The sequence below is a fragment of the Numida meleagris genome, unplaced genomic scaffold, assembly GCF_002078875.1.
Source record: "Numida meleagris isolate 19003 breed g44 Domestic line unplaced genomic scaffold, NumMel1.0 unplaced_Scaffold294, whole genome shotgun sequence".
NCBI classification, from domain to species: domain Eukaryota; kingdom Metazoa; phylum Chordata; class Aves; order Galliformes; family Numididae; genus Numida; species Numida meleagris.
In genome coordinates, this window is record NW_018364540.1 from 107,984 (window position 1) to 170,912 (window position 62,929).

Below are 62,929 nucleotides of genomic sequence, written 5' to 3' on the forward strand. Positions count from 1 at the left end.
AACATTTAAGTGTGGTACCATGCCCTGAAAAACGTGTCTATGAACAGTTTCTGAAACTGGCAGGGTTAGTATGAAGATGGCAGAATTAACTGTACAGAATCCACCTCTGGTTTTCTATGACCAGTGATGAACTCATAAGTGTTACTGGAGAACCACCTTAGACATAACCTGAACAGACTTGCTCTCCTATTGTAGCTCAGTATTCTTACTACTTTTTTTTAACTATTCTTCTCTCAAGCTGATTCATTACAGCTGTTAAGTAAGTAGATACTTAGCTAAGGCTGAACCAAACCTGTAAGTTTAAACGTGATATAATAACCGACTCCTTTATGCATAGCAAACTGCTTCTGTCATCCTTTGAGGGCTTTGTTCTGACCTCACTGTCTGCATTTGATCAAACTGATATAATGTCATAACTGACAAAAGATGATAACAACAGCAATTAGATGCTTGATATGTATTATGGAGGAGAACAGAGACCCCATGGGACAGTGAGGCATTGCATGAGGGGAGATGGAAAGGCCAACATAAAGTTTTGTAAGCATCTGAAGGGTCGGTGGGAGTTTGCAGGCCTTGTTCTCACTAATTTTCTTTACCCCTTTGCCAGTTTTCTGATAGACCCTCTTTCCTCCCTCATGCCTGTGAAATGAAGTCATAGACTAGTTATGAATGTAATGGTACCGTCACTGTTTTTCTATGCCTTCTTGGAGGTTCTGACTTGTCAGAAACAGCAGTACTAGCTGGTACTCCTGCAGCCATTTATTCTCTGTAGAATATAGTGCCTTGCAAGTGTTGGCATTTTTTGGTGTCTCAGACCAAGGGAAGCAAAATGACTTCCCTAAATTCTTATAGGACAGGACCAGGCTTTTTATTCCCATTCCCCTCCTGCTTTATGTCACACAGGACCTTCATGACTTTTTCACCACAAAGAGATAAACAAGAGAACATTAAGGCTTTTATTCCAACAAAACTAAGTAATAACTCAGCCAGAAGAAGAAAAGCCTTTTTTTCTCTTGTTGGCAAAAGTATCTTGTTCCTTTTAAATATTATCTTTGCTCAGTTTGCACTGGTCCCTAGACCCCCTTTTAACAAAGACTTTGTAGTGATTTTTCCATGTGAACAAGTTTCAGCAGCAGTTTTAAAGATTACAGACACGCTGCTGAAATCCTGTAAAAACATTTTTGCCTTTAAGTAAGTGAAAAATGTCTTAGGACTTAAGTTCAGTGATGTGAGTAAGTTACATCTCAATGCAAACCTGAACCCAGAAGATAGTAATTCTTAAACAGAAGTGCAATTGCTTGTTTTTTTAATTCCCACAGTAAACAGAGGCTGAAACTACACAAGATCTGAGTTCCTTTCATTCTCAATCTCGTTATTTGTAACAAATAGTTAAAGGAGCCTATGAGGGCTTAGTTGTGTGAGCTCTGTGCTAACAAGGAATGCAAGGACAGCCTCTTCCTGAGGCTTCAGACCGGCAATTGCTAAGAAACAGCTATAGTGCCACTAGTGTGGGATAGATGATAGCACATCTCACTGATACATTGTGCTGACCAGCTCAGAGTCCCCTTCCTGAGCGTGGAGTCAGTGAGAAAGTCTGTCAGTTCTCATCTGAAAACAAAATGACAGTGGAGCAAACTCTGCCTCTGTGAACTCATCTGCAACATCAGTCGTCCAGCTGGTAAGGAAAGAGAGGAAAAAGGCAGGGACTGGAACATGAAGAACCCTGACAGTGACAGGAAGTCACCTATGGTGGGAAAAGGGAAGAGTGATGCAGCAAAGTGGTACACAGAGTGAAGTGGATAAAGCTGCTGTCTACATAAAGAGAGATGAGTTAAGCTGCTAAGAAAGAGTTTCTATACAGCAGCACAAAGGGATGGAAAGGGTTGATCTAAGACCTCACTTGTCAAAATCTGAGACAGTAATGTGATGAAGATGTAGGATCTGGAGAATGGAAGAAATGAAATGTGCTGGCTGGAATTGCCATGTCTTTGAGAATGAGCAAACATTGCACAGTACAAGTGAACACGTCTAATGCGAGTAGACACTAAGACTACCAATTAAATACTACAGACAGAAGGGTGGAGTGGCAGTGAACATAAAGAGAGGGGAAAACCTACCAGGACAGAAGGTTATCTCAAAGCTTTGTTGAATGTCACAGAAGAACAGAATGGTTAAGGTCACAAGGTCCAAACCCCTGCTCAAGTAGGGACATCTACTGGAGGTTGCCCAGGATCATCTCTGGATGGATTTAGAGTGTCCTCAAGCAGGGAGATACTTCAGCCTCCCTTGGCAACCTGTTCCAGTGCTCCATCACCTGTGCAGCATGGAAGTTTTTCCTGATGTTCAGAGGGGACCTCCTGTGTTCCAGTTTGTGTGTTTACCTCTTGTCCTGGCACTGACACCACTAGAAAGAGTCTGGTTCCAACTTCATTGCATCCTCCCTTCAGGTATATGAAGACACTGATAAGATCTCCTGTGAGACTCCAGGCCTGGGGGCTGACAGTCAGTCAAGGAGAAAGAGAAGTGCGAGATACAGGACAAGACTCCATTTTTGAGAATGAAACTGACCTGGAATAACCTGTAATTGCCTTGTCCTTGCACACCTTTGAAGGCTAAACAGGAAAATCTGCTAAAACTATTTTGAAAAAAAGTTCTACAGCTACTATCATCTCAAGTGTACCTCACCAGAAATAACAGATTTTTCTCTCATGCAGGGACATATCTGTCAAGCAACCCGGTTCAGGAACTGAGTCATGTCAGTGAAAGGTTTTTGCTAACACTTTAACCAGGAGAAGATAAACCTGAATGCTACTGGAAACAAAAATACTTGACACAAGATGCCAGCATAGTGGTAACAGAGATACTGAATAGCACACTATTACCCCCCCAGTCTGGCTTGTTTAAGTCATGCAGGCATTGCTTCTGTGTATTTAACCTGGTTTCCCCCAGAAGGCAGAACTGATCCTCTTAATTTATGACATACAAGGGTGGTGAACGGTTGCATAAAAAAATATCATGGATAGTAAGACATAGATGTTACAAGGCACATGGCAAATGTGCAGTCATATATTGGGTTTTGTGTCATGTATTTTTGGAAAAGTAAGAGGAGAATCTCAGATAATGTTAATATTTCAGAGAAACTCAATATCACCAGTTCATACACCCTCAGATATTTAAAATTGAAAATCACCTTTTAACAAACCAAGAAGTTCTTGCTGTTGCCTTTACACACCCTGGCTTACCTTCCCTTTAGGTTATGCCCTCACCACTTTGGCAGGAATAGACCTGATAGCCAGCTACAGATTTTTTTTTCCTGTAGGCAGAGTGCTGTTTTGTTTTGTATTTTCTAGATTCATTTGCAGTCATTTTAGTCTGCCTTTATCTCTGGGTGACAATTCTTCAGCAGTTACAGTATATGATGCTTGACCATTTTTGTCTTTTTGTATTGCTTTACAACAACAGTTAAAAGCCATACGGATGCTGAAAATTCCAAATGAATTTCCAGTGAGTACTTGACCAGCAAACTGGAGAACTTGCATAACTGTTAACTGCAGATAGGAAATATCAAGGGGGAATTGCAAAGGACATAAGTCAAGGGTTTTCCAGGTTTGCCATTGTATGGATTTTTCTCAAGCATTCAAATATGTCAGAATTTTTTTCTCTCTTCTTTTGCCATCTAAGAGGAGAAGAGAGCACCCTCAAATCTCCATTTTTTCTCTTCTCTATGAATGACAGAGAATAAAGGAACACTCATATTTTCAGCAACTCAGTACTCCATTATCATGCTGAAGATGGAGCAAAACTTTCTCACCAAGTCTCAGAGAATTGGTTGTGGAATAATTCAAATATTTGCATTACTCTATGAGACGATCTGTGGTTCACTTCCATTCTGATATGTGTCAGTGTTGGAATGGATATGGTTTCATTCAGACTTCCTTAGGTTTTTATGTCCCTCAGACAGTTAGGAAACTCAATAAAGAGAATTTTGTTGCTGAAGTCAGAGCTGTACATTGGTGTAAAACTGTCTCAGTCCTCTACTGAGAGTGCTATGCTACGAGATTGTTGTTTTAGGTCACAGATATCCGTCCTAGGAAATAGCTGGGCTAACAGTTTATGAGTCAGGCCATGGTGACTGTTATAATTTCTGCCTACCACTGAGAAAATTAATCATATTATTACAAATTTCTAAGTTATCTTTATGCATCATGAGTCTGTCTTCATAGATTACAGCAAATAACACACCTGTTTAGAGAAAAGACATTTAAGTGTAGCATTCACATCAGTATTTGCAATTCCCTCATCAAAATAGGTTTTCTGCTGTTTAATTGGTAAATTTAACATGCCATGAAACAGAATCACAGATCTGTCTGTCACCTGAACTGTTTTATTTATTTCTTTGTTGCTTGCTTGTTTGTTAGACTGATGGTTTTTCATCTCCCTTTTTAGAGCAGCTGGGGCACTTTGTAAAGGCAGAACATGTTTACAAACTGTCTGCCCATTCTGGTGTGTAGACATGCCACTCCACACGCTGACACAGTACAGGGGACATTGTTTATAGATGCCATTGGGGTGGGTGGATGAGGTACTGTCAGAGACTGAAAGAAACTTTGACAATTTCACCTCTATAGAAGGATGTTTTATAGCTTCTGTAGTGTGAGAGTTTATACAACTGTAGTATAGAAGTATAGTAATACAAGTACGGCAATAGTTATTACAGTTATGATTTATAAGTATTTAAGATAACTATGTGATAACTACAATGACTGTCGTGGATAACTACAATGAGCTCAGCAGTATGCAGCTGTGGGAGAGTCAGCACTACAGCAGTATGGTTATGATGTCTGCTCCCAAATCTGTGAGTTCTCTGGGTGGTCTAAGATCTGAAAGATCACCCCTCTTGGCACTGAGCATCAACACGGACAGCGTGGGCCTCAGGTTGTTGTGCCTGGTCAAACTGACCTGGTAAAGAAGGTGGTCACCATAGTACGTGATGCTCGCAACCTGGTGCCAACGCTGGCAACTGCTTACTTGTATTCATGGACCTTGGACTGTCAACCACTTCACTCAGGATGGTGGCCTCTGACTCTCAGCTTCATTTCCTCAGTTTTCTGGACAAATTCACCATTCCTAAGTTGTGGATACAAAGGTGATCAAGGATCATCAGTCACAGCATCCTCCTGCTACTGTGTCCTTGTCCTGCAGCCCTTCCTCCAGCAATTCTGTTCCCTGAGACCAGCTCAGAGATGACAGTCTTAACCATTGCCTGAATGTCTCAAGTATGGCATTATTACATATTCTGTCCTATGTTCTGCTAATCATATTAAATTAGTAAAACAATATTTTTTTTTCATGTCAGTCCATATCAGCAGGTTTTTTTGTAGTCTTACAAGTATACTAAGGCTTTTTAGATAGGCTAGGGTAATGATACAGTGAGTCTTTCATCACAAACAATGCTAAATGTATTTTTTATACTTGTTATATAATATTGAAAAGTCTTATTATGGCTTGGATTTGTCTCATTGTTCCCCTTCTCTTGCTTTACTCCAAGATCCCTACCACCACTACAAATTCACATCGCAATTGCTCCTTTGCATTAGTTCTTCCTCTGAATTGCTGCAATTTACAAAGGACATACATCCCTATGCGTTATGTGACATAGCACAAATCATTTGTAGTGGCTGAATTTCTTCTTTCCCGAGTAAGCCTTTGATAACACAGATTTTATACTTCCCAAGCAGTAGTTGCATAATTCTATTGCCCATGCTAGTTTCCTAATCACAATGCATTTTCATCCCATTTGAATGACCGATGTATGTTTCTTAGACACGAAGGACACTGAGGTCTTGTCTTTTTACTTTTATGGAAATTATAATTTGAATGAATTTTGTTGCAGGGACTTATCCCGGTGATCAGATTTATAAAACACTCAAAACAAAAGTCTGAGAGGTTTTCAAATTAGCTGTAATATTTGCAGGTGCAAACTCACCAGCAAAAGCTGGGAATATGAAAAGATGGCTAAGTAAATTGCCTCTACCCTAATGTACTTTATGGAGCTGGGCGTATGTCCAAGCCACTCATTTGTTCCTGTTTTTCTTATGAAGACTAACAGCATATTTACTATAAATTGCCATCATTTGGGATTTGATGAGCTGTGGCTAAGCAGAGCAAAATATCTACAAAAGAGTCGTGACAGAAGAGGCTTTTTATGGAGACTGGGACTACAGAATCTCTGTTCCCATTAGGACTCAGCCTGACTGAATTCACTGGTGTTCATCTGTGGGGATACAAGAAAGACTATTCAGAGCAGAAGCTGCAGAGCAAGATAAACAGCATGAGAAAGCAAGGCTGAGAACCAAGGACACCTCCAGGAAGAAAAGCAAAAGGAACATCTCATGGCTCTGATTGGATCAGCACCTGCATGCACGGTTAAGGAGTGTTTGTGGGATGTTTTGTTGACATGTAAAGGCGGGTAGGAAAGGTAAAAGAGAAAACTTGTGGATGTATATCAGGGATGTCAGAACCCGATTTGAATCGGTCACATCTGAGTCCGTGCCTCAGATGCTGCATTCATCCTCCTCCCCCAGCCTACCCGAACCCATAGCGAAGTTCATGGCACTTCAAATCTTCATTCATCTACCTTTACATGTTTTGCAGGCGCTTGTTGACGTTCTCCAACAACAAAAGATGACCTCATTTGAATGGAAAATGTCCCCCAATGTTTCTAGGGGACAACACTCATGCAACTAATCTTCTGTACAGGATCTTTCAGCACTACTGTAGATTTTCTACTGTTCTTCCCTGGCTTTGGAAATCAATATCTTTCCAAGGTGTAATTAGTTACAATCCTTATGTGATGCTAAATGATAATATCACAGTATCACAGGATGGCTTGGGTTGGAAGGGACCTCAAAGATCATCTGGTTCCAACCCCTTTGCTGCAAGCAGGGTTGCCAACCACAAAGTCAGGCACTAGCTCATTTCACTCCAGGAGATGCTCTGTCTTTTCTTCCTCTCGTGTTTCCAGGATCTGAAAATCGTGTCTGCGGTCCTGGTACAAAGCAGGGGCTGCAGGCCGGCTGCCCTGCTGCTCTCCTGAGCCTCCTCCGGGGCCATGCAGCCCGCGCGGCTGCCTCCCTCTCGTGGAGCTCCTGCAGAACCTCAGCTCGGGCTCCTGCGAGATATTTAATGCCTGGGGAATGTTGGCTTATAGGGGAACACGGGCAGCTCACGGGACTTCTGCCAGGGGTAACGTTCTTTCCAACAGGGTGAAAAGATTGGGGGCTCTAAACACACGTTTTATTTTCAGTTCAGATCAGTTCCTTAGCTGGTATTTGTTTGCTTGTTTTCTTTAGGGTTTGTTTGTTTAGTAAGATTATTTCTTCTGTCACTGCATCTTTTTCCCCCTGGGAAGCTGACCTCTTTAATTTTGTTTTATTGAAAAGAATCACCAAAGAAAAACATATATGATAGGGGGAAAAAAGCCATCTCAATATACAGAAGTGTAAAAAGTTTGCCCAGAAGCGTATTCTTGATCAAAGTTTGAACTGCACACATGCTTCAAAACGTTGTTGTTTTTGTACTGTGCATTTGCTGGAAGTAGGCTTTTCTTATAACAAGTAATTGGAGTTTTTCTTTTCCCTTCTTGTTAATCAATCTTTGTAATGTAACTATGTTTTATTAAGACCTTTGCAAAAAAAAAAAAATCTCCCTGCAATAGTAATTTCTTCTGGCAAGAAGAAACTGGCAAGTCCATCATGTTAAATGCACAAGTTAATAAATGGGTATGTATCTGATTTGCACACTTTGGTGTGGACACAGATTCCTTAACCTTGGTTTTCATGTAGCTGTGAAATACATCCAGCAAAAGTAGATTTATTTTTAGTTCAAGTATTCTGCCCTATTTTGTGAGGAGGGAGTTGTTTGTAGTTTTTTCCCCAAATTTTGCACAAATATGTATTTCTTGAATGAGGGCTGTTCAATATAAGTTCAAGTGCTGAAGCCAGTGTGACTGCTTCCATGCTTAAGGATCAGTGTGGACTTAATGTTTCTGATGACTCGGACATATAAAACAATTACCTGGATAAGCAAGCAAAAAATAATTTGATTCCCATGCTTCCTACCAATCTTATTCCAAAATCTTTGATAAGTGACAAATATTTCAGAAAAAAATCTAACAGACCTAACTTGCATGCTGTGGGTGTTCACGATTTCAAAGGTCATAAAGGAATTATTTTAACAGCAAGGAAGTCAGAAGTGATATGAGTATGCAGATAATTCAAGCTGCACAAGAAGTCAATGAAGAAATTATTCAGCTTCTCATCTGCTGATTGTGATGTCAAATCAAAGGAATTCAAAAATAGTGCTGATTAATTTCACTAGCACAGCATGACAACCTTCATACTATTAGCAGATGCTTAGATAATTTGGTGGGCTGAGATCAGAGCCAAGAACGTGGGGAGATAAAGTATTTGGGGATTATTTATTTATTTATTTGCAGAAGGAAAATTGAGGCAACACCATCTTTATTTTCTACTTTGAATATGGCAGATAATCTGCACCCATGTGCTAACAGCCACCAGAGAGTGATAAAGATCTGAAGAAGCAGATCCTGGTTTTGCCCATCATTCCGCCTGTAATGACTTCTGTTTTCCTTGCATGTTAGATACCTTCAGTTCAAAGGCAAAAGAGAGTGCTGCTTCTTCACAGCAGACAGGCTGTGTTCAAATAGATTCACGTAATATTGCTGCTCTTTGCCTACACAAAGCTAGTCTATTATTAAGAATAATGAATCTCCATTATACACTCATCAGACCAAAGTATGTGCTAAAGAAGAGGCCTGATGCCTCTTTACTGACACAGCCATTACTTTGGCACTTACAGTGTGTTTATGTGGGGTGAAGCCTGCTGTACGTTCTTTAGTGAAAGACATTTATTTTCTTTAATACGTAATTTGATTATTTGCATATCCAAATAGATCTGCAGATGTTAATCAAGTCATGCTTCCTAGATGGCTGGCCATTATTTGTTTGAATGCATGGGAAGTTATTTATACTTCTTTCGATGTTTTTGTGTTTGCATTTGATAAGCTACCATTTTAACACAAGTAATTTTATCACTTCAGCATTATTAAGTAGTATTTAAATTAGCTTTTGGTCTGCTAATACTGTTCAGTTGAATCTTTCACTTTGCAAAACCACAAATATATCTGATTTTCCCACAACTATCCACCAGCTGGATATGAGTGTTAGGTATCCCTCACCTTTAAAAATTTTAGGTTTAGCCAACATATATGCTGTAAGCCTTTTAACAATTTAGGTAAGGTTCCATCTATGTTATAACCAGGTGCTGGAGCTCAGGTGCTTGAACACTCAGACAGACAGATTGAACTTTGGGTGGTCCTGTGTGGAGCCTGGGATTTGTCTTGATGATCCTTGTAGATCCCTGCCAATTAATGTGTCATAACTGAAAAAAAAAAAAAACAACAAAACAAAACAACCTCAAAACAAAATAACAAAATGCAATATAAAACATTTTCCTTAAGAAGAGATTCCTTAATTCTGTGTCACTATAATGCATTAGCACAAAGTAATTTTTCATGCACATTTATGAAGCACAATTTCCTACATTTCATAAAATCTCACCAGCAAGTACTGATTAGTCAGCCAAATAACGGCTGTCTGTTCTGATTAGCACAGTACTGTGGTGTTACGACACGCCTGACAGTTGACTGGGCAAGCAGACAGCATGTTTCCATGATATGTCAACTCTATTTCTTCAGCTCAGTTGGAAAAGAAGATGTGCATCAGGAAACATTTCCCAGCCTGGAAGGGCCACTCAAATGTTGCCAGGTAAGCTCACTGGAGGATTGTCAGAGAGGTGTGTATTTCGACACAGCATGACAAAGAAAGAACAAAGCAGTAACTCAGGATGATAAAGCTTCAGGAAATCATTCCAGTGAACAATCCAAACTAAAACCTACTGTAGCACAGATTTTCTTCAAGAAAATTTGCCAGGCATATACATTTGCCTTTGTGCTGGAAGAAGTAGAGTTAAGGCACAATGACATGAAATAGTCACAAGAGTAACAGATTTTTTAGCTATTAAATTTTTTATTCCCTCCAGAAACCTCATAGAGGAGAGATGGAGGAATTCATAAGGCAAGTAAGTAAGACAGAAGGAGATGGGCAGAAATGAAGCCTAGAGACAAAGGAGAATGAGAAGACTATATGAACACATGATTAAAGCTTTACAATGAAAAATACGGGGAAATGTACAGAAAAATAGAAAATGTGTTTTTTTTTAAAAAAAAAAGATGGGAAATAAGGTAAATCTTCACTTCTTGTGCACAAGGATACATTTTTCCCCCAAGTACCTCTTAGTTCCTAGTTTAAAAGAACAATAAATTAGTTTTCCAGAGTTTCCATTTTCTTTCATGTTGGTCAGTTTAGAAAGAGTAAAGAGAACTTGGACTGCAAGTATCTGTATGAAGCTGATTCTGACCCAGCAGGTTCACTGTCAAAAAACAGCTATCCTCCTTCTTAATGATGAACATATATGTACTGCTGCTGACTTAAGCTTCATAAACTCAGTCAAATAGCCTTAGATGACTTTTTAAAATATGCTCCATACTGAGCTGCTTCTTTGAACAGATCGAAACAGAATCTGCACCTGCTTAGCAGAAATACCGAAGCCTGGCCTACAAAAGTTAGAGCTTTTACAATTTCCCACCTCAGTTTTTCATACTGATAGTAAGCAGCACAGTCAGGTCATCAGTATGTATGCCCACACTGCACAGGATAGCACTGTGTCCTGTCAGCCCACGCATCAGTTACTGTTTATTTTGTTATTCTGTTGATCTTTCTTTATACTGCCTGGCAGCTTACCTTCATGCAATTCAAATGAGTCATGGGATCCTGCAATCAGTCTCAGTGTAAGCAGTTTTCGTACATGCATGTTGAAAGTGAGTTCCTCAGCAGCTGCCCTGAAGGCAAGGAGTTGATGTACTTTCCAAAGAGGGCACTGAGAATTACTTCTTTAACTCTCTCTTCACACAGCAACTGAAGAATGTTAGTTCCATAAGGCATCCTCTAGCATTTTTTTCTTTCTTAGCTCCAATACAAATGTATAAACTGTGGTATATCTTGTTTTAGCAATGCCAAGAAATTCTCAACTGTGTGATCTCTCAGACTGTACATCTCAATTTTCCATAAATTCATACCATAGGCCTGTTGCAAACAACCCTACTGAGCTTCCGGTATGTCTACGTAGAATATTCTTTCTTCTGGTCTCCCTTTCTTCATGGGAGAACTATCAACATACAGAGAAGCAGGTTTTACAGTGATAGTCACAGTGGTGACTCCACAGAACTCACAAATCTGCTGATCAGTTCCCTATGTCAGTCTGTTTTCTCAGTTGCCTAAAACTATTCTTATTTCATTTGACTTAGACTGACGAGTTCTAGAGGTGATCGTTGTCTTTCTCAGCTTTCCTTTTGCTTTCCACAGACGTTTGAGAATTCTCTGAGGGCATTACATTTCAAATCTTTTCTTAGGCATTGTGCTGAGGAAAGCTGGGGGAGCTTTAAAAAAGCCTTCTTAAACAGAGAGGTTTGTTGTTTTCCTTGTGTCTATGCCTGAGAGAGACTCAGACACCCGGGCAGTGATTTATAAGAATGCACTTCTGTGTTCTTTTGAGAGGCTGGGACCCAAAGAATTCTTCTGCAAGAAAAGGCTTTTTGGATAATTCTTTCCTTTCTCTTGCAGATGTGAACAATCCAGAAGTACCCACTGGAATTGCACTGCTTTCATGCTCAGCTTTTCACTAAAGACTCCACCTGTGCCAGGAACAACACCGAATTGACTCCACAAGCTCTGGGTAAAATGTCTCTTGGCATGTGGGATACTTTGATTTCATTACAAAATGTGCTGTTCTCCCACTAATTAGGGGATCACTAAGTTGGAGAACTTGAGCAGTAGCCAAGGTCTTTGGTACTTCAACATCCCCACCTCTTTATCAAGCCTTTATCCTATGTGAGAAGTAGGTTGTCTTTTTGTAGTAGAAAGTTCCAATACCAGGGTATAGGCCCTTAATGAACTTACACCTTTCTTACAGAAATGGCTGCATAAATTAAAATGGCTGCTTAGGTTGTTTTTCACAGGAAGGATGCTGAGCAGCAGAATAGAGCAGAGACTAGGACACTCTGACCAGGGTAAGCAATTAATCCTGAGAGCCTGAGCAATACCCACTGTGATCAAACATTAACAATGTGAGCTTTTGCAAAAGAATACATAAGGGAAAGACTGCTAAATAAATGTATAATTAAATTTATGCTTGCTAGCACAGCATAACGTGTATCATAAATCAGGAATTCAGGCTTAGTAACCTTTAGATATTTTCTGATATAAGTTTCTTCTTAAACATGGCTTTTGTAAGCAGTAAGAGAAGGAAAAATACAGAGCAAGGTAAGGAAAGCCCGGCATAGGATAAAACAGGTATAACAGCTTCAAGAAATACTGCCCTCCTGTATCCATAGAAACATAAAAAATAATCCTAAAAACAACAGGCTGGTGATAGACCTCATAGGGAAAAATGGATTAGCAAATGCATCACGTAGATTGTGAGCCTGGAGTACCTGGCCAGGAGGGGAACAGGAAAGTAATTACCTGCAAAGGGAGAAAAGGGTAGAGAATGAGAAGTGCTTCACTGATCAAGTGCATGATTCCTCTCTCGCCATAAGGGGGTGCACACCCGCTACAGCAATAACGAATAAAAACTTTGCTGCTTCACCAAGACCTTTGCCTGATCAAGAATTGCTGAAGCTGAGTGTTTCTCACGTCTATCATCTGCAAGTAATTTTCCCATCTCCCTTGTGAGTTTTTAAGAGAAATGCTTCTAAAATACGGCACGTATCTCAGCTGTACTAAGATGAATGTCATAACAGATCTAGCAGACATGAACTCTTAGATCAAAGCAACATCTCAAATCTGGGAAGTTATATTATTACTGCAGTGTGCCAGTCATTCTGTAAAAGACCAGCTAAAGCACCAAATATAACTATGAAATATCTCTTTAGCTCCTGTCTTGATTTTGGCCATGTGATGATTAGCTGACTGCCAGGTTAAACCACAACAGCTTCACTTCAAATATTTTACAGTAGTTGCTGAACTAAACTCTAAGTTGTCACTTTCTCATCTTAAGCATCTGTTTTATTATTCTTTAAGATAGTAAAATAAAGAAGACACATAAAACCCCTCTTTTTTTCAGGTAACATCCCCGAGACTGATTTTAAATTGCTATTTAGAGCTGTGTAATGAGCTACAAAATTACATATACATCATTGCTTAACTGGTGTTACCACACAGGCTACATTAGCAAAAAAAAAAAAAAAAACATCTCATGCAAGGAAACTGAGTTATTTTGCTGCTAGAGATAAACCACATTGCCGAAGGACTTAAACTGTATTTGAAAAAGACTTACATGAAAGAATGATATGGATTTTGCTTGGCACCAAATGTTGGCTAGAAGCACCAGCAAATTCAGAACAAAGCCTTAAACAGCCATTTACCTATTCACCTCTGCAAAAGTGAGATGTCTGGACCAGGGCTCCAAACACAGAAGTAGGACTCTGAGCCCGCTTACTGGGAGTGCATAGAGACATGATGAAGTTGAATGATGGAGTAATGGCATTGGTGGATGGGAGAAGGGCAATGGATGTCATCTGCCTGGACTTGTGCAAACCCTTTGACATGGTCCCTCACCACATCCTTCTCTCCAAATTGGAGAGGTATGGATTTGAAGGATGGACTGTTCGGTGGGTTAAGAACTGGTTGGCTGGTCACAGCCAAAGGGTTGTGATTAACGGTTCTATGTCAGGGTGGAGGCCGGTCACAAGTCGTGTCCCCAAGGCTCAGTCTTGGGACTGGTGCTCTTCAATGTCTTCATCAGTGACATAGACAATGGAATTGAGTGCACCCTCAGCAAGATTGCAGATGACACCAAGCTGAGCGGTGCAGTCGATACATTGGAGGGAAGGGAAGCCATCCAGAGGGACCTGGACAGGCTGGAGAAGTGGGCCCATGTGACCCTAATGAGGTACAACAAGGCCAAATGCACGGTGCTGCATTTGGGCCAGGGCAATCCCAGGTATTAATACGGGCTGGGGGAAGAACTCCTTGAGAGCAGCCCTGCAGAGAAGGACTTGGAGATCCTGGTGGACGAGAAGCTGGACATGAGCCAGCAGTGTGTGCTGACAGCCTGGAAGGCCAACTATGTTGTGGGCTGCATTAAAAGAGGAGCAGCCAGCAGGGAGAGGGAGGTGACTGTCCCCTTCTACTCGGCTCTCGTGAGGCCCCATCTGGAGTACTGCATCCAGGCCTGGGGCTCCCAGCACAAGAAAAACACAAAGGTCTTGGAACAAGTTCAGAGGAGGCCACCAAGATGATCAGAGGGCTGGAGCACCTCTCCTATGAGGAAAGGTTGAGGGAACTGGGCTTGTTTAGCTTGGGCAAGAGAAGGCTCCGGGGAGACCTCATTGTGTCCTTCCAATACTTGAAGGGAGCATATGAACAGGAGGGGGATCGATTGTTTGTGAGGGTAGATAGCGATAGGACAAGGGAGAATGGTTTTAAATTGAGACGGGAGATTTAGGTTGGATATTAGGAGGAAGTTTTTCACACAGAGGGTGGTGACACACTGGAACAGGTTGCCCAGGGAGGTTGTGGACGCCCCGTCCCTGGAGGCATTCAAGGCCAGGCTGGACGTGGCTCTGGGCAGCCTGGTCTAGTGGTTGGCAACCCTGCACTCAGCAGGGTCGATGATCTTTGAGGTCCTTTTCAACCCAGGCCATTCTGTGATTCTATGATTATATGAAGATCGGCCCCATTCCTCTACCACTGGCCACAGCAAGGCTGTCTGGCGTGGGCATGCTGTAACTGGATGATGTATGAGGTCAGCAGTATGTATCTGCTGCCTAGAGTGAGGAGGAAGTGGAGGAGGTCTACCTGCATCAGAGGCTCTGAGTCATGATGCCTACAGGGCCCAGTCCCTGCTAATGCTGTTTGTAATCACTAAGATGGAACTTTTAGTCATGAGTCACACTGCAGCTCTGCCTGAGCAGAGCCAAGGACAGGCAAAGTCAAGATCCAGTAAAACATCTGAGGCCTGCAGAACTCCACCTCAAGCAGACCAATGGAAAATTTGTGCCAGACATTTCAATTCTTCCTCTTTAATTTCTGCATGATTGATGTAAAATTAAAGCTGATGTATAAGTTAAAAAAAAAAAAAAAAGTCAGATGTAGAAGCATGTAGAAGATCTGGGCTAAGTACATTCCAGCAGAGTCATGCAGCAGCTGTCCAGCAGATAGCTCATCTGCAGCTAACTGAACTGAACCTGGTAAGTGCTTCCATGAGCAGGTGATAAGGATGTATCCAAATACTTCATGTATGAAAACTAAGTAACTGGCATGGGGAAAGTACTAGGGAAAAGTACCCGGTTCTCTAATTCTAGCAGACCAGTATGCTTATGTGAGAGTTAGGTTGTGTTTTTGCAGTAGAAACTTCCAATGCCATACTAAAGCATAGGTTCTTACTAGTCTTACCACTTTCTTCTAAAATGGTTGCATAGGTTGCTTTTCACAAAAAGCTGCTAAGGCAGAAACCAGCACAAGATAGGGCAAACATGACAAATATTTTGCTTTAAAAGCAGAAACAGGAGCGTTGTGACCAGCACAGGATAGAGACTAATCTGAGATAAGGCAAATATGCAAGGCAGGGAGAGCCTAGCCTGGAAAAGAATGTGATGTCTTTGATCCCTAAGCACAGGACAGAATGAATGGGATAGCTTTAAGAAGTATCCCCCTCCTGTCTCCACAGAGAAATATAAAATATACTTAAAAACAACAGGTTGGTAACATCCCTTATGCGGAAATATATCTTAGTAACTGCGTCGAGTAGATTGTGAGCCTGGGATGCTCAGCCACTGAGCGGCCAGGAGAGACATTACGTGCTTGGAGGAAAGGGGACTTAACAGCGCGCCCTCGGCTGACAGGGCGCGCCATCGCTCCCTCGCCACAAGGGGGCGCCATTGCAGCCGCGAAGGAAGCGCGCTGCTCCGCTCCGCTGCGCTCCTTGCCGAGTCCAACTTAGAGCGGCTCCCACAGTTCGGTGCCGAAACCCAGCACTCGAAGTCGCCTGCAACAGACCTCTATCACTGCGATGGAGGTGCACCCCGCTCTAATTTTGGCGGACCCGGGGCCGGCGGAGGCGGTTCAGCGGAGAGCCGGCCGAAGCCCCCGGCTGTTTAAAGAGGCAGGATCCGTGTACAGCTGGGGAAAGGAAAGGGGCAGTAGGCACTGCAGTTTTGAGAAGTTAATCCCGTGATTCCTGGCAACTCTGTGCACAGACAAAGGTAAGAACAATTAATTGATCGTGATTAAGTATTACCTTGGGAGTCAGGTTTTGGACTCTTAAGCTCTGCGGTATCATCTTGCATGGTAAAGTGCTTGACAGTACACCTCATTTTCTAGAACCAGGATTTTAGCACGTGGTACCTGGCAGGAGGCCTGCTCCTGTAGCAGCACAACTAAAGGTTGCTAGGAGAAATGAGAAATAAGAGTTCCAGGGGAAATGGGGACAGGGAAGAGTTCCCCATGGCAGTGCCAGCTAAAAGTCTTTTGGGAAGCATGCTGGGAAATTGGAAAAGAAATACAAAAACCAAAGATAAACAGAAAATGATTCAATATTTTGTTCTTAAATGGCCTAATGGGACAATTAAAGGAGTGTCAGTGTTCTGGCCAGAGTACGGGTCTGACAAAGATAGGTATGTCAGGCTTTAAACTTGTATGTGAACAGTAAAACTCTTTTAGAGGAAGAATCGGCTTATGTTGCTTGCTGGCTGTGGGAGATAAAAGAGTTTATTATAACTTGATAGAACTGTGCACAAAAGGAGGAACAGGAAAATTCCAGATGGGATCTCTTAGATAATTTACCTCCTCCCGTACCTGTACCCAGAATTAGATCTTGACAATTTTCTCCTCCTGAACAGCAACTTCCCCCTTATAATCCTGACACTGAACCGACTCCTGTAACTATAGAAGTGGAGTCAGAGACTGCCAGTGGAACAGGGGATATTGGCTCTGACCACGCTCTTGCCAGTCCCCCTGGCCAAAGCTCTGCAATTGGTACCCCTGCTGGAAAGAGGAAGTTCTATCAGCTCAGGAAGGAACTAGAGCAATGCAAAAAGGATCTTATAAATCTCCCATTTCCCCAGACTAACCCTAATAGCACTTCTATGTATCCTCTTAGGGAAGTTACATTACCAGCAGATAATAGGGTGCACAAATTCTTCCCTTACTAGTGGAGAGGAGAGAAGCTTTATGAAGGAAATGAAATCCTTGATGGAAGAACCTATTGGGCTAGCAGAACAATTCCACTGTTTTCTGGGACCCAATGTTTACTCTTTGGGTGAGACGATTTCTATTTTAAGTATGCTGTTTAATGGGGAAGAAAGAGGAATGATTAGGTGAGCTGCAATGCAGGAGTGGGAGAAAAGGCACCCTCCAGGTCCAAAAGCTGGCCCAGAAGAAGTACAATATCTGATAACATACCCAGAATGGGACAACAATGATGAATGTGATAAGGGGCATATGAAGGATTTACGAGAAATAATAATCCTAGGAATTAAGGAAGAATGCAGGGATTATTGGAAGTTAACTTTGTAGCTAAATCCTAGCCAGATATACAAAAGAGGCTTCAGAAAATAGAAGGGTGGCATGGACAACCATTAGAGAAGCTTCTGAGGGAAGCACAGAAAGTGTATGTTAGAAGGAAAGAGGAAAAACAGAAGAAAAAGACAAAGATGCTGCTTCACTCAGATTCTTGCTGGAGTCCAACATATTAATTGAAATAACGCTCATGTTCTGCAATCATTCTCAACAGCTTCTGGGGTTCCTCTTTGTGTCTGTGACAACACCAAGGATCAAGGCTCAGCTTGGGACATTAACACCGTGCAATGCAATTGTGAAGAAAAGCAGGACTGCTAAATTACAGTGTAGATTTCACTTTCTGAAGCTACTTGTGTTACTAACCTAAAATGTCACAGCTCTGAACCTGATCATCTTATCTTGTAGTAGATTTCAGATACCTGATCTCATCTAGACTGCATTTATTTGCATGGAAGCTTTTCAAAATATTAAGTCAGTAAATTACTCGTAAGCTGGAAAAAATCTCCTCCTTTCACCTCTAAAAGAAGTGGCAGAGTTGCTGTACCTGTGGACTTTGCAATCTTCCCTTCACTAAGGTTAGAGAACAAGAAACACTGAGTAGCTTTAAGGCTTATTAAGCCAGTTTCTTGGTGGTTGCTGAAACAGTCCCTGGAAGGTAAGTCTACTTGTTGCAAATTAGGGAAAAGCTAAGTATTCATTTTGCAAATGAATGGAGCAATATAAACTCTCACTGTCCCACAGCAGAGCCAATAAAAAGACAGACATCTTCAGCTATTGATAAAGAGTGCTTGAATTTTCCTTGCTAGCCTTTCACTGGCATGCTTTTAAGAGTTCACAGGGCTTTCTTCTCCACAAGACAGCTGTAGAGGCAATAAACCCATAGTAATGAACAGCTGGAAAATAAGGTTTTCAGATACTCCTGATCAAGATGCTTGGATACTTCCATACAATAGCCTTGAAGCTACTGATGGTTAAAAATCATTTGTCCTGACACTGAATACCTAACATCATCTTTCTCTGAAGCCAGATGAAGACTTAAATGATTATTTGGGGGACTGGGTCCAACAAACTGTTTCCAGAAGACAAAATAAAAGAAAATTTAGATACAATGTGCAAGTTCCAACTAGTCCTGTAGTGAGACTGTATGGTAATATAGGCTTGCTCTGTTTCAAGTCCTGGCTGCAATAGAACCATAGAAAGTTTTCTCTTTTTTTTTTTTTTTTCCAATGTGTTTGTAATATTCCATCATTGCTGAAATAAATTGGGTGAATTTGCAGAACAGACACAACCAATCTATAGCAAAATGGGAACCTTTGACACTGAGATCTGCACAAATGAATGAGGAAGGTAAATCTGACTTGCCGGAGCCTTTATTTTCCCCTCTCTTTATCATGGATGCTGTTTCTTTGAAGTAACTCTTGCAAAACCAATTCAAAGCTCAGCTATGTATACACAGCACTATTATTTCTTTAGAGCAACTTCCATTATAACTAGAAATACAACCTTTTACCTTGATATAGTGTTTTTCATCTTCAAAGAACTTTCACAAATAAAATCTAGCTATTCCAGACACCCCTTTGTATGGAAAAGTACTGATCGTGGCCTGAGCAGGCTACTAGCTTGTGAGAAAGGGCATGTGTTACTTGGGAACTCAAGGAAAGAGCCCCAGTCTGCCCTTATGCATGCAGCTAGAAGAAACCCGTTTATGATAAACTATTCTGGAGCTGTAACTAAGTATCCTTGCCCACTGTGATTAATATTAACTTGCCTCCTTGTACTTTCTTCAGGATTGGTAAACCTTACGTAGAAACACTGGTGCTTTTGCATTACACCCTTCAATGTAATGATTATCATTATAATTATGACTTACAGGAGGGACAGAGGTTAAATTACTTAAATCCATGGATATTTGATGACAAAAGAGGGTTAAGTGTCACTGTGTCCTAATTCACCATTCGCAGCATCAGCCCCCCTTCCTCCCAAACTTGGTTTGCACTGTGAAGAATTATTTTCTTATGTGCAGACTGATTTCTATTTTTAACTAAATAAAATTCCAATTTCCAATTGCGTAATTTCAGTACTTATTACACTAAGAATGTTCTGTTTAATTTAATCAAGATTTAAAAGCTTGGTGAAGCATAGGGCCAAAACTGCTAGCTGCAGGGACTTAAACTGTCAGATCTAACTATAGTGCTACTAATGACAGGGTTTTCAAGTACTTACTGCCTATGGACCTTCACCATGATTCTTCTGAGCCATTAAATATATATATATATTACATATAAGTCTGAGGAGCCTTAATCTGAGCATCCAAGTCATTTTACACTTCTTTTGTTTTCGTAAAAATGGAGTGAAAATCCAATGGATGGCACATTTTTATTCAGAAAAAAATATATAATGGATTTGCATTCCATCATTTAGATGGAAAAGTGCACCCCCTAGGAAAAAACAGAGCTATCATTTCATTTCAAGCAGTTCTGTAATGTCATAAATGGAATTGAGAGCTGAAACTGTAATCTATCTAGCAATCCTGAAATTTTGAAAACTCTGCCTTCACCTAAACATGACACTTTCCTGGATAATACACTGTTGTTTTTGATGGGTGGTGTTACTTGCTTCAATCTCAAATGGCTGCTGTAGAAAGCTGACTGCTAACAATAATAAATGCTGGGTCAAGAAATTCTATGTTGTTGTGTCCTGGTGAAAAGTCACTGAACTGGATTCCATCTCTTGGTCCTCTAACAGGATTTTAAAATATTCAAAACGATTTCCTACCCGCTATTGAAGAGTTAAATAATTTTGAAGGCTCAACCTAGGTTATCAGCTGGTGTGAACAATGGGAATGCACTAACTGTTGGTTTACAGCAAGCTGATTGGAAGTTGTGCAAAATGTCATATTTACTCAAGTTTTCCTTGCCAAGACTGTTAACTGCTAAATTCAAATAAGCATTGTATTATATTTGGTAAAGTACTTAATTCGTGTCTAACTGAACACAAATCTCTTCAACGTATTACCAAATCATATAAATTAAGTTAGAGACGGAATATTTGATCTTGCTTTGTCATTTCATAGAATCATAGAATGGCTTAGTTTGGAAGGAATTAAAAAGCGCTCTGCCGTGGGCTGGTTGCTGCACAAGAGGTCACCCCAGAGCCTTCTCTTCTCCAGGCTGAACAAGCCCAGCTCCCTCAATCCTTCCCCCCAGGAGAGATGCTCCAGCCCTTTGATCATCCTTGTGGCTTGCCTCTGGGCCTGCTGCGACAGCTCCGCATCCTTCTTGCGCTGGGGGCCCCATGCCTGGACGCAGTACTCCAGATTTGTTCTCAGCAGGGCAGAGCAGAGGGGACAGTCCCCTCCCCCCCTGCTGCCACCCCTCCTCTGGTGCAGCGCGGGGCACTGGTGGTCTTCCGGCCTGCAAGCGCACGCTGCTGGCACACGTGCAGCTTCCTGCCCATGCGGTCCCTCACGTGTTACTCCGCAGGGCTGCTCTTAATGAGTTCCCTTCCCAGTCTACGCGCGTACCTGGGATTGCCCTCACACAAGCGCAACTCCCTGCTTTTGTTTGCGTGCTTGCATGTTCTGGAGAGGAAGTATCTTGAAAAAGAAACAAGCAAAAAAAATCAGTGATGCCATCTTCTGAAGACACAAAGATCACAGTGTAACAGATCTTACTACAAGAAGCTGTTCTGCACAGTACTGTTCGCTAATGAGTTGCAGCGTTCTGAGCGGCACAGCTGACAGCGCCGTCTCCCAGGCCCCCGCACGCTGCCTGCCGGCGCCCTGCAGCCCCCCCGGCCCGGAAAGTCCCGCCCGCTGCTAACATGGCTGCCACTGCGGCCGTGAAGGTAAGTGCGCCCGGGCGCCGCGGCGTGATGGAAGGGATGCGGTGCGGCTGCCCGCTTCTGCCCTCCCCGCCTAGCGCAGTCCCCTGAGCTGCTGGTGAGAGCTGGGGGGGCCGCGTGGGACGGGCCCTGCGCCGGCCACGCCGCTGCCGGCTTGGCGCCGAGCCCGGGCTCGCTCTTTCTGTCCCTCTCTCGCTCCATTCTCGCTTCCCTTCCGTCCCGCTCCGGCGGCGGGGCCCGAGGCGCTGCGGGACTTCGGGATGACGATCTGGGCTTGGTTTTGCTTTGCTTTGCTTTTTGAAACGAATGGTAGTCCAGCAGCAGGCCCACGGATTGCTGCGCCTTGCTGGATTCCTGGCTTGGCTGTGGCGTGTCTGATTTGATAGTGAAAGTGACTGGAGCACATGGCGAAGTTCCAACATGGTGCTCAAATCCTGAAGTTGCAGTCAAAGTGAGGCACAAGAAATCACAGCAGGGCCAGTCTGTGCTGTGCTGTTTAAAAATTGCTTGAGAAGTTCAAGGCCTGCAGCAGACGAGGAGGCTGGCGAGGCTGAATGCTTTAATTTGTATTTTGACTGAAACACTAATCAGCTTTCTTGAGATCAAGCAGGTCCCCGTGTTCTCTGCTATCTTCTCCCTCTTCCCTTTATATCCAGGATAGGAGAGAAGGAAGCATGAACATCCACTGCCGTTTAGCTGTTAGAAAGACTTGTAACTGGTGGTGACCACACTTTCATTAGTGCTTAAAGCCATCGCTACCTGAGCAAGTACCACGTTGCCAATTTTCTGCCTGCTGCTGGAATCTGTGGGAGGAATCTCACCACGCAGCAGGTGATGGGAAACATACACTTACGTGTGTTCTTAAGGACTTCATGTGAGACCCCACCTTGAGTACTGCGTGCAGGCCTGGGGCCCCCAGTACAAGAAAGACACAGAGCTCTTGGAATGAGTTCAGAGGAGACCACCAAGATGATCAGAGGGCTGGAGCACCTCTCCTATGAAGAAAGGTTGAGGGAACTGGGCTTGTTTAGCCTGGACAAAGAGAAGGCTCTGGGGAGACCTCATTGTGGCCTTCCAGTACCTAAAGAGGGCCTACAGGAAGGAGGGACTCTTCGTTGGAGAGTGTAGTGACAGAATAAAGGGTAATGGTTTTAAACTAAACAAGAGTAAATTTAGATTCAATGTTAGGAAGAAGATTGTTTACTCAGAGGGTGGTGAGTCACTGGAACAGGTTGCTCCGAGAAGTGGCGGTTGCACAGTCCCTGGAGGTGTTCAAAGCCAGGTTGGAATGGAGCCTGGACAGCTTATTCTGGTGTGGGGCAACTAGCCCACGGCAAATTGATATTTATATCATGTAGCTGCAGCTCATATCTCTAGCGTGTACTGTTTTATTCTATCCCAACACCTTTTTCTTTTCCAGACATAAAAATTTAGGTAGATAAGCATTCCCTTTTGAATATTCTTATATCATCGGGCACTAATAAAGCAAGTAAGTGTAATACCCAGATAAAACAAGCTATGTTACTGAAGGAAATTTTATTTTTCTAGAATCAAGAAGAGAAAGCTACCATTTTGATCCTGACTTGTTAAAATAATAATTAGTTACTGAATATATGCCTAGGTATTGTTAAAAATGATCTTTTCTCAATTTTGAGTTTTGTGACTGCTCTGTTGCACACCTTTTATATCATTCTTAAGGCAAATGATTATTCATCATAATGTTTATATAGATTTCAGGATTTTCAAGAGCAAAATAAGTGTAACATTTAGATTAAATGTTTGTGATATATGAGCAGTGCGAGAAACATCCAATACTACGCAGACAGTGATCAATTCTTCACTAATGCTTGAGTATGTTTAGAGTTTGTTTAGAGTTGGGGTTTGTGGATTTTTACTAGTATTTTCTGCTGTCCTTCTCCTCGCAGTCCACAAGGGGGTAGCAAAAGACAACGGGAGATGTTGGAGCTGCTTTGGCATATTGGCTTTCACACTGACTGCTGTGGTCAGCTTCCTGAAGGTAGTGTTTTTGACATGTAAAGAAGACCACGCAGTCTCTGTTGAAATTAAACACTTCATGAATAGAATAGGCTAGAACAGAACAGTTGAGCTGGAAGGGACCTATGAAGATCACAAAGCCCAGCTATCTGACCACCTCCAGTCTAACCAAAAATTAAAGCATATTGGTGATGGCATTGTCTGAATGCCTCTGGAACACTGACAGACACTGGGCATCAGCCGCTTCTCTGGGAAGCCTATTCCAGCATTAGATGGTAAATACAAAGGTGAAAAACAAAGGGAAAAGGAGATGTACAGGCAGTGGAAGCAGGGACACATGGCCTGGGAATAATGCAGGGATGCTGTCTGGACATGAAAAGATGGGATTGGTAAAGCCAAGACATGGATGGAACTCAACTTGGCAAGGGATGTAAAAAATAACAGGAAGATATTCTGCAGGTACACTGATTAGAAGAGACAGACCAACGAGAGTGTACCCTCTGACAAATAAGAAGGGAGAACTGGCAAACAGACATGGAGAAAGCTGAAGCACTCAACATATTCTTTGCCTCACTCTTCACTGGCAGTCAGGATTCCCATGCTTCTCACATCCCTTAACCTGTAGGCGTGGGTCAGGGAATGACAAATTTTAAAAGCAGATCAAGACAGACTTTAGACTCATGAGGCTGAATGTGTACAGGTCTAGGGAGCCAAACAGTATGCAACCTGGGGTCCTGAAGGAGCTGTCTTACGCTGTTGCCAAGCCACTCTCTGTCGCATTTAAAAAGCCAAGGCCATCAGGTGAAGTCCCTGGTGACTGGAAAAAGGGAAACATTGCTTCCAATTTCAAGGAAGAGAGAAAGAAAGACCAAGGGAACTGTAAGCCTGAGAGCCTCCCCTCTGTGCCGGGGAAGATCATGGAGCAGGTCCTCCTGGATGATGTATTAAGGAACATGCAATATGAAGAGGTGACCCAAAACAGCCAGCATGGCTTCATCAAAGGCAGATCATGCCTGACCAGTCTGGTGGCTTTCTATAATGGAGTGGTGGCATTGGTGGACAAAGGAGGGGCAACTGATGTTGTCTGCCTGGAGTTGCACAAGGCTTTTGACATAGTCCAACATCACTTCCTTATCTCTAAATTGGAGAGGTATAGATTTGAAGGCTGAACTATTTGGCGGATAAAGAATTGGTTGGATAGTCAGAGGGGTTGAAGTCAACAGATCTATGTCCAGGCGAAGGACAGTGACAAGTAGTGTTCCACAAGGATCAGTCTTAGGACTAGTGTTATTCAGCATCTTTATCAGTGATCCAGACAGTGGAATTGAGTGCATCCTCAGCACGTTTTCAGATGACACTAATACGAGTGATGCAGTTGATACAAGAGAAGGAAGGGATGCCATCGAGAGAGACCTGGACATGCTTGAAAATTGGGCCTATGAGAACCTAAGGAAGTTCAACAAGGCTAAGTATAAGGTGTTGCATTGGAGTCAGGGCAATCCCAGATATGCATACAAACTGGGAGCTCTCATGGAGAGCAGCACTGTGGAGAAAGACTTCAGGGTTCTGGTAAATACAAAGCTGGAAATGAGGCAGCAGTGCGCGCATGGAGCCCAGAAGGCCAACAGTATCCTGGGGTGCATCAAAACGGGTGGCCAGCAGGTCGAGGGAGGTGGTTGTTCCCCTCTATACTGCCCTTGTGGCTCATTTCACACTTACTCAGTATAAATTGTATCAAAACACAACACTGTACTTCCAGCCTGATTGCCCAAGGACGTGAAATATATATGTTTTGAGTGGTCCTCTGCTAAACATTTTTTCATTCCATTGTCCTTTAAAACTGTCTTTTTTTTCATTAAAAACTGAGAGAAATATATTTACTTCAAAAGACTGAATTTGGAAAGTAGGAAGAACAAGAGTCTGTTTACGTTTCTACTTAAGGTTGAGCACTGAATAAAATCTGACCCCTGCATACAGAGGAGAGAATTTTTGATGCTGCTGTGGGCAAGTATTGGATGATTATTTTTGCGTTCTTACATCCCAGAAGAACTAATTGTGTCTGTGCAGAGAAGCCTAGCAGTGGTCTGAGCAGTTGACATTGTTAGCAGGTTCTTGTCATTTCAGATGTTACTGAGCTGTCATCCAAGGATGGACAGAAAGTTCTTACAGAAGCAGGGTAGTTCTTAGGTCTTTGCTAATCAACACAAGAAACTTCTAATTTTTTAGAAAAAAAAATGTTCGTATAACAGTATATAATATTATCTAGTCTTTGGTATAGCAGTTATGTACTGGACTGCTCCTCCCTGTGGAAACAAGGTGCCTTTATTGTGTGATGCTTTATACAGGTATACCTGACTCATTCGAGACATTCCCAAAGAACACCTCTCATTTTCTTGTTGGAAAAAAAAACGATGAATTGGCACATCTTTCTACATTTTTAATAGCTTTTTAAATTTGATATCTTTAAAGAAGAGAATCATATTGTGTGAAATTGTCAAGTTAAATACATTCGTTTAAATCCTGTTGTTGTAAATTTATTTTCTGGGAAACTGCATAGTCTAGCCCCATCTCAAGCAGAAAATATGATTTGTGGCTCCCCAGGCAGTTTTTGAGATACATTGTTAAATGGAGTATAATTTCAAGAAGGCTGATAATGTACTTTTCTTTCTAAGATTGGAATTATTGGTGGAACTGGCCTGGACGATCCAGATATCTTAGAAGAAAGAACAGAAAAATATGTTGATACTCCCTATGGCAAGGTCTGTATAACACGTTTTACTATTACAGAGACTTTTCTTCATTTTTAAAGGTGTTTTGTGTTTGAAGAATTGTTAGACCAGGCTCCTGTATTAAATGGATGTATAATGGATATGCTGTCACAGGACTGTTTCCTTTTAATGGCTATGTGCTGTTCTGTAAGAACAAGGTCTTAAAAAGATGGTGATGTGCAAAGGAGAATACACCTCTTCTCCTTTATATATTGGATTCATTTGCAAACTCAGTCCTGAATTTGCAGTCAAGAAGGATAAGCCTCTTTCATATTTGTGCTATTGTGTGGCCTTCAGTATATGTCAGATAGCTCCAGGAACCTTTCTAAATTGGAGAAAAATATCCTTTGAGGTATACGGACAGCCATTTTCCCTGTAAACACATAGTTATACTTCATAGACTTGATGTAGTGTTGTCCTTACAGTCTTGCTTACATTTGCATAATTTGAAAGAGATTGGAAAATGGTGCTTAGAAACTGCTCATGTGTCATGGTATTCATGGTCAGCTCTCCTTCAGATTGCTTCAGCCCTTTTTCTTAGCAAAAGGGAATGGAGGCTGTGTATGTCACTGTGTACACATTGCCCAGTGTGTTGTGAAAGTCACACAGGAACAGACAAGACAAAAGACAAGAAAGTATGGGCAGGGAACTAAGGAAGAGAGAGGTTCCAGTTGGCACAGGAGTTTTACAGAAAGAACTGGATCTCAGATTTTCTGTAATGTTGTAAGACCAGAGCTGCCTGAGTGCTTTAGAATTGCTCTCAGAATCTCCTACATAGAGGTGCATTAACTTGAGTGTTTAAATGCACTTTCCATCTTCATGGAGCACCTGGAGGATGTTAAGATGTGCAGGGCTTGGATCGCAAGCAGCATATGGTGCAGTGAGTGGGTTGAGTTGGTTCAGTTAAGATGAAGGAGAAGCAAACCTGACTAATACAATTGGTATCATTAGGTGAACTAATATTTGCTTGTTTTAGCATTGACAAAGGAGGAGCTACACAGCTTGCTGCTTTCATTTTAGAACAACAGAAAGAAGCAGCTGTAATTGCACAATGCAAAATTGAATATAACTTTTTTTTTTTTAAGTATACATAGAAAAGTTTTTAGAAGCCTGTTTTTTGTTCTTTTTTTCGTGAAGATGCATTGTCTTCTTCTTCATGATTGCTATTGATATAAAACCAAATTGGTTGTTTTCTGCCATAAAGATGCTTTTCCATAGAGCCTTGAAATCTAAGGAGAGGGAGACTGCCTGGAATTGTAAGAAGGACCTAATTTCGTAAACACTTCAGGTCTTCGCGGTCTTTTAACTGATGAGAATATTAAGATGCAACATGAAGTCTATATAGTTTAAGCAAAACTAGGAAGTAGTAAAATGAATGTCTAAATGCCAAAGGGAAAACAGACAGCATAGTTAAAAATGTATGTTCATTTCTTTCTACTCTGTGAAAATGTAAAGCGTACAATTCCGCTCTCCTTAAATGTTGTTGTTTAATTGTTACATTTCTTGGGAAGAACTTTAGAAGAAGGCTTGTTGCTGAAAACCTCTTTGTAAGTGATGTTCCTTGACACCCTGACATTTGAGAATGGCAAAATATATGTTGTTTTTTTTTTTAATGCTACTTCTTTACTTTTAGAAACAGAATAATAGCATACATTTTGCTCACATAAATTCCTTGAACTGCCGTATGCTTTGATCGTCTTGAATCCTAAGAATCATTCTAAAACCAAGTGGAGTTTTTTTTATCTCCTGAAATCTGGAAAAGTTCCTGAAAAAGGAAAATAATACAAGAATTTTTGCAGTTTCTCTGTATCAGCATTGATCCTCCCCTGATCTTTCAAGTTACGTTAGTAATATTAGTGGAAATGTAGTAAATTCATTTTATTTTAAAAAAAAAATTATTTCACCTGTATATTTCTGCCTTCTCTTCTCCTTTTTCTGCTTCCATCATTCCCACTGCATAAAAAATCGGGATGAAAATTCAGTATTTTGTGGAAAACACCTCAAAACCTTTTGGTATTTCATCTCTGGATATGGACAATCCTGTTCTGTTGGAAGATAGGAAAATGGCTTGCAGCAACATTCATCTTCCAGCAGAGTATTCTGAAGCTACTAATAAAATTTTGTCCAGAATATACTTTCAATTAGAATGTTCCACTTTCTGGATGATACCTCCCTTCGTGTTCTAGAATATTCTGTTAAGTGTTTTCCCCACCTTTTTTTCCTTATGGGTTTCTCTGGCAAACAAAGCGGGTTCCTTTTCATTCTGCACAAGCGCTCTGTGTGCTTGCAGCAGGAAACCAGGTCATGTGTTGTAACACTAATGCTCCTCTCCTGCCTCCCCAAAAGTACATGAGTCACTAGTTTGATAAAATTGTGATTGCAGGCTTGGGGAATCTGTGAGATACTTTTTCCCTTTCAGGTTTTTCTGTTTGTTTTCTGTTCCATATTGCTTCTGAGGTCAGGCCGAAGAACAGAATGAATTCTGTAAACACCACAAACATATTTATGTTGTAGTCAGAGGAGATTTGTTTAAATTGTTTGTTACTGTCATAAGTTAGGGTTAACTGCACAGGGTTCCTTCCTTTTCAGTTTTGAGACACTGAGTAATAGATGCACGACTCGGATTTTATGGAAGGGGGAAGTAGTTTAATAGAATTCAAATAGGTGTGTGAATTATTAATATTTGAAATCTTTGAAAACGGACAGGATTTCCTTGCGAGTTAAGCGCAGCGCCGTAGTACTTGTCAGCAGGGCACTGCGGCCTCGCCATGCCCCGCGCCGGGCCGCTTTGGGGGCGGGGCCGCCGCCATGATGGCTCGGCTGTAGCGGGCGCGGGCCGCGGGTGGGATGTGGCTGTGTTAGAGCTTTGGTTCCTTTGTTCCTTTGGAACTTTTTTTATTTTACCAGCATTTCAGAGATCTTAAGGACAGCTGACGTAGTGGCGCAGAGGTTTAGCACTGCAAGAGCTTGCGGGAGAAAAGGAGCAGAGCTGAAGAACTCATTAGCTCACTAAGTAGTTACCAGAGAAATTTCTGTGTCTTTCACATCCTTGTAACTTTACATATGCTTATTTATCCTTATTTCCTTTATCTTACTGACCCAGAGTGCAGTATTTGGAAACACCTTTCTTAATATCAGCTCATAATTTAGCGCTGTGTTCTTTGTTCCAGATCATTTTTTCCGTCATGTATTCTGCCATGACCTAGATTGCTTTCTTATTACCTCTCCCAGCAAATCTTCTTCTGGGCTTCTTCCACAAAACAATCCCAAACAAATAAAATTCCAGCCACAAATCGTTGTGATCCATCACTGCTATGGAATGTTGGAGGAGCAAAATGCTGTAGCAAGTAGACAGTAAGCCCTTCTCCCTGTGTGGAAATTATAATCCTGTAGCCATGTCTGGTTCATAAGAGTATGCATAAAGTAAAGTAAACGGGTTAAACATTTAAAAGTCAACAGCTTAATATTAAATGGAGACTTCTTAAACTGGAGGCTTAAACTGGAGACTTGATACACTTCAATTCTGAAGACAACTTCTCTGATACGTTCTCTTCATTAAAAAAATGTGGTAAGTCTGTGTCTGGTAGAATTTAAACTTAGGTTATTCGGTAAATACTTTGAAGAGGTTCCACATTAAAATGACCAAAAAAACTTGTGCAATAGGAAATAGAAGGTGTTATTGTTATTAGAAATAAAGATCTCTAAAGTGCAGTTATAAAGGACTTACATTTTTTTAATTCTAAATCTCTTCATATTTTCATATGTTTAATAGAATTAACAACTATAAATGAGAACTGAAATCTTATAGCTAGCGCTAAAATATAAAAAATATATGAAGTACCAGGCAACAGACATTTCTAAATGTGAATGTGTGAATTCTTGAGATACTTGTAAGCTTGATTTCAGTAAATAATTTACAGTGTTGTTAATAACTATTTCAGCTTTAAATCCCAGGAAGAAGAGACTGGCACAGAGTGGCTTCCAGCACCTTTACATTTTCTTATAAACTGAAATAAGAAAAGTAAAATGGATGCAGTTCTGACTTGAGTGGGAGGAGCAACACATCCAACTGCACCAGTGTTCAGAAGCATCTAACTGAAGAGAGTCTTTACATTTTTTTCAACATAAAGTTTTGAAGATGGGAAGCTAGAAGGATTGTGCATTTCAGATCGCTGAAGTGTATAACCCAGTAGGAGAATACAGCCCACAAAGCAGTTTATTTGGCAGCTGCTGGCTTAGGGTCACCCAATGTAGGGCACGTGTTCCAGCTGGGCAGCTACAAAAAAATGCTTAAGCTTCCTGGCTAGTCAGGAGGAATGCATGTTGTCCTACTGCTGTGAGAGGAGAGTATGTGCTAGGCTGAGCAAATGCAACCCTGCTTCTTTGGATAGTTTTGTCAGACACTTTCAAATGATGTGGAAGAGAGATTTTATGGGAAGCATGGGCAGGAGAAGGGTGAGGTAGAGGAGTCTGGAACATTAGAATGAGCTAGGAGTTGATGACTGAAAGGGTCAGAGAAATGAATGAGAATTGATAGGGGAAGGGACAGGTTAATAGTGATTCTTGTTGGGACTGGGGTTTCTGTAGGGAATGACTTCTTAGCAAAAAGAAACATAAGTTTATAGGAGAGAGTGAGATGTACTAACTGATGTAAAGGCCACATGCTCATTATTCTTTTTTACGATCATTGTGCTCTGTTTGAAATACTGTGCCAAAGTATTTGAAAGTATTAATGTTTCAGAGTACTGTTTAAAACCCCATAAGGGGTTGTAATTGTTGGTGTGAATACAGAAAACCTGTGATGATCCTTTTGATGCCAAGTGTGATCTTCCGATTCTAAACTCTTGTTAATAAATCTGCCACATCAAATCACAGACTTACTGTGATCTGAAGACAATGTAAGACTACAGTGGTATTTCCTTTCTGTAACTAGTATTTCCTTTCATAAGCATCCTGCTTATTTTTCCACAGCAGTAAAGGTTTCTAATGTGGTTGGCAGACAGTAACTCATTCTTTTTTGCTTGTTTTGTAGCCATCGGATGCTTTGATACTGGGAAAGATAAAAAATGTGGACTGTGTGCTGTTGGCAAGGTAAATGAGCATTTTAAGGAATACTATGCCTTGAAGTTTACTGACATGTTTTTTTTCCTTTTATATTAGGTGAACTAAATTTGAACTAAATAGGTGAACTATTCTGACCCATCTTGCTCTCTGTGGTTGCTCGCAAATCCAATCAGAAGTCTGGATTTATCATGGATAGATTTAGTGCTGTAGGGACTGAGAAAATTAACAATACTATCTACACCTGGGAAGAAAAATCTCAGTAATCTGTATGCTCCCTGTGTTTGCAGATCTGCGAAACAGGAAAATTGTCTGTTTCCTGATGAACTGTACATTTGGTACCCTCATAAAGTCTTTCAAATCGCCACCTTTGAGTATTGAGTCCTCTGGCTGCTAATTTTATTTCTCAGAAGGCTGCATTCCATGTAGTTCACCCTTCCTGGGTCACCTCTATTCAGGAGATGCTGGAAGCATCCAGTGAATGCTCAGAAATTTTGGAGTGGCTAACATGGAAGTGTATGTATGGGACTACTGTGCTACTAGATTATATGTAAGAATGCTAATACAGCATTGGGACAGCATAGGCTGAGCCAGATTCTGCTAACAACGTCCCTCAACAGTCTCTGGCAAGTAAAGGTGACGAATCAGGTCCAGGACCTGTCCTTGGAGTCTAGGCAGGAATCCAGGGCAGGACACAGGGCCAGGACAGAGTTGGAGACAAGGATGAAGCATTCTCCAGAAAAGAGATCTGGAGACAAATGATAGCATGGGTCTGAAGGCCATCGAGGAGGCAGGGCTGAAGGCAGGCAGACCCGGGACACAGCTTGGGCACAGAGTGAAGGCCAGAGCCTGAGCCTGAAGGAGGGAGTGCACAGCTTATGGGCATGGTATGCCTGAGTGGAAGCCTGGGGTGAGGCTGGTCAGGGCAATTGTTGCCTGTTTCCATTCCAGTATTTTGCCCTTAAATGCTGACTGTTGCTATCTCTGCAACTACTGCCTTCTGTTTGCTCATATATTTTATTTCACCTGGGCAACATTTTTCATATTTTCTGAAATCAAATGCTAAGCCAAGGTCGCATAGTTGTACTGTATCGAAGTAGACCTCAGGCTACAGGTAGCTGAACCTCTGGGCTGTGGGTTACATCCTTACTGGGTTTAATGAACATTCACATGTGAGTCCCTGAAGTTTGTTTTTGGGACCAAGGTAGCTGCACCTTTGTTTTCTGTTTTGGAGGGGAAAAAAAAAAAGTTGTGAACTTCAGATTTGAAAAAAAAAAAAAAACACACATATAATAAATAAGAGTATGGTTAAAACACCTATAATACTACTCAGTAAGTCTACACACTTGGTAGCTTTTCAGAAATGCTAATGACAATGTAGGAATCCTGCCTGACAGTTCTTGGTGATGCCATGTATAGCTCACAGTTCCCAGCTGATCGAGTTTTTAAAACCTTTGGCTCTCTGTGAAGGAGCTAATTGTGAAATTAAGTTCCTTCTTTCCTCTTACATGGTTGGGAGTATCTTTCAAATGTGTTTAATAATTATGGGACTACGGTACCATTACTGTTGTAATGACAGCAATAAAATGAAAGCTTGTGCTTGTAAGACTAAGTATTTTCTGTCCTGGTAAAAAAAAAATGCAACAACACAAAGTCATTCTTTTAATTTATGAAAGCTGTCAGATCATTTTAAGAGCCAAGAGGTAAGTCTGATGGTCTTAGTGTTTTCTTTGGGAAGGTAACATTAAAACTGTGTGATTTCTGCTTTTAATTTCCTGTGATGTGCCACTCTTCTGGGCAGGAGAATACCAACACTGCTTATTGGCAGAAAATCTCTAGAGCTGCATACAAATCTTAGAGATCTGTTCTCGTAAATGGAATATTTAGTATTGCTATGAAAATGGCTTACAAAATTCAGTGAAAGTGCCTTTTATACTCTTGAAGTTGCTGAAGTGTATTTGGATTGTAGTTTAAAGACTTTTTCTTTAAAATGAACTTCAACTTAAAAAAGGCAAACAAACTGCAACACTGCCTTGTGAATCAGATACTGAGAAAATTTTAATACAATCATGAAAAAAGCTGTGGTGCAAGTTGCTAATATGATCAGTTCCATCTCTAATGTTGTTCAGAGAAATTACATTTCCTATAATTCTGTTTACTTGAGGGAAGGAAAGCAATTTCATTCTGATTTCTTTTACTCTCTGACAATGCACTTCTTTGCAGACATGGAAGGCATCATACAATTATGCCATCAAATGTAAATTATCGTGCCAATATCTGGGCATTAAAAGAAGAGAACTGTTCGCACATTCTAGTGACTACTGCCTGTGGTTCATTACGAGAAGAAATACAGCCTGGGGATCTTGTCATAATTGACCAGTTCATTGATAGGTGAGTAATAGCTGTTTTTAATTATGTTCTTAGTTGTGTTAAGCTTTTATAGGATGAGATGATAACCTCAGTTCTTGTGGCATAAAGGGAGACTGATACAAGAAGACACAACAGGAAACAGGAATGTGTGTCCAACTCTTAACAGGTACAGGATAAATACCGGGCTCTGAAGAATGGTCTCATATGAAGCAAAGTGTTGCTCCTTATGAAGAGTCTTCTGAAGAAGAGTTCTCTTGTTCTCACATGTGGGAGAGGAACATGGTTAAGAGCAGAAGCCATTACAAATTTCAGGAAGGATCTGAAATGGAGAGGTGTAAAAAAAGAACTCAGTACAGTAGGAGCCTGGTAGGAAAAAACATGCAGTAATAATGAGGCTTTGTAGAGGAGAGATCAAAAACAGCGCTGTGATAGAAGAGGGAGTGTGCTTTCAAAATAAGGAGAGATAGTAACATTTTTTATTTTTGAAGAATCATAGGGTAGTAGATTTTTTTTCTAAAGTTTGTGTACTTCCCCACTTTGATTATCCTGTTTTGAAAAATCCAAACAGGAAAAAAGTAATATTTAAAGATCACTGTCTACACTAAATAATCCAGACATAGGGTTGCACATTTTAACAAGTTTAGTATAAGTACTTAGAGTTGTACTATATATAAAAGTCTTGTCTGTGTGTAACATCTAATTTTAAGTGTTTGGAGTGGGTTTCTAGGCTTCTTTGTGCTTATGTGTGCTGCTGGCAATATTTCTGCCATTTTCTGCAGTGCAGGGATGTTCAAGTTCTGGTTTACTGATACTTTTGTGTAACTGCTTTTTTTTTGTAAAAGGGCATATTTTAAGTACAGTGTATCTAAATGACTAAGTACCCTGCAGTAGCAAGCTCCATATAAACTGCTTCCTGTTATACTGAAGTTGATTTGTGAGTGGAAAGTGGCTGTATTACTGACAGTGGTCTTATTTTTCTTTTTAATGACACTGAAAGTATCTGACCATTTTGCCTATACAGAATAAATTATATTTATTCTTATTCTGCCAATAGCACTTGGAGATGAGCACTTTTGCTTCAATATCAGCTTGGTTACATTTGGATTTTTAAGAAAATGTCTCTTTCAAGAAAAAAAAAAAAAGAATAAATCAGTATAGTTATGGGATGTGAAGAAGAGTGAAAGGATGAAGATCATTTAGTTTGTGGCAAAGAAGGCTTAACTGTGTCCTGGGCTGCATTAGGCGAAGTATCACCAGCAGGTCAAGAGAGGTGATCCTTCCCCACTGCCTAGCACTGGTGAGGCCACTCCTGGAGTGCTGAGTCCAGTTCTGGAATCCCCTGTACTAGAAAGAAATGGAGTTACTGGAGACAAAGGGCTACAAAGATGTTTAAAGGATTGACATACCTCTTCTATGGAGAAAGGCAGAGGGAGCCTCTTCAGCCTAGAGAAGAGATTCAAGGGAGGATCTTACCAGTGTGTATAAATACCCAAAGGAAGGGTGCAAAAAGGATGAAGCCACACTGTTTTCTGTGGTACCCACTGACAGGACAAGAGGAAATGGCCACAGACTGGAGCACAAGAGGCTCCCTCTGAATGCCAAGAAGCACTTCTGTGCTGTGCCCATGTCAAAGCACTGGCAAAGGTTGCTCAGAGGAGGCAGGAAACTGGCGTGGCTCAGCAAGGAACTACTGATCAAACTGAAAGATACAGAAACGTACAGGCAGTAGAAGCTGGGATGGGTGACCCGTGAAGAATACAGGGATGTTGTCTGAGTGTGCAGAGTTGGGATCAGGAAAGCCAAGGTGCAAATGCAACTGAATATGGCAAAGGATGTGAAAAATAACAAGGAGGGATTCTTTAGATACATCTGTTATGAGACAGACAAAAGAGAGTATACCCTCTCTGATTAACACATTGGTGTACAACCTTTTGGCTTGCCTGAGCTGCGTTGAGTGAATAAGAACTGTCTTGAGCTGCATGTACATAAGTTGCTCTGAAACAAATGCCTCCTATTTATTTCCATGGAAACTACAATAGATTCAATGAGTATGATAACACTACTTGATAGAGCAAATTCTCAGCTACAAAACACTATTTTTCAACAGTCACACCCTTAGCTGTGCATTTTTGCCAGCAGTGAGCAAGAACCTGCATTCCACACTCATCAAAATCTGCACGGGTGAAGGTGATACCCTGTCACTGTCACCACTGCTAAAACGCACCACCCACCACCACACTGTGCCACAGTTTGGTCTCCATAAATGTTCAGCATGTGTCAATGAAGCAACACTTCAATGGAGCAGCCTACCTGGTTACAAATCTGTTCCGTTTACTACCAAATCAAGAATGTATCAAATAAAAAATCAACAACAAACAGAAACACAAAAAAACACCTGTGTACTAGCGTTGGGTTTTTATTTCGTTAAAAAAAAAAAAAAACAGATCTAAAGAGTGGAGGTGACTCACTGCTGCCACTGCACATCACCCACCCCTCACTGTGCTCACATGCACTGTTTGGTCTCCATAAATGTTCAGCAAGCGTCGATGAATGTCAGTTGGTGCTATTTTTTCTGCATGGAGGAATTTAATGACATACCTTTGCTTCATACATGTTTCTGTGTCAGACTTTTTGTCAGACCGCCTGTTTGCTGCCATCTGACACACGGCAACAACATGTAACAGGATACTGGTGGGAAGATTCCATCTCTGCTGCCATGCCACCAACATCTGCCTCTGATTCTGTGAGCCAATAATAAAATAGCAGGCATTACTTTTGGAGCAGCCCTCATAACATACATAATATAGATCATGTATATAAGTAACAAAACTTATTTTAGTCTTTAATATTATTTTATTAAAATAAAAAGAACAACAAAAATGTGGAACTCGTAGGGTGTTTAACCCTGTTTCTGTGTAACTAGCACATCAGGCTGGTTTGATGGCAGTGGCTGCAGTTCTTAGTGAGATCTCAAGGTGCTTGCCAGAGATTTCTGATGAATGTTTACTCCTCCTGCACTTCATCCTTGAAAATCGCTGTTCACAAATGTACGTACCGCCAAGAAGCGATGACATGAATAAGGTGTGACTGTGAAATGAGGAATGTTTTTCTCAAGTACACTAGGGCTTATAGAAGTAAAGAGACATGGTCAGATTTTTGAGTTGAATGTCATACAACAAATACAACAACGAATACAGGTAATGTATTTATGTCAATTGAAAATGGAGTTGCAAATATATAATAAAAATGATGACTTTTTTGGCAGTCTTGAAACCTAATCTAAAATTCTTTCATCGAAGTGGAAAGCAAGGCTGCATGTTTTTTGCTGTTCACGGGACTGTGTTCAGCTAGTGAATCAAAATGCATACCATTATTTGCTATCACTTGAGCTGGCAGTGCACTGTGCACTCCCAGTGCCTTGTTTCCAGCTCAGACAGCATTAATAGTGCACCAACGTTTGGCTGTTGCTGAGCGATGGGTGCGCTCCCGTGGCCAGACCAGGCTGCTGGGCAGGAAGAGCTGCAAATGGTGAGGTGCAGGAGCCAGGCTGCATTGCGAGCTGTGCTGGATTGCAGGTTGGACATGCCTGGATTAATGAGAAGGGACAGCTGACTTCCTCAGACATGGAGAAGGCTGAGGTACTTAACATGTTCTTTGCCTCAGTCTTCACTGTCAGTCAGGATTCCCATGCCTCTCTTATCCCTGAACTTTGGGGCAGGGATTTGGGGAGCAAAATCTCTCCCACTATAAAAGCAGATCATGTCCAAGACCACATTATATGGCTAAATGAGTACAAGTGTATGGGGCCAGACAAGTTGCATCCCAGGGTTCTGAAGGAGCTGGCTGATGTGGTTGCCAAGCCACTCTCCCTCATGTTTGAAAAGTTGTGGCTGTCAGGTGAAGTCCCCAGTGACTGGAAAAAGGGAAATGTCACTCCAGTTTTTAAGAAATAGGAACTACAAGCCAGTGAGCCTTGTATCTGTGCCTATGAAGATGTTGGAGTGGATCCTCCTGGAAAAGATGCTAAAGCACTTGAGAGATGAGGAGGTGATTTGGAAACAGCCAGCACATCTTCAACAAATCATGCCTGACCAGGCTGGTGGCCTTCTGTGATGAAGTGAAGGCATCAGTAGACAAAGGAGGGGCAGCTGATGTTGTCTGCCTGGACTTGTGCCATACCACATCCTTATCTCAATGTTGGGGAAATATGGATTTCAAGACTGGACAATTAAGTGGATAAAGAATTGGTTGAATGGTTGTCACCGGAGGGTGGTTGTCAATTGCTCTTTGCTCAGGTTGAGGTCAGTCACAAGCAGTGTCCCCTAGGGGTCTAGACCAACCTGGGACCAGTACTCTTCAATGTCTTTATTAATGACATAGGTGATTGATCTCAGCAAGTTTGCAGATGACACCAAGCCGAGTGGTGTCATTGACACAGCAGAAGGAAGGAATGCCGTTCAGAGGGACATAGACAGGCTTGAAAAGTGGGCCTACAAGAACCTAATGAGGTTCAACAAGGCCAAGTGCAAGGTGTTGCATTTGGTTGGGGTAATTCCAGATACATGTACAGTCTGGGAGAAGAACTCCTTGAGAGCAGCACTGTGGAGGACTTGGGGTACCTGGCAGACAAAAAGCTGGACATGAGCCAGCAGTGTGTGCTTGTAGCCTGGAAGGCCAACAGTATCTTGGGCTGCATCAACAGAGGCATGGCCAGCAGGGTAAGGGACATGACTGTTGCCCTTTATTCTGCCCGTGTGAGGCCCCCATCTGGAGTACTGCATCCAGGCATGGGGCTCCCAGCACAAGACGGATACAGAGCTGCTGGAGCATGTCCAGAGGAGGGCCACAAAGATGGTTCTCTCTCTCTTATGAAGAAGGGTTTAGGGAGTTGGGCTTGTTTAGCTTGGAGAAGAGAAGGCTCAGGGGAGACCTCATTGCAGCCTTCCAATACTTAAAAGGAGCCTATAAGCAGGAGGGGGACTGACTTTTTTTCACAGTCTGATTGTGATAGGACAAGGGAGAATAGCTTTACTAAAAGAGGGGAAAATAATTAGATGTCAGGAAGAAATTCTTTACTCAGAGGCTGACGAAACACTGGAATGGGCTGCCCAGAGAAACAGGCGGATGTCCTGTTCCTGGAGGTGTTCAAGGCCTGGATGGGACCCTGGGCAGCCAGAACATGTGATTGGCAACCCTGCCCGTGGCAGGGGAGTTGTAGGACAATGATCTTTAAGATCACTTTCAACCTAAACTATTCTATGATTCTGTGATCAAGATCCTGTAAACAAACTCTTTCAGCAGCCATAGAAAGCAAGTGCTGGTTAAAACTGCAAAAACATTGTTTTTTTTTATTGAAAGTTTTCTTTGCTTCTGTATAATGATTAACCCATGCCAGATGCTACACAGGAAAGAAGTCTGAGTCTAGATGGGAAGGAGGTAGTAAAGCTGTCATTAAAACTAGTGCCTTTTAGGTGCCTGGGGTGGTTTTTGTTTCTGGGCTCTAGTTCTTAACAGGGAGTGTTCCTGTCAGTATTCTCCTTTCAGGTGTGAAGCAGCAAGAAGAAACACTAAATAAGAGTGGAAGTAGAGAATTGAGCATAAAGCTGTAGTCAGGAGTGGTAATTTTTCCCACTTGGCAGTGCACATTCTGACTTTAATTACAGTATCTCATTGTATGGTGTTGTGTAGGATCTCTGTCTAGTTTAGGGCATAGATATGTTTGATTGGTAGTGGGTCAACATGGAAGAGGTGTAGTTGGAACTATGTAACATTTCCGAACTTAGGAGAGCTTAATCTTGCCAGTCGTAAGCACTCTTCCGAAGTGTGATTTCATAAATAGTGTCTCTGCATTTTTCATGCTTACCTAATAGTTTGTGCTTAAACATGGAAAGATATATTTTGTTCAATAGATTCCACAACATTTTCTTGGTGTTCTCCCCACTTCCGTAATACAGAAGTAACCACAGGTATGCAACTAGAGTTGTCTGCAAGAGTTTCTAAAAGGCCTTTGGCTCCTGTTAGTTTACTGTTTAGCGCTGTTACTCACCTAGCTAGATCAGACTCATATAGCTAGATTAGGGACCTTGTGGTAATTTCATTTGGGTGAGCTGCTAAGTTTTTTATTAAGAGTTAGGTGGTAACAACCTACTTAGATGACTCATATCAGAAGGAAGATTAAAAAAAATAGCTTAATGAAAGAAAGTCTGTAACAGTTGGCCAGCTTTTGTTTCAAGCAAGAGTTTGCAATTTTTGTGTCACATACACACTACCATTACTACAATATTGTTACACTCAGCAAAGCTGGCTCTGGAGAATTTCCTTTCCGTGGCACTGAAGAGGGAGAGCACACTGAAAGTCATTTTTGTACAGCAGATGGCAATGTGAATTTTCATTTTGTTCTTTAATTGCTTGCTGATAGTTAAGCACTACTGGAATAAAGGGGAACATGGTGAAGCCAGGGATAAAGGATTTTTTTGTGACAGATGGAAGTTGACTGGAATGTTCATGTTCCTGGGTAGGATTTTGTTTGCTAGCATGTGTGGTAGTCTGTATTGCAGTATTGTTTCTGAAAGTAAATTGAAATGAAGGAGCAAATGCCACCCTGCTGTCTGATTAAAAGTGTGTCTGCTGCTGCGAGGTGGGGAATAGAAAGTCTGGACACACTTTCAACATGCCGCTATGTGCAGCTTTGAATTTGAAAAGGCATTCAGAGCAAAGCAGGCATGGCAGTGTTACATAGCAAGCCCTCACAACAAGGAAGTTATAACTCAAATGGACTCCGTTATGAAAGCTAGTTACATGACAGCAAATCTGATGGCAAAAAAATTAAAACCATTTCCTACAGTGAGTTTGTTAATCAGTGCATGGAAAGCATGAGAGACATAATGATAGAAAAGTGGTTTTTCTTAAGTCATTTTGTCTCACCGGACTGTCACTGGGTGAACTGAAGAAAAAGGAAAATCTGTAGAAAAAAAATCAGAGAGTAAAGCTGCTAATTTCAGTTGTCATGTGTGGGCAATAGATGAAATCACTGATGCTACAGATAATGGCTCTATTTGCCGTTTTCATTAGAGGTATTGGTAACAAATATAATGTTACTGAAGAAATGGTTTCTTTGGTGCTGTTGAAGGACAGAACTAAGTCTCTTGTAAAAAGCAGTAAAAAAATACATTAAAGCTATTTTCTTTAGCCTTTGTCAACATATCTGATGTAGCTACAAAGTAGATCAGGTATAGATACATATACATAGATACATAGATGCATAGATACATAGATACATAGATACATAGATACATAGATACATAGATACATAGATACATAGATACATAGATACATAGATACATAGATANCATAGATACATAGATACATAGATACATAGATACATAGATACATAGATACATAGATACATAGATACATAGATACATAGATACATAGATATAGATCTCCTGTAGATGCAGCAGTAGATACAACAGTGTCCTGGTGTGCTTCAGAAGCAGGGTGGCCAGCAGGTCGAGGGAAGTGATCCTGCCCCTCTGCTCTGCACTGGTGAGGCTTCTCCTGGAGCACTGCTTCCAGATGTGGAGTCCTCAGTACAGGAGGCTGGAGGATCATGTCTTCCAGACATGGACCTGTTGGAGCACGTCCAGAGAAGGGCCACAAAAATGATCCCAGGGATGGAACACCTCACCTGTGGGGACAGGCTGAGAGAGCTGGGGCTGTGCAGCCTGAAGAAGAGAAAGCTCCAGGGAGACCTGAGTGTGGCCTGTCAGTATCTAAAGGGGAGCTACAAGAAGGAAGGGGACAGTCTCTTTAGCAAGGTCTGTGGTGATAGGACAAGGGGAAATGGTTTCAAACTTAAAGAGGGTAGATTTAGGTTGGATGTAAGGAAAAAATCTATTATAGAGAAGGTGGTGAGGCACTAGAACAGGTTGCCCAGTGATGTGGTGGATGCCCTATCTTTGGAGACTTTCAAGGCCAGGCTGGATCAGGCCCAGAGCAACCCGATCAAACTGTGCATGTCCCTGTTCATTGCAGGGGAGTTGGACAAGATGACCTTTAAAGGTCACTTCCAACTCTGAGGATTCTGTGATTCTTTTACTCTACTGGTGGTGCCCCAGCAATGGTTGGTAAAGAAGACGGACTTATAAAATTAATCGAAGATGGTGCAGTTAACACTGGTAGCTCATGTCTGATGAAATATCACTGCATCAGGCATCAAGAAAATTTATGTGCAAAAACTTAAAAAATGGATAATGTCATACGAACCATCATCAAAGCTGTGAACTTCCTAAAGTCCCAGGGACTGAATCTGCACCAGTTCCAGGAGTTCCTTAAAAGTATGGATGCTGATTATGGGGTCATTATTTGCATTTCCTAAGGAAGCTGGCTAAGTCAGGTGTAAAATGCTACAAAGACTTCACGGTTTGCAAACTGAAATCAAGTCCTTTATGGAATCAAAGGGAAAAACTGTTCCAGAATGTGAAGATTAAGAATGGCTCACAGATTTAGCGGTTTTGGTGGATTTGACTGCTCCTTTAAATGAGTTAAACGTGCCCCTTCAAGGTGAAAATCTTCTCATCTGTGCTATTTTTCAGACAATAACAGTGTTTGAAATGAAACTTTAATTATGGCAAGCTCAAGTTATGGGAAAGAATTTCATGCATTTTGATACATTGGCTAAACACAGTCCTGTGAATGGTGAGAACCATGCAGCCGTGCTTTCCTTTTTGATAAATAAATTTGAGGATAGGTTTCAAGATTTCAAAAAAAAAAATCTTTATATTTGTGACTCTGTTTTCAGTTGGCATAAATAAATTACTTGCAAATTTTGACACGGAATGTATAGAGTTGCAATCAGACATCAAACTCAAAGAAAAATTTCATCATGTCTCTTTACCAGATTTTCATAAGCCCCCTCTTGCCAGAGAAAAATATCCCTCACTTCACAGTCCTGCCCTATTCATGCCATCACTTTTTGGCAGTACGTACACTTGTGACAAGGATGAAGCACAAAAAGAGTAATATCTCATCCGAAATCTCTGACAAACACCTTGAGAACTCACTAAGAATGGCAGCCACTGCCATCAAACAAGCCTGATGCATTAGTTTCACACAAGGAGGATCAAACATCCCACTAGTTTTATGTTTCTGTTGCTTTCTGTTTTTTGTTTTAATTTCAAAAATACATATAAAAGTATACTTTGTTACTTAAATACATTATATTTATTATATATTTCATAATGTGGCCCAAGACAATTCCTGTTCCCTCAGTGCAGCCCACGCAAGCCAAAAAGTTGGACAACCATGGCTTATTCTATGTGTATCACAGACTAGTTAAGCTTGATTCACAAGGCTTTTTTTGCCTAAAATCGCATGTGCCCCTTTTCCAAGGAGCAAATTCCCTCTTCTCTCATAAAGAGATCCACTCCTTGGCCAAGAGGCAACCAAAGGGTCTGGTGAAGGTTCGTGTTTCCCTTCAGAGACTGTGCAACAGCAGCCACTATGCAACCCCAGATCATGGCTTTATTGTAGTTATAACATAGTTCAGTGTTTTCAGGTGTTGCTTATGATCTGTCCAACTGGGACCCTCTGTTGCTTCCCCTTATGCTGTCTTTGGTCCTTCTGGATTGCTCATTTCTATTCAGAGTTGTGTGACTAGCAGATGGGCTTTGTTTCTAGACAGACACTTCTTGCTGGTTTAATCCAAATGATCAGGCAATTGTATAACATACAGTCACAAGTTTGTTTTTACACAGAATTTCCTTGTGATGGAAGGCATATGGACTTCCGCATGTCTAAACTGTGAAATACAGTGAACAGATGGTCCCTGAAGAGTGGCTCATGAGTTAGATATTTACTGTCCACTGCTGGCTCTATATTGGAGCCGTTCAAGGTGTATGCCAAAGGCCTTGAAACTCCTGTAGCCATGGGAGATGTTAGCTCTTGGTCTCTGTGTGAGCAAGCCAAAGGAAGCATGTAGCAATGAGTTCATGAAAGGCAGATCCTGCTTGACCACCTTAATCTCCTTCCATGACCAGGTGACCCACCTGCTGGATGAGAGAAAGGCTGTGGGTGTAATCTACCCAGACTTCAGTAAAGCCTTTGACTGTCTCCTGCATTATTCTCCTGGACAAGTTGGTAGCCCATTGCTTGTCAAGTGTACTCTTTATCAGGCAAAAAAATGACTGGACAACCAAGCCCAGATACTGATGGTGAATGGAGTTAAATCCAGCTGATGACTACTCAAGAGAGGTGTTCTCCAGGGGTCAGTGTTAGGGCTGGTCCTGTTCAATCACCTTATTGATGATCTGGACAAGGGAATTGAGTAAGTTTTACCCTCAGTAATTTTGCATATGACGCAAAGTTGGGAGGAAGTGTTGATATGCCTGTGGGTAGGAAGGCCCTGCATTGTGATCTGGACAGCCTGGATTGATCAGCTGAGCCCAATTGTATGAGCTTCGACAAGACCAATTGCCAGGTCATTCATTTTGGTCACAACAAGCCCATGCCTCACTACAGGCTTGAAGCATTGTAGCTAGAAAGCTGTGCAGAGGAAAAGGATCTGGGGGTGTTACTTGACAGCCATCTGAACATAAGCCAGTAATATGCCCAGGTGGCCAAAGGAGCCTATGGTATCCTGACTTGTATCGGTAGTAGTGTGTTCAGCAGAACTAGCAAGGTGATCATCCCTCTGCACTTCGGCACTTGTGAACACTACACCTCAAGTGCTGTGTTCAGTTTTGAGCCCCTCATTACAAGGTTGAATATTAGGAGAAATTTCATCTCATAAAGAACTGGCTAGATGAAAAATTTCATCTCATAAGGAATTGGCCAGATGGTTGCACTCAGAGAGTTGCAGTCAATGGCTCAGTGTCCAAGTGGAGATCGGTGATGAGTGGCGTTCCTCAGTGTTGGGACTGGTGTTATTTAACATCTTGGTAGGTGACATGGATAGTGGAATCAAGTGCACCCCCAGCAAGTTTGCAGACAACACCAAGCTGAGAGGTGCAGATGACACAACAGAAAGAAGGGATGCTATCCAGAGGGACCTGGACAGCCTTGAAAGGTGGGCCCATGCCAACCTGATGAAGTTCAACAACGTCAAGTGCAAGGTCTTGCACCTGATTCTGCCTCTCTACCCTGCTCTTGTGAGACCCCACTTGGAGTATTGTGTCCAGTTCTGGAGCCCCCAACACAAGAAGGAGATGGAGCTGTTGGAGCAGATCCACAGGAGGGCCACAAAGATGATCAGAGGGTAGGAGCACCCCCCCTACAGGGACAGGCTGGGAGAGCTGGGGCTGTTCAGCCTGGAGAAGAGAAGGCTCCAAGGAGACCTTATAGCAGCCTTCCAGTACCTGAAGGGGGCCTACAGGAAAGGTGGGGAGGGACTTTTTATAAGAGCAGGTAGCGACAGGATGAGGGGAAATGGCTTTAAACTGGGATAGGGTAGATTTAGACTAGATATTAGGAAGAAATTCTTTACTGTGACTGTGGTGAGACACTGGAACAGGTTGCCCGGAGATGTTATGAATGCCTCCTCCCTGGAGGCATTCAAGGCCAGGCTGGATGGGGCTGTGAGCAACCTGGTCTAGAGGGAGGTGTCCCTGCCTATAGCAGGGGGTTGGAACTAGGTGTTCTTAAAGGTCCCTTCCAACCCAAACCATTCTTTGATTCTGTGATCTCAGAATTGTTGAGGCATTGGAACAGGCTGTCCGGGGAGGTTTTAGAGTCACTGTCCCCGGAGGTTTTCAAGAAAAGGGTAGATGTCACACTTAGGGACGTGTTTTAGTGGGCAAGGTACTGATGGGTGGACAGTTGGACTAGATGATCTTAGCAGTCTTTTCCAAACCTTAATGATTCTATGATCTGTGTCTTCTGTAATATTCATTCCTTGTTTAGTCAATACAAAAGAATGATTTTGCAGCATTGAAAAGTTTAGTGGTGCTGTCCTCTGCCTTGCAGACAGGTAGTGGGACAGATAAGGATGGCCAACTCTTGACTGAAGTAACAAGGCAACGGGAAGGAGAGGCTGAAAGATACTCTTCTTTGCCAGCCTCTGCTTCATAGATTGCAACAGGCAGGGATTGGTTCAAATATGTGTTTATTGTTACCGTAAGCGTAGCAACCTATCAAGTAGCTGTGACATTTGCAGAATTGTAGCCTTCCGCACAGAAGGGAAATTGTTACACCCTGAGTGCAAATACAAGTTGTCCCTTGCTCAGAGCAGCCATAGGTCTTATCTTCATTGCTTATTCCCACGCAGTTCGTATGTATGGTGCTAAACATAGCAGGATTTCTTATTTGACCATGTAGTGATATGTCTGTTCTCTCCAAAAAACATAGGGTACCTAGAAGTCAGAGGTACGTGTTTGTACATGTGACCTTTCTCAAGTGATCTCTTAGGTGTGTGATATATAATCACTTTTCTAAGTAAAAAGGCTCAACTAACAACATATAAAATACTATAATGCAGGAAATTGATAACAATTTTCCCATCCCTCCAATTCTAAATAATTCTTTAGCAAACACTTAAAATAGAGATGTCAAATCAGATTTTGAATGCAGCTCTTCAATAGGCTGGAGGGGAAAATTAATATTACTGTTTCAACCAACTTTAAAATTGTAGATTTAGCACATATTTTTAATTTGCTCAGCTCTCCTCCAAATATATAACCTCTTCCTTGAGAATAACTTACAATTTTTTTTTCAAATCTGTTGTAACAACCTTTATTTATTTAAATATTTACTGATGAGCTCATGACTTGGGTGTGGAACTGAATTTGGCAAGTCCAAACTGTGCAGTGTTAATTTCCCTTGTTTATATAAGCTAGGTCTTGCTAATGCAGCCATCAAGCAGACACATGGTGTTACAAAGGCTAGTGAAAAAATGGTCTGTTATGTTGCCTTTGACTTCACATTGTTCTCAGTCTACTCAGTTTTGTTGAATTCAGTTTTGTTTCATGACTGGTGACTTTCTATTCTGCAAACACAGGAGCATGCCAGTTAGGTAGATAAAACTGCTTCCTTTAGTGTTTAGCCTGCATTTCCAAAGTGTGTTCTATCTCAGTAAGTAGTTACTAAAATTTAACAGTTTAGTTTGTCTTTGCTTGTGGGGAAGACAGATTGTTTGACAGCATACTATGGAGTTGCATATGCTAGTGCTGAAAATAACAGTTTAAAAAAATCTTTCTTAAAAAAAGTATAGTTTGTTATTTGTGCATTGCAAACCCAACTCATGGAATCCACTCAAATTTCTAAGGTCCCATTGTGATTGGACAGCATATCTTCTTAATTTCCTGAAATGAGTGATGTAGTAGTTGTTTGTAAACTAGTAAAGTCTTAGATTGCATTAGATTGTGTTTTGGCAAAACTGAATTTCCACATTAAAAAATAAAGTACTCTCTGCTTTGACCATTTTCCACAGAAACATTCTGTGTGTTCATTAAATTGTGTAATGGAAGAATGAAAGTCATAAATGTACATAAATTTCTTCCTTGTTCTTTTTAAAAATAGAAATATTTTCAGACAAAAATCATAAAATAAGGCTAGCCTTTATATTCAAATCACTTTATACATGAGCTGCTGCAAAGAAGGATTCATGGTATCCTGGAATCCATTAGGCAAAGTGTTGTTAACAGGTTGAAGGAAGTGATACTTCCCCTCCACTCAGCACTGGTGATGCCACAGCTCTAGTGCCTGGTCCAGTTCTGGGTTCCCTGTTACAAGGGCAACATGGACATACTGGAGAGAGCCCAAAGGAGGGCCATGAAAGTGGTAAAGGGATTAAAGTATGTTCCCTATGGGGAAAGGCTGACAGAGCATTTTCAGCCTGGAGAAGAGAAGGCTCAGTGGAGGGTCTTACCCACGTGTATAAATACACAAAGAAAGCATGCAAAGAGGACAGAGCCAGGTGGGTTTGTGTGGTTCCCAGAGGCTGGACAGGAGTCAGTGGAGACAAACTGGAACACGGGAGGTTCTCTCTGAATATCAGAAAATACTTCTTTTCCATGTGGATTTTGAAGCACTGGCACAGATTGTCCACAGAAGCTCTGGAGTCTTCCTCCCTGGAGATATTTGAAAGCCATCTGGACATGGTCCTGGGCAGCCTGCTGTAGGTGTCCCTGCTTAAGCATGAGGCTGGATGAAATGACCTCCAGAGATCCCTGACAGTCTCAGCCATCCTGTCATGTAGGTGGCAGGTGTATACCACCAGATAGGTGGCTATTGCTATCATTTGAATATTTTTGTTCCCTTCAAGAATATTCTGGTTTTGGACTTCTGGAAGTTTATTGTTTTCTGTTCTGTTTGATCCCTGTTCTTCTCTCTGAGTATGTTTTCTGCTTTTCCAGGACAACTAAAAGGCATTGTACCTTATATGATGGTCAATCTTGCAGTCTCTCGGGAGTATGTCATATTCCAATGTCAGAGCCATTCTGCACCAAAACCAGAGAGGTCAGTGAATTATGTAGATGCTTTTTAAAATGTTGTATTTTATTACACTTGTTATTTATAGTATAGCAGTCTAATTAGCCACCATCAGAATATGGAGGTGATCTCCATCTCATCATTGCTGTTATTCATGTAACTATTAAAGAAAAATGTAAAATTTGGAAGGCATGTGAACTAAAAGGTCTTTTGATTATAGGAGCTAGGATAGGTATGTGGAGCACTCTAAAAGGACAGTTGGCATCCTAGATTTCACAAAGGTAAAAATCTTTTTTTGTCATGTAACAGATCAAGAGAATTTGTGTGAACAAAATTGGAAGACAGATTTAGGAATTATTTGCTTTTCATGCTGAACGAAACAGTGTCTATGACTGGGAGGCTCTATGTACTTAAAGTACAAAGAATTAAGAATACTTCAGCATTCACAGATATGCCAGTGTTGCATTTTTGTTTTTGTGCATTGTAGCAATTGGTAGTGGTAGAGAGTGAAGAGTTTGTTTATATGATGTTAAATGCAGACACAAGCCAAATTACAGTTGTCTTTCATTAAATTTTGCTTTCTGTAATTCAGTCACTTCAAGATTTTTAGACATCAAAACCCTTTGACTAAATATTGTGATATTGCTGTTTTTCAACACATTCAGAAACTTCCAGGAAAGAGTATGTCTATGACTAAATATGCCTTCTCATTGTATTCTTACAGCTGAGGAAAAAGGAAAGTGAAGACTGAACTCAGTGTTTTGTGCTTTTGTGGAATGCTGTGATCAGAAGTTGCAGGGAGTCATATTCTCAAGGGGAACAGGAATTTGCAGAATTAGTCATATCCATCCAGCAGATTTACTCTCTGTGCAGTCAGTTACTACACTGAGGAGGTCAAAACTGAGTTACAAAGCAGGTGGCTCTATTTGTACCCTAGGCATGTACAAATATTTGTATTGCCAGCTATTCTGCTTGTCACCAATTCACTTCACTGCCATTATAAGCTATTTTTTTATTAATTAGCCAGGAAACAACGTGGCTTTAAGATATCCACTGTTAGGTCCACAGCATTGTTAGTGAAACAACATTTTAGCACGCTAGGAATGCAATGAAGTAAAGACATTTTAAAGCTGAAGAGGAAACAGTCATATTATACAGGTGCCTGCTCTTACTCTCCTTCCATTGGGCTGCAAGCAGTACAAAATACTTTGCATTTTTCAAGCAGCTAGAGCCTACCCACATGCCGTTACCAAAAATTAGTTGGCGTATAGTTGCTTACTGACTTTGAGCATGATGTCATGCCACAAGACATACAGGGAGTTTACTGAGAGCTAACTGTATGTTTTATGTAATGGATTAAAAAGTGTTATTACTGAAATAATTGGCTACACATCACATTATGTTTCTTTTCTTGTTTTTGAAAAAAGTTTAATTAGACCTAAGTAATTTCCTGAGGTTGCAGGAAACATACATCAGGTTTTCATCTGATTGCTAAAAAGCTATAAACAATGCTCTATGGGTACTAATTTTTGTAAAAAGCCAACAAAGAAATGCTCCTTTTCAGAGCAAACACTTCAGAACAAACATTTAGGTACTTTCCAGTCTGACGTGTGGTGATTATCTCATTAGCCGGTGCATTCTAATCAGCCTAACAGATGTTTTAGATGAACATGTGGTTTTGAGCTACTGGAGAGCCTGAAGAGAGATACCAGATGAAAGGGATTTAATTTTTTTTTTCTGGAAATGTTCCTGAAATTGTTGGGATTATTTCAGCCCAGTTTATCATAATTCAGAGAAACTTCATAGCTAAATGCATTAATAATAGTACCAAAACTATTACACTGTAGGCTATTTAAGGAATTTATATAAAATCACCGGAAAAGTTTTTTATTAAATTGTATTTCTGCAAATATTTAGAAATATTCCATTTTGTTTGGCTTACACACCGTAAATCAAATGAGAATCAGAAAGCGATGTATCTGCCATAGGCTGCCTAGGTTGTTACTACTTTCAGAAACTCACAGCAGCATCTTGCAGGAAATTAAGCAGCAGCTTTGTAAAGAGTTTCGCGGAAATACTACCCAGCTTCTCTGGTTTAAGTCAAATGACAAATGGAGTTGTTTATTGATTTATTAACATGATTAGTAGGCAATCAGTGAATTACACATTTAGAATCAGTGTAAGGAATAAGCCACTGTATTAGATACAGCATGTTAATAAACACCTACAAAGTTCTAAAAGTCCTTCTGTGGCTAGTCTCCCAAAACTCTCTTTTATGCCATCTACATGCAGTCATATAGCTTCATGCACAAATGCCCTTCCCCAGCAGTGTGGGTTACAAGCATGCTCACTCTTTTCTGGAAGTGGAGGTTTGCCCATTTACCATGCAAGCTGAGGGAGATGTGGGTACTCCAGCTTTATGTGTATTTGTGCTGTTCCCAGCAACCCACTGATCCACATGCCAAGTGAGAAATCTCCCCAGTAGGTTGTATAGCACACTCAGGACAGTTGTGGCTTTCCTAGGCCCATTTTGTGCATGCTTTTACAGTCTCATTTTTACTGTATCAACTGTTGCTACCTGGGCCATTTTCCAAGAAAGGAAATCATGGTGATTCTGCATATACAAGGTCCTCTTGGAAAAAGAGACTATTGCAAAATACCTAGTATGTGTAAAGTGTACTGCTCAGTCACTAGCATGGGAAAATGTTGCAATTTATTTTCACGTTCTCAGGGTATTTTTTGAAGCACTTGGTTACACTTTTGCCAACAGCAGACTTTCAAAAAATTTCATATTCTCCCCAGCTCAGCTCCACCACTGTGGCAATGTAGCACTTAGTGGCATCAGCATTTAGCTTTTTCACCATTCTATTCTCAAAGTAAGTAAAGTCTAAATAGTCATGCTAACTGTTTCAGCTTTCCAATCTCCTACACTGAAAAACAGTAATCCAGCTGATATAAACAAAATCGAGTGAGTTCAAGGTCATTCCTATTAGTAGGACCGTTAATTTACTGTGCTGGTTGAGAAAACTGAAAATGGTTTTTGTATTTAGACAGCTGTAGCCAAGTGAATCACAACTGCTTAGTATCGGGTTAATTTCTTTTGTATGTAAGAGTTGTTGGGTTTGGGTTTGTTTTGGTTTTTTTTTTTTTTGTGAGATGTGAAGCAGAGCATCAAGGGAATTGCTTGCTTTTCCTGATAGAGGCATGTTTTGCAGGTTCTCATTGAGATTGCAAAGAAACTTGGGCTCCAATGTCATTCCAAGGGGACAATGATCACCATTGAAGGCCCACGTTTCAGTTCTCGAGCAGAGAGCTTGATGTTTCGCAGCTGGGGAGCTGATGTTATCAACATGACCACTGTGCCTGAAGTGATTCTTGCAAAAGAAGCTGGAATGAGTTATGCAAGTATTGCTATGGCAACAGATTATGACTGCTGGAAGGAGCATGAAGAAGCAGTGAGTGAAACTTTTTTCCTCTGGGTTTTGTCCAGAGGGATCTGGATGAGAACCTGCGTGTAGCTTTTGACAAAGGTCACATACTGAATTAAATCTGATTTTACTTAAATTAGTATCAGTGAGTTTTTCTGGAGAAGCGATTGTTAAAGCAGGGGCAGAATCGAATGTTGCGATCTCATTCGTTTTATAAACTTGTATTATTATTAGCAGACTGTTCAGCTCCTTGTGTCTAAATCAGGAGTTTGTATGCATGACATTGATATGAACTTGTGTCCTATAATTGATCTGATTTTTTTTTTTATTTTGCAACTTTGTGCAAAAGGATATGTCCTCTTCAGTTTGTTTTCTCATGGGATACACCTGAGCAGCAGCTATCAGTGAGTAACTTTTACTGGTAGCCAACTAAATCATACTCATCATAGGAAGGAACAGTCCAACTTTACTGCTTGAGAGAAAAGAGTTAACTTAGACACTTGATAATTTGCCTAAGTAACTGTAAAACTTTTCTCTCAATTTTTCGTGCACAAATAAAATCGTTTCCACCTATAACATCTCTGTACAGTATTACTAAACCTTAATTTCTTAAATGCAGTCTTAGTCTTCCCTCCATTTTTCTACAAAGCTGTTTGAACGTGGATTGAGCAGCACTTCAGAAACAGCAAAATAGAGATAATTTAGAATTTATGGAGCCAGCAGCTCTTGGAAAGTACAGTTCTATAATACCAAAGTACAGTAGCTAATACAGCTTAGCACACATAACACATTTATTGTTCTTAATATGAATTATTGACTGTCTGAAATATTTTTTTATCTTCTAATATTCATCGAAATACAAAAAAAAATCAAGTATTTGGTTAAAAGTCACATATCTGTTCTGTGCTGAGTAAAGACATCCATGTGACATTTTACTTAAAGTTCCCTGTGGCATACAGAGAACAGACTTCTCTACAGTTAGAGTTCTACAGAGATTTTGTTTACTGTTTTGTTTACTTAGCTTTTGCTTTTTCTTATTTTTTTTAGATAGAATAGCACTTTATCTAGGTATGTTAATTTTTGTTTATTGTTATTATGATCCATAAATATGGCTAGAAAGCAGATGTTTCTTCACCAGTGACTTTACTTCTGATGTGTTCAGGTGAAAAGATTCACTTATTTTTTTTAAGAACAAAGTTCACAGAATCAGGAGCAAGCTAAAAAATACAGTCAAAAATTCACTCACAAGGGAAAGTTCTTACCACTTAGGATCATGGCACTTTAAGATACATACTGTGTTTTTGTCTGTGCTCCACATTTTCGCTTAGTCCAGCTGGAGCTTCAAAATTTGTGCCATGAAAATTGAGAGTTACCACTCGGTTCTGTTGTATTTGTAGGTTTCAGTGGATAAAGTTTTAAAGACGCTGAAAGAAAATGCGAACAAGGCTACTAGCATACTCCTGACTGCTATACCTCAGATAGGCTCCATGGAATGGACAGACACCCTGCACGCCCTGAAAGTAAGTACATGGCGGTCAATTAGTTCTGGGGACAGCGTATGCATACAGGCATGTATTATGTTTGTGTATGTTCCTAAATGTTTCTGCTTAAATTGTAAATTTTTAGAGTATATGTTTTAGCAAACCCAATCCATTCAAAATGGGCAAACAAATTCTTTAAGAATCTTACAAGCTTTGTTGTGAATATCTAGCTTCGATTTTAGCTTCAGTCTCATAGGAAATGCTATAAATCTTGAAACGATAAAGGACGTTGAAATCCTACCCTTCATAGCACAGGTAAGATTCTAGTTAAGTATACAAATTGAAAGCCTTTACCTCTGCTCAGCTTTAGTTTAGATCTTAGAGCAGCACGACAACTGGGTAAGAATGATAAAGATATTATGTTTCCTTCAGTTTGTAGGAGAGGAGTTTGTTACAACATATGAGTAAGAGCCAGTTTGAAGTTATTGAAACTGCATTCACTCACATGCTTTCAGATCCAAAGTGTGTGAAAAAAGAGGAAAAGAATGCCATTCCTCAATATCTCAGTAAGGGAATTTTTAGGCAGAGTTTTTTGTAGACAAGGATTCATTTTTATGTTTTCGTTAGACAAGGATTTGTTTTTATGTTTTACATTATTGCAATTTCAGTGGAGTGCTTGGAGTTCCTTTCTGGCTATAGAGTGGAGCAAGAGAATAGTGTTAAAAATAGTTGGGTTATCCATCCAACTTCTCAACAAGATTTTTGTGGCAAATGGGTATTTCTGACAGTGCAAGTGTGTGCAGCATGAGAGGAGCTGAGAATTACATTGGGATGGTCTGGCAGATGGTGAAAGAGAATCTATATGTGAGGAAAGCGAACAGAAGAGGGCCACAGAGAGCTGTACTGGTGGATGCAGCAGTCTGAAAAGGAAGCCTTTAGGGGAAATGAAGGAATCCAATCTCTGATGACTCTCTCTGCTTTGAGGTTCTTTCTTTGTCTTTAAAGAAACTTTATGTGTTTTCTGAAGTTTGAGTGAGTAAGACAGATAAAAGTAGACATAAATCATGGCTTCTATTACCTCAAAGCACGTCCCTGAAACTAAACTATCAACAGAACCATCTGTATTATGAAAATCATCACTGTGTTCTGATGGGGATAAAACTTGAAATTTTTTTTCAGTCTGGTTCCCGTGTCAGTGACTCCCATGTGTAGTTTAGTCAACGTCCTAAAAGAAAGTCATATTAAGTAATATCTCCTGGAAAGTCATTTCAGCATATTTGAGCAGGTCAATTTCTTCATGGAAGTTCAACCAAAATCCTTGAAATGAGTGTTTTGCTAATTCTTAACTAGAAAATCTACTCTTTTTTAGGAGACTTTGGGTTATGTTTATCTCTCTCTCATCCAAGTTCCAGTTATCTGGAGCAACTGTTAGTTGCTTTTCATGTGCCATGTACACATTTGTGAGAGGCAATAGGCGTGAGAGGCAGTAGGCTTTTTCCATTTTCCATTTGCAGTTTTTGGGAAGTTGTCTTGAACTGATAAGATAGACAACAGAACCAGTATTCCTTCTCCCCTTTAATCTATAGAAAATATTTTCAGAGGATTGAGCTGCATATTTTGTTTAATACAGATGCCTACCTATTGGAAAAAAAAAAAAACAAAACACAAAATTCAAACTGCAAACAAATAATTTAAAATATGCACCAGAAATTCCTCAGCAACTTTGTTCATGCTGATGTGAAAGGAAATGTTCTCAAGTACGTAACACTGGTAAGGCAGGGATCACCTCCCTCCCAGTTCTGGCAGGTGTACTTGAGTGCTGCTTTTTTTTTTTGTATGATTGTCTTGATTCTTGGTAGGGAGAAGAATATGGGGTTGGAAAGGACTGGCACTGTGTTTGTAAGGTTCCCCTTTAATAAAAAAAGCAAGCCCTTGTTTCAGTTCACTGTCAGCTATTTAAAACACCATTTCAATTGCTTTCAGCAGCTATTGAACAGCTATTTGCTGAAAGAAAATGTGATATATGAGAGGAAGGGACATTCCTTTCCAATTATGTTTCTTATGTTCTTTCTCTGAAGCATCTGCTCCTGCCTGGTATTAGTGATTAATATTGAAATAGTTTTGCTGTAACTCAGCATTTCTTAAATGTTTATGTTCTTTGCTAGTAGTGGCCTGGTTTGGGTGATAATATGCTGAGAAAGGAAGTTGATCTGAAGATACTAGAATGTCTGGAAACAGGAACTGGGTATTGGTAATAAAGTTGAGAGTTGATGTCAGGAGAGTAAGAGTCACATTACTCCTGCTTTAATACAACAAAGTACTCTGGACAAGTGACAGGAAGGTCTGAGGTTTTGGAGTCTTCCTTTGTTGTTTTTTGTTTGTTTGTTTAGGAACAGCTGGAATTGCTAGAAATTTTACTGTTTGAGATAATAAATGGTGGTAGATGAAGGACTGGTCCTGGGCTTTTGTGATTTTGAATAAGGAAAGAGGCAGTTACGTGATACAGCGAAGAAAGAGATAAGTTTTGCCTCTGTACATGTATATATTTGAATCATAAAGAGTTAAAAGATTCATATTTTTGTAGATGTATTCTATAGATTTTGCTCTGGCAGTTTTTGAGGGTTAGCTGATCAGCATTTTTTGAAGGAGTATTTTTCAGAGGTACTTCTTCCCAGTGCTTAAGGCAGCACCTCTTGAGTACCTTGTGATGATGTGGTAAGGAAGACCAACAAGGAAGGAGCAGAGCTATGCATGCTGGTACTCTGCTATCAGTAACAGAGTAAAATTTAACCAGCTTACACCTAGGCTGCAGCTGGACATCCAAAATAGGCATTTGCCAGTGCTGGTTTCTTGTATATAGGGAAGGGTGTGAAACCATAAAACACTGTGTGGGCACAGGTCTTCCTTTCAGACCTCCATAATCTGGCTACTATGACTGGAGGAAATTGATCAGGCAGGAGCAAAATTGCTGCAAGGCTCCTTGCTCTACTGCGTTTGTCCCTTTCCTTGGAGATGTGCATCCTACTTAATGACACAAGTGTTGCTGTCATCTCTGAAGCTCACAATGGTCTTTAAGAAACGGTAGAGTGCTGAAGCAAAAATGTCTGAGTAGGAAAACATTCTTTTTCATGTATCTTTTCATCTCTGGTATGCCATTCAGTTCAAGCTTTATTTGAATGTCAATATTTTTAACCATCAGTACATCTTTGGGCCAGTATTTCCTCAGCATATTGCTGCAAGAGACCGTTTTCCAGGATCAGATTACATGAGTCTGAAAAAAATGTTTGGAGTAAACTTTTCTGCAGGGACAACATCTTCCCACAGCCTGTTGGTCTGAGGTATCATCAGGCTACAAGGGCCTTACTCTTTCAGAGCAGTGTGTGGTCCCAGTGTGTTTTGATCATTGATCAGGAAATACAAAGATAACAGTGGTCCACATAATGTCTGACTCGTGTCAGGGAAATTTCTAGATAGGGTCATCCATGGGTGATGCACAGCTGGACTGCTTATTCAAGGAGAAGAGTTGTATAGCAAGGTGATAATCATTGGCAGTTGTTGCTATAATACTTATGAAATAGTGGAAAACAAGATCCTGTGGCAAGCAAGGAGTTCAGATGCAGGACTTCAGGGGAGCATACTTGTTTAACCTGTGAACTAGTAGGTAGCTTCTCATGGGAGGCAGCTCTGAAGGGGCAAGGAGCTCTGGAAGGCAGGCAATATTCTCCAAGTACAAGAGTGATTCACACAAAGACCCACCAGGAGTCAGACTTGGCTAAGCGATGGACAGACCTCAGTGCAGAAATGCAGCATTCAGGAGTCAGAAGAAGGACAAACAACAAAGGAAGAATCCAGAAGCAAGACCAGGCCTGTAGGGCTGGTCTGAGGGAAAACAGAGCTTGTCTGTAGTTGACAGCTGGAAGAGACATCAAAGGTAACAATGGCAACTTCAGCATTGTGTAATGTCAGAAGCTGATCAAGGAGAATACATGCTCATTACAGAATAAAGTAAATGAACTAACAACAGCAGACACTTTCCAGCAAGATCTAATGTAGTAGGTTCTTGTTTATCTTTGTTGGGAAAGGTATTGGTAAAAAGGAAAAACTGACTTGTTGAAATTTATTTTAGCTTATAAAAACTGAGGACTGAATTTTGTACCTTTTATTAACGATTCAATCTTTTGAAGTTCTGAAGAGAATCTGTGCTGAAATGATAAAGGGAATTTCACATTAGAACTGATTTTTTTCTTGCTGCATGGATGTAAGAAAATCAGCTTGTAGAACAGTGTTAGATCTTTTATGTTAGATCTCTTCTCATGAATGTCTTAACTGTGGAATTCTACTGATATTACCTGCTTTTCTTTTTAAACTACTATACTAGCCAGTGTGAAATGATGTTTGTCAGTGCTCTGGTAGAGGGAATCATGTTGTACTTTGATGAGAAAGTTGTAATGAGTGAAGACTTTGGGATAGTTTAGATTGGATAAGGTATCTTTAAATGTTATTTTAGCATGCTTCATCTTTGACATGCTGGGACTATAGTATGTTTTATAGCTAACAAAGTTTTGGTTTTTTTCAGATGTTTTTTCTAGACTTCTGCAGGTGGTAACTCTATTCATAATTGCTGTATGTAGAGCTCTGATTTTAAAATATTCTTGATTAAATTTTCTTTCTCAAAAAAATCTCAAATTAGTGCAACTGCATATAGGACTGGAGTGAATTGTCTCAGATGAGTTAGGTAAAAAGGGAGATTTGATCAAGGCTCTGTGTACTGTGGACAATGTTACAGGCTAAGGACCTCTCAAGAAAGCTGAAATTGATGTCATGTAGCCACATTCAAGGATAGGACCTGATAAACTTCTCAGAGTTGCTTGTCCCTATGTATCATGAGCATTTAATTCTCTTCCAACCTCTGCACCTTTAGAGAAAGGTATCTGTATGTGATAGCTATACTTCAGATTTGTTGGTGAACCAGCATGTAAAAAAAATCATCTTTTTAGGGAATTTCACTTTCAGAGCATCCTGATTACTTTCGTAAAGAGCCTTCTATGAAGACAGCTAATTCATGTAAACAAAAAATAAGCTGCACAATTTTTTATTTGTAGCCTGCAAACCAAAATACCTTAATTTTAGTCTAGTGTTTCTGCAAGATTATCTGTTGACTGTCAATACCAACACACCTGTTACATAGGTGTAAAAGATTGTAAGGGCAAGTCCTTGTGTCCTCCCTGTAACTCTTCAAGCTTATGTGGCATTCAGGAAGTTTGGAAATGCTACATACATGGAAAGAGTTGCACCTCCTTGTAAACTGAATGATAGTTGTGTAGTCTGCCTTGAAGAAAGTAAATCTGCTTTGCATTAACAGCACTCATGTACTTTGACTTTTTGCATTTCAGACGACTGCGCAGTGTTCAGTCATTCTGCCAAAGCAGTAGCTGCCTGGATGGACTCTGAAGTTTGGATCATCGTGAGGAATGGGCTACTTTTGAATTTTCATATGTTATATGTTCGAAAACTGTTCAAAGCTTGTTAGAATGGAGTAAACCTTAATCAATAATATTGTGTAAGTCAGCTTTTTAAATGGCTAAAGTTGGATTTTAAGTATGTTTTTCTATCAGACCTCATGGAACTGAAGAAAGCAGATTCATTTGCCTATATGTTAATTGCATTGCTATTTCTACCTCTTATTATTTCCTTCAGCAATGGCAGTAGTTGTCATTCATCTCAGAAACAATCCAGAATCAAGTTGAATGTGGCTTTTCAAAATAAACTGTTTTTTATACGTGATACATATTTTCATTTCATTATTTTTTTTTAATACGTAGTTTTTTTTCAGTAGTGTGCTAGAAGAAATAGTTTAATAATCATGGTTCTTTCGCAGCAGCAGCTAATGAGCAGTTAAAACATTAGCAAATGCCTAAGCCAAGTTTGTGCCTGGAGATGTACTTATGTAACTTGTAGAAGTATATGAAAAGATACCTTGCTGCCATGCCTGCCCACTGTGTTGGCCTTCTGCTGCTTCACTGGTCTGAGCAACTCTGTCTGGAGTTTATGTTTCAAGTGAAGAATGTATTGAGTGCTTTGAACGTATGTATTCATTCATACAATGTTGTATCAATCAAATAACCTTCTGTTTCTTGTTTAAAAAATAAATCAAATAAAACGTATGCTTCTCCAAAGTGTGTGAAAATTGGTATTTTTGTTCACTTCTGGTTGTTCATTCCTCAGCTTCATTTCTTTGTCAGTGGGTTGCCATTCGTGGAACGGGCTGACAGTGATACTTCGTAAACACAACTTTTAGACCCCTTTTTGAAAGTACTTGGCTGCTTGGAACTTAAGGTTTAAAGTCCCTGAAACAACAGGGATTGCTGAAACAGAAGTGGATGACAGTGCAAAGCAAGCCGAGCATGGGAAAGGAAATAAAGCAGCTTCTCTGTGACTTAATTGCACATCTCATGTGAGATGGGTTGTAACTATGGAAAGCCTAGTGAAGTGCAAGCTAAAACAGGTAAAACTTCATGGTTTTCAAAACTTTTTCTCACTCTCCAGTGGAAATGTTCTAAATTAACTCACAGAGATGTATGGCCTGAATGCTTTCAAGGCTTTAGGGGAAAGCATATCATCCCTGGAGTGAACAGACACTGCTGTAAATTAGGTCTGTTTCTCTGACTTCTGTGCAGAATTTGTCTTGAGGGAATAGAGAAATGCAGCTGGGAAGTAGTGGGTGAGTTAGAAGTACTGAAAACCTAATTTTTTTCCCCATGTATGTGGAAGTGAGACTGAATGGAAGCGAGTGATTGTAAACAGCACAGTTAAACAGTATAGGAGACATGCTGGTATTAGCCAAGGACTGGGAAATATAAAATCAGTATCCAACTGATGCCTTGTAAAATTTTCCGCTGGACACCAAAAGAAATGACAGAGCTTAGAACTGAATGAACTGTCTAGATCCACACAGACCACAAGCAGAAGTGACACTGAAGAGTCAGATCAACACGCAAACTGCAAGAGGAAGACATACACCCACTCATGCTGTTTTTGTTGGACTATCCTCCAATGGCACTCACGTACGAGTTCTGCTTCACCCTGGCACACAAGTCTGGCAGCAGATCTCCTTCCGGTTTGACCGAAATGACCTCTACTTCTGGATTTGGTAACATTCAGACCCAAAAAGCTTTCATTCATGTCCCAAGCCAGCACACCATGCTTGCTAGTATCATGAGTGCTCTCTGACTGTAGAGCTGCTATTGTGTCTTACCCTATTTCTCATAGATTAGTTGGATGTCATATTTTGCTTACCACAGCTATCCTGGGCTTTTAAGCCCCTTTCTCTTATTCTCTCCATTCATCTTGCTTGGAGTGTGCACTCTCACAGCCTAACAGTGCAGCGACAGCAATGCAATATTGCAAGCTCAGATGTGGTACGAACTGAGGCACGAGGCATACCAACAGATCCACCCTTCTCCGTTCTTTGTTCCCTCTAAATCATTCTCCTGTGTAGCCTTTCACTGATCTATCTTGCTAGAACAAACTTGCGCACTCATATCTCGTTTTCACTTAGCTAACAGCTTCTACTGTATGCTGCACTATCAGCATCCAGATCCTCTGTTCAGGTAGCACATGACATCAGAAGCTGGTACTTATATTAGTACTCAAAACAGACCTGGGGCAGTTGGGGTTCCCAGAACTGCAACCAGCATGTGTTCTGTTTATCAAAATCATCTGGGTAACAGTAAGAGGCAAAATTAATTCAGGAGGTGCTCAGCACTGGGCGGGATCAGCCTTCTAAGAAGGAAACTCTGGCTTAACTGTTTTAACGACTTCTTCCTCTCCCTGCTGTCATTGCAGGGCTGCCTGAGGCAGGACGGAATGAGAGAACAGAACATGTCGTCAGACTCTCTCACATGAAGCATGCAATTTTTTATCTAGGTAACTGTGAAGTTCAACCTCTTCACTATGAATCCACTCAGGCTGTGCGTAGTGCAAAGCTATATGTGGTGCAGGTGGACTTGGAAACACGTTTTCTGCCTGAACATCAGCAGGTCACAGCTGTGTGAACAGAGAGCAGAGATCAGACTGTGATACTTTGGATGCTTTTATGAAGGGGTGTAAAAGAAATGCATAACATAAATCTGTAGAATGACCATGATTTTGACAGCATTGCTCACACAACGTAGTGAGCTTAAAAAGAGTGTTTTCCATGTGTGTCTCAAAAAGAAGAAAAAAAAATATTTGGTGGCACCATTCAATCCGCAGATTTAGCAATAGATGTACCTAAGGATGATGTCCATAGTAAGTGGTGCATATCTTAGGGGACACACAAATCTGTCCTGCTCTTTGGTTTCCTACTGTATGGTTGCTCTTGCACAAAAAGGACCCATTTGTTTTTATGGAACCTTTTGTTTTGACCTTAGATTCTTTGTTTTACTAATTAGAGCTTTACAGGAAGGAACTCACATATGAACTTTGTTTGAATTTCATCCACTCTCTCATAAGCTTCTGGAATACACTATATTTCATACCATTATCAAAATAAAAAATAAAAATAAGAATTATAAAAATCATTTTTTCACATCAGCCCATGGACGAGCCGGAAAGATAACCCAGGAAAGAAGGAAGGCAATGGTATGTGGTGCTCTGCACTTAAAGTGGATGCAAAGAGAACAGTGGAATCAGCAGTGTCCTCGGACCTTCTCTGTACGTGTCTTTAACACAAATTCTCTGGCTTGAATTGAGTCTGCCCTGACTTGAGTCTCAGTTCCCAGTCTGATCCTTAGACTGCTCAGAGTCTAAGGTTAAAACAGAAGTCCACAAACCATAAGAGTAACCAAGTGCAAGTTCTTGACCTACCAGGGCAAGGAGTGCCATGTGACCTCCACCAAACAGGTTCCATTGTCTACTTCAAGGTGCTGCCAATAAGAGCTTTGTTATAGAGACCATACATGGGACTGGAAAGGAGGCAGAGATTAATATCCTCTAGGCATACTCTCTGGCTTAGTCAGACCCCGTTGTGTTTGTCTCTCTGCACCTGGGCCTGCACCTCTCCTCCCTGCTCTGGATATCCCATGTCTCTGCCCTGTCCTCCCAGCCCCCAGAACACCTATTTTCCTGCTGTCTTGCCCAGGCCACAACGTAGAACAATAGCTGCTTGCCTTGGGACTTTCCCCACCTGGAGATAAAAATCTGTGCTAGATTACCATCCCTTCCTCCCCAGATAGCCGTGTTGTAGCTCATGAAACAGATGTAGGAGGCTTCTTCCTGAGATGAGCAATCATGTCATGGCAACACGAGCTATGTAGTTCAGAAATAGGAAATGAATAGGATATTTCTAACACCCGGAGCCACACTTCTGACAGTGTCAGCTGAACTTTAGATATCTTTTCTTCCCCCTTGGTCCTTTGTGGTCTACTGACAGAAGTCTGTGAAGATTTCTGTGAGTCAGCCTGATTCCTCTAGTTGCAGAATTCTTGGTTTTTAACTTCTAAGGAGCATCTCTCTTTTCACTTTCCCTTTCTTGGGCTTTCACCAGCATGGAAACATTCTGTTGACATGTGTTACTACATGCATGCATATGCTTGTGAGTACATGGTAACTATGAGAAAGTAGTGCTGAGAAATTTGTCCTCTGCCCTCTTTTCTGCAAAAGGCTTTTGTCTTGATTTCTGCTCTGCTACCTCCTCCTCTTGTAAGTTTTTAAAAGAAACAAGGAAGGAATGAAGGAAGGAAGAGAGAGAAAGGGAGAGGAAGAGGGAAAGAGAAAGAGAAAGAGAAAGAGAAAGAGAAAGAGAAAGAGAAAGAGAAAGAGAAAGAGAAAGAGAAAGAGAAAGAGAAAGAGAAAGAGAA

The 62,929-nt window shown here is 40.9% G+C and overlaps 1 protein-coding gene across 1 annotated transcript; it reads left to right on the plus strand.

Moving 5' to 3' along the window:
• Window positions 1-21,198: 21,198 nt before the first annotated feature.
• Window positions 21,199-59,266, plus strand: MTAP (methylthioadenosine phosphorylase). The gene is made up of 8 exons (XM_021382805.1): window positions 21,199-21,566; window positions 26,231-26,317; window positions 31,359-31,417; window positions 33,611-33,778; window positions 48,106-48,208; window positions 51,397-51,636; window positions 53,007-53,129; window positions 58,484-59,266. The coding sequence occupies exons 1-8, from the start codon at window positions 21,543-21,545 to the stop codon at window positions 58,520-58,522; spliced, it is 843 nt and encodes a 280-aa protein (XP_021238480.1). The 5' UTR covers window positions 21,199-21,542; the 3' UTR covers window positions 58,523-59,266.
• The last annotated feature ends 3,663 nt before the right edge of the window (window positions 59,267-62,929 follow it).

What these genes read in the sequence shown, in the direction of transcription:
- MTAP (XM_021382805.1), top strand. Translation starts at nt 21,543, where the DNA reads ATGGCTGCCACTGCGGCCGTGAAG. An exon ending in GACTGTGTGCTGTTGGCAAG is followed by an intron (nt 31,418 to 33,610) that starts GTAAATGAGCAT and finishes ACTTCTTTGCAG; the next exon opens with ACATGGAAGGCATCATACAA. An exon ending in TCTGCACCAAAACCAGAGAG is followed by an intron (nt 48,209 to 51,396) that starts GTCAGTGAATTA and finishes CATGTTTTGCAG; the next exon opens with GTTCTCATTGAGATTGCAAA.